This window comes from Triticum aestivum, chromosome 1A, assembly GCF_018294505.1.
Source record: "Triticum aestivum cultivar Chinese Spring chromosome 1A, IWGSC CS RefSeq v2.1, whole genome shotgun sequence".
Taxonomy (NCBI): domain Eukaryota; kingdom Viridiplantae; phylum Streptophyta; class Magnoliopsida; order Poales; family Poaceae; genus Triticum; species Triticum aestivum.
The window spans coordinates 70,051,004-70,123,092 of NC_057794.1; the positions used below are offsets into that span (position 1 = coordinate 70,051,004).

Sequence of the window (72,089 nt, forward strand, 5' to 3'; positions counted from 1 at the left end):
CATTCCATTTACGCTGGAGCATAAAACATGATAGTGTTTAGTTGTACAGGTTGCAACGTACTCTGCTATTTTGTAGTAATTTTATTCTGTCCTATTTCCTACCTCAGCTTAGTGCAGTCCCACTATTTCGGTAGTTTTGATTCTTGCATCTTTGCTGAAGGGAGCTTCAATCAGCAGCTCTCAGATTTTGCACTAAAAGATTGTTGTTTACAGGCTATATGTTGCTATGTGTGTGCAGTGACTTCTACACAGAAGGCAATCTATTTGTGTCAGATCCATTGATGTCAATATACAACTGACCTTTTAACTCATTTAACAGGGGTTGATGTCTATTTTATCATTTCTGACACATCCTTTTGTAGGGAGCTAAGACTAGGTCAGCGGTGGTTGTTGCAAGGGACAAGATGTCAGATTTCACGGCAGGTAATGATAAAATCTACCACATGTTTGTACCTACATCTATAGATAATGGGTGGAGGGAGAAGAGGCATCTGGGTATATTCAAGGGAAGAAAGTTGCTTCTCATGGGTGGGGTCTGTGGGGATAAAATCCAATCCGGGTTTTCTCGCATGTATATGTCTGCAGATACATGCGTATGCACCCAAGTATTGGGTAGCAGTAATATGTTTTGCATTACATATGTGGAAGAAACTGAGGTGCTCAATCTAATGCTATCGTGGTATTTTTAGGTTGATTGGCGGTTGGTGGTCTCTAATAATTACAGTATTATTAAGCAAACTGCAGAAAATGAAACAGAAACTATGAACCATGCCAGACGTGTATATTGCACAGGAGGCTGTATGTTGCTATGTGTGTGCAACGACTTCTACACAGGAGGCTGTATATTGACATCAGATGTGTAAACTAATGTGGATAAGATGATATATAAGTAGACTTAGCTATCTGCAGAGAAGGCAATCTATTTGTGTCAGATCCATTTGATATTTATACGGTTTTCTTGTAGTGTCTGCTAGGTTCCCATTGGATATAGCATGGTTTAGTTGGAAGTGGAGTTTCTACACCCAGGAGCAAATGCTCCTGGTGTGAACAGTAAAATAAAAAAATTCAAAAAAATGTCAAAAAATTCTGATTTTTTTTGTGGCATACTTATACAAATGTTTGTTGTGCACGTAAAATTTCATCGCGAAATCACGTTGGTGGAAGGTGTGGTAAAAAAAATAAAATCGATGCTCTGAAAATGTTACTTACAAAAGCATTTTGAAGCTCTGATTTTGTTTTTTTCGGCGCGACTTCCACGAATGTGATTTCGTGATGAAATTTTTCATGCACAAGAAACACTTGTGAAAGTATGTCACAAAAAAATTCATAATTTTTTGAATTTTTTTTCTATTTTTTTGATTTTACTGTTCACACCAGGAGCATTTGCTCCTGGGTGTAGAATGGTACTTTCGGATTTAGTTGTTTATTACATAATGTAGTTCAATGCATGACCTAGACATATGTTTCTATGCATGACTGTCACATACGATTTTAACATTTTTTGATGAAGATATTATGTCGAGGATTCCTCGACGGCTTCGAAGCCTAAACATCCCAGTTCAGGCTGCTCAAAGTGTACGACCAAATGAAGAAAGTTTACAAGGCCCTCCAGAGATTGATGATCTATTACCAAACAAGCCTCCTAAATCTACTAGCCAAGTTAAAATAATTTGTAAGCTAAAAAACATTTTAAGCACATATCTAGTGTGATGTATATGGTCCAGTTATATGCCATTGTGATACTCTTGCATGCATGGCCAAATGGAGATGTGCGACAGATCATACAGGAATTTTGAGGTAAAATTTTCATAGCACTATTCAAGACTGTTAATTTGACTTTGCTAACTGCCAATTTTAATATTTGAAGGAGAAATTTGTCTACCCCAATGATACGAAACAACTTACACAAGACCGGATCCTATTGACTATTAAAAAATGGAGAGCATATAGGCCTCATTTGAAGAATAAATATTTCAATCGCAACAAGAGGTCTTTGGCTAAAATTATAGCAGAATTAGTAAAGCTTATGTTCTAAATATTTCTTCTCAAATTAGTCTGTTATTTTTCTTTTCAAATATTTCTTCTCAAATTAGTCTTAAAGCTTATGTTCTAAATTTTACTCTGTTATCTTTCTTTTCTTAGGGTAGCTCAAGATTTTGAAAAGGAGTGCACTGTAGGAGCCAGGAGTATAGAAGAATTACTTTTTAATTGGACAAGTATTATGTATTATGTAAAGATTCTAGTTTCATAGGGAACTTAGTTCTAGTTTGTACGATTCTTAATTATTTGCATCTTTCATATGAATGTCTGGTTTCATTCAGTTCTAAACTCAAGGTGTTTGTTCTACTAATTAAAATTGTGTGAATGGGATTATTGTGAATACAATTGGTGATATGTGTGGATCCCTTTATATAATGATATTTGTTGCTTATGAATGTGACTGGTGATATGGGTGGATGCGTTTATATATATAATAATATTGGTTGATCATTCTACACAGGCATGTAGTATGATAAAGTAACTGGATTTGAAATGATGAAATACAAGTTAGAAATAAATCAATAATGCTTAAAGTTAAATATTATGTAGCTACAAAGGATCTTGTGTATATTTAGAGATAAATATAACGTCTCTACATAGCGTGTATAAGAATGGGGTCAGGGCCCATGACAAATGAAACGACTTTGTGAGTAGAGACGTGATAAGCGCATCTAATAGAACGACTCTACATATGTAGAGACGCTTTTGAACGTCCATATATAGTGTCTCATGTCATGTAGACACGCTTAGCCAGCGTGTCTACATTTTTTGAGACGGTCCGTGAGGAGACGCTTTACTAGGTCGACTCTACGGTTGCCTAGAGATGAAATAGCATGTCTCTAGCTATGGAATATGGCGTCTCTACATGCAGTTTTTCTTGTAGTGGGGGAGAGGAAAACGAGAGGCAAATAGCAAATAATATAATGCGAAGGATAAGAGTTGTGATGGGTACTTGGTATGTCTTGACTTGGCGTAGATCTCCCTGGAAACGGCGCCAGAAATCCTTCTTGCTACCTCTTGAGCACTACGTTGGTTTTTTCTTAAAGAGGAAAGGGTGATGCAGTAAAGCAGCGTAAATATTTCCCTCGGTTTTTGAGAACCAAGGTATCAATCTAGTAGGAGATCACACACGAGTCACCTCGTACCTACACAAACAAATAAGAACCTCGCAACCAACGCGATAAAGGGGTTGTCAATCCCTTCACGGCCACTTGCAAGAGTGAGATCTGATAGAGATGATAATAATAAGATAAATATTTTTGGTATTTTTATAATAAAGATTGAAAGTAAAGATTGCAAAATAAGATAGATTGGAAACTTGTATGATGGAAATAGACTCAGGGGCCATAGGCTTCACTAGTGGCTTCTCTCAAGATAGCATAAGTATTATGATGGGTGAACAAATTACTGTCGAGCAATTGATAGAAAAGCGAATAATTATGAGAATATCTAGGTATGATCATGTATATAGGCATCACGTCCGTGACAAGTAGACCGACTCCTGCCTGCATCTACTACTATTACTCCACACATCGACCGCTATCCAGCATGCATCTAGAGTATTAAGTTCATAAGAACAGAGTAACGCCTTAAGCAAGATGACATGATGTAGAGGGATAAACTCATGCAATATGATATAAGCCCCATCTTTTTATCCTCGATGGCAATAATACAATACGTGTTGTTTCCCTTTCTGTCACTGAAATCGAGCACCGCAAGATTGAACCCAAAGCTAAGCACTTCTCCAATTGCAAGAAAGATCAATCTAGTAGGCCAAACCAAACTGATAATTCGAAGAGACTTGCAAAGATAAACCAATCATACATAAACGAATTCAGAGAAGATTCAAATATTGTTCATAGATAATCTGGATCATAAACCCACAATTTATCGGATCTCGGCAAACACACCGCAAAAAAATATTACATTGAATAGATCTCCGAGAGAATCGAGGAGAACTTTGTGTTGAGATCCAAAGAGAGAGAAGAAGCCATCTAGCTACTAGCTATGGACCCGAAGGTCTGAGGTAAACTACTCACACATCATCGGAGGGCCCACAGAGTTGATGTAGAGGCCCTCCGTGATCAGTGCCCCCTTCGACGGAGCTCCGGAAAAGGCCCCAAGATGGGATCTCTTAGGTACTGAAGGTTGCGGCGGTGGAAATAGGGTTTCGTGGTGCTCTTGGACGTTTTCGGGGTATATATATATATATATATATATATATATATATATATATATATATATATATATATATATATATATATATAGGAGGAAGAAGTAGGTCGATGGAGCAACAAGGGGCCCATGAGGGTGGAGGGCGCGCCCCCTGCCTCGTGGCCTCCTCGATTGTTTCTTGACGTCCACTCCAAGTCCCCTGGATCACGTTTGTTCCAAAAATAACGCTCCCAAAGGTTTCATTCCGTTTGGACTCCGTTTGATATTCCTTTTCTATGAAACACTGAAATAGGCAAAAAAATAGCAATTTGGGTTGGGCCTCTGGTTAATAGGTTAGGTCTAAAAATAATATAAAAGTGTAAAAATAAGCCCATTAACATCCAAAACAGATAATATAATAGCATGGAACAATCACTCATGAATGCGGTCATGTAATGTCGGTCCGGGCCGCTTCATCCAATAATACCGTCGAATCAAAGTAAGATGTTGCTGGTAAGCAGTATGACTATTATCGCCCACAACTCATTGTGTTCTACTCATGCATATAACATCTACACATAGACCTGGCTCGGATGCCACTGTTGGGGAACGCAGTATTTCAAAAAAATATCTACGATCACGCAAGATCTATCTAGGAGATGCATAGCAACGAGAGGGGAGAGTGTGTCCACATACCCTCGTAGACCGAAAGCGGGAGCGTTTAGTAACGCGGTTGATGTAGTCGAACGTCTTCACGATTCAACCGATCCTAACACCGAACATACGGCACCTCCGTGTTCAGTACACGTTTAGCTCGATGACGTCCCTCGAGATCTTGATCCAGTTGAGGATGAGGGAGAGTTTCATCAGCACGACGGCGTGTTGACGATGATGATGAAGTTACCGATGCAGGGCTTCGCCTAAGCACTACAACGATATGATCAAGGTGTGTAACTATGGAGGGGGCACCGCACACGGCTAAGAGAAGACTTGGTGTGCCTTTGGGGTGCCCCCCTCCAACGTATATAAAGGGGGGAGGAGAGGAGGCCGGCCATAGGGGGCGCGCGCCATAGGGGAGTCCAACTAGGATTCCCAATCCTAGTTGGAGTCCCCTTCCTTTCCAAGAGAGGGAAAGAGGGGGAAGGAGGAAGAAGGGAGAAGGAAATAGGGGGCGCCGCCCCCTCCCTAGTCCAATTCGGACTGGCCACCGGGGGGGCTCCCTTGTGGCCCTCCTCTCCTTTCAACTAAGGCCCATGAAGGCCCATGAACTTCCCCCCTCCCATAACCCCCGGTACTCCGAAACTCATCCAAAACAACCCGAACCATTTCGGTGTCCGAATGTAACCTTCCAATATATGAATATTTACCTCTCGACCACTTCGAGACTCCTCGTCATGTCTGTGATCTCATCTGGGACTCTGAACAAACTTCGGTCATCAAATTACATAACTCATAATACAAATTGTCATCGAATGTTAAGCGTGCGGACCCTACGGGTTCGAGAACTATGTTGACATGACCGAGATACATCTCCGGTCAATAACCAATAGCGGAACCTGGATGCTCATATTGGTTCCTACATATTCTATGAAGATCTTTATCAGTCAAACCGCATAACAACATACGTTGCTCCCTTTGTCATCGGTATGTTACTTGCCTGAGATTCGATCGTCGGTATCATCATACCTAGTTCAATCTTGTTACTGGCAAGTCTCTTTACTCGATCCGTAATGCATCATCTCGTAACTAACTCATTAGTCACATTGCTTGCAAGGCTTATAGTGATGTGCATTACCGAGAGGGCCCAGAGATACCTCTCCGATACTCGGAGTGACAAATCCTAATCTCGATCTATGCCAACTCAACAAACACCATCGTACACCTGTAGAGCATCTTTATAATCACCCAGTTATGTTGCGACGTTTGATAGCACGCAAGGTGTTCCTCCGGTATTTGGGAGTTGCATAATCTCAAAGCCAGAGGAACATGTATAAGTCATGAAGAAAGCAATAGCAATAAAACTAAACGATCATTATGCTAAGCTAACGGATGGGTCTTGTCCATCACATCATTATCTAATGATGTGATCCCGTTCATCAAATGACAACACATGTCTATGGTCAGGAAACTTAACCATCTTTGATTAACGAGCTAGTCAAGTAGAGGCATACTAGGGATACTCTGTTTGTCTATGTATTCACACATGTACTAAGTTTCTGGTTAATACAATTCTAGCATGAATAATAAACATTTATCATGATATAAGGAAATATAAAGAACAACTTTATTATTGCCTCTAGGGCATATTTCCTCCAGTTTTGCCACATGAGTCCACTATACCTACCTATATGCGGTGTTCTTTTGCCGTTCTAAGCAAATTTGTATGTGTCATCTCTAATATTCAAAATAAATTTCTCTTTTGTGTGCTCGTACCGCTCGCGAGGCGGTGAGGGGTGGCTAATATTTTCCATGCTAGATGTGTTATTCTCATGATGAATGCTTATTCACTGGTCATTGCATGAGAGTAAGGCAAAGGTATTAGGGATGCCCAGTCTCGAAATGAAAAATGAATTTACTTTTTGTTGTCAAATAATAAATTCCTCGAAAAGTGTTGATATGGAAGGCACCTATGGATACGGTTAGCCATGGAAAGTGAAAGTATGGTGGAAAAAGGAATAAACTTTAATTTCTGTTTGGGAACCACCTATGATATATCTAGCATGGAAAGTGCTGGGAACTCTAAGTCGTTTTCATTGGTGGGAAAAGTATGCCTCTCAAAATGTTTTTATCTCTCAATTTTCTCTTCGAGCTCTAGCACCTCTACAAATCCCTACTTCCCTCTGCGAAGGGCCTTCTTTTACTTTATGCATTTTTTATTTTTGAATTTGAGTCTCCATCTTCTCTTATAAAAGCACCAACTAGGGGGCACTATGATCATACTTGAGCATTGGGTGTAGTTAATATGCGAGTGTATTTCATGAATGGATCAATGATTGAGCATGATGGGCTAGGGATAGCTTATTTTAGCGTTCATATTTTGAAAGACATGGTTGCTTGTTGATATGCTTGAGTATCTAAATTATCATGTCAAAACTAGACTATTGCTTTGAACAATATAAAGGTTCAAATGTCCATGCTATAAAGAAAAGAATTTGATACGACATGTTAGGCAACATTCCACATCAAAAATTCTGTTTTTATCATTTACCTACTCGAGAACGAGCAGGAATTAAGCTTGGGGATGCTGATACGTCTCCAACGTATCTATAATTTTTTATTGTTCCATGCTGTTATATTATCAATCTTGGATGTTTTATAATCATTTGGTAGTCATTTTATACCATTTTTTGGTACTAGCCTATTGACATAGTGCCAAGTGTCAACTGCTGTTTTTTGCATGTTTTTTACATCACAGGTAATCAATATCAAATGGAGTCCAAACGCAGTGAAACCTTTTGTGGATTTTTTTGGACCAGAGGACAACCAATGGGCCGAAGAAGCACCTGGGGGCTGCTCTGAGGGGAGCACAACCCACCAGGGCGCGCCTGGAGGCCCAGGCGTGCCCTAGTGGGTTGTGCCCACCTCGGGTGCCCCCTAGAACGCCTCTTTACTCTATAAATACCTCAATATTCCAGAAACCCTAGGGGAGTCAACGAAAATCAATTCTAGCTGCCGCAGAGTCCAGAACCACCAGATCCAATCTAGACACCATCACGGAGGGGTTCACCACTTCCATTGGTGCCTCTCTGATGATGCGTGAGTAGTTCTTTGTAGACCTTCGGGTCCATAGTTAGTAGCTAGATGGCTTCTTCTCTCTCGTTTGATTCTCAATACAATGGTCTGTTGGAGATCCATATGATGTAACTCTTTTGCGGTGTGTTTGTTGGGATCCGATGAACTTTGAGTTTATGATCAGATCTATCTCTTTTTATCCATGAAAGTTATTTGAGTTTCTTTGATCTCTTATATGCATGATTGCTTATAGCCTCATATTTCTTCTCCGATATTTGGGTTTTGTTTGGCCAACTTGATATATTTATCTTGCAATGGGAAGAGGTGCTTTGTAGTGGGTTTGATCTTACGGTGCTTGCTCCCAGTGATAGAAGGGGAACCGACACGTATGTATCGTTGCTACTAAAGATAAAATGATGGGGTCTATATCTACATAAATAGATCTTGTCTACATCATGTCATTGTTCTTATTGCATTACTCTGTTTCTCCATGAACTTAATACACTGGATGCATGCTGGATAGTGGTCGATGTGTGGAGTAATAGTAGTAGATGTAGGCAGGAGTCGGTCTACTAATTTTGGACGTGATGCCTATATAATGATCATTGCCTGGATATCGTCATGATCATTTGAAGTTCTATCAATTGCCCAATAGTAATTCGTTTACCCACAATTTGCTATTTTCTTGAGAGAAGCTACTAGTGAAACCTACGGGCCCCGGGTCTCTTTCTCATATTATTTGCCTTTGTGATCTATTTTATTTGCCTTTTATTTTCAGATCTATTAAACCCAAAAATACAAAAATATCTTGCTGCAATTTATTTTATTTGGCCTTCGATCTATCAATCTACTACAATGTATTCACGTTCGTTTGCCAATTTCTGGCACCGTTACCCGAAAGGGATTGACAACCCCTTTAATACGTCGGGTTGCGAGTATTTGTTATTTGTGTGCAGGTGTCGTTTACGTATTGTTGCTTGGTTCTCCTACTAGTTCAATAACCTTGGTTTCATCACTGAGGGAAATACCTACCGTCACTGTGCTTCATCATCCCTTCCTCTTTGGGGAAATACCGACGTAGCTTCAAGACGCATCACCCCCCTAGGGAACCCTATGGCGCCCCTCCCCCTTCCTTCCCCCTATATATAGAGGGGTAGAGGGAGGGCAACCGCATCTTGCCAGAGGGGGATTCGATCATGGAGGGCTTTTACATCAACTCTATTGCCCTTCCGATGAAGCGTGAGTAGTTTACCTCAGACCTACGGGTCCATAGCTAGTAGCTAGATGGCTTCTTCTCTCTCTTTGATTCTCAATACCATGTTCTCCTCGACGTTCTTGGAGATCTATCCGATGTAATATTCTTTTGCGGTGTGTTTGTCGAGATCTAATGAATTGTGGATTTATGATCAGCTTATCTATGAATATTATTTGAATCTTCTCTGAATTCTTATATGCATGATTTGATATATTTGTAATTCTCTTCAAACTATTGGTTTATTTTGTCGAACTAGATTGGTTTTTCTTGCAATGGGAGAAGTGCTTAGCTTTGGGTTCAATCTTGCGATGTCCTTTCCCAATGACAGTAGGGGCAGGAAGGCACATATTGTATTGTTGCCATCGAGGATAAAAAGATGGGGTTTACATCATATTGCTTGAGTTTATTCCTCTACATCATGTCATCTTACTAAATGCGTTACTCTGTTCTTCATGAACTTAATACTCTAGATGCAGGTAGGAGTCAGTCGATGTGTGGAGTAATAGTAGTAGATGCAGGCAGGAGTCGGTCTACTTGACACAGACGTGATGCCTATATTTCATGATCATTGCCTTAGATATCGTCATAACTTTGCGCTTTTCTATCAATTGCTCGGCAGTAATTTGTTCACCCACCGTATTATTTGCTATCTTGAGATAATCCTCTAAGCCTCTAGTCAAACCTTGGCCCCCGGGTCTATTTTCCATCATATAAGTTTCCGATCTACTATTTTGCAATCTTTTACTTTCCGATCTATAAACCAAAAAACCCAAAAATATTTACTTTATCGTTTGTTTAGTTTTATATATCTCTATCAAATCTCACTTTTGCAAGTGACCGTGAAGGGATTGACAACCCCTTTATCGCCTTGGGTGCAAGTTGTTTGATTGTTTGTGCAGGTATTGGTGATTTGTGCGTTGTCTCCTACTGGATTGATACCTTGGTTCTCTAACTGAGGGAAATACTTAGCTCTACATTGTTGCATCACCCTTTCCTCTTCAAGGGAAACCCCAACGCAAGCTCAAGAAGTATCACTTAGATGTCATGTTGTTGGACAACGATGAACCTACGAGCTATGGAGAAGCGATGGTGGGCCCGAATTCCGACAAATGGTTAGAGGCCATGAAATCCGAGATGGGATCCATGTATGAAAAAAATATGGACTTTGGAAGTATTACCTGAAGGGCAAAAGGCCATTCCGAGTAAATGGATCTTCAAGAAGAAGACGGACATGGACGGTAATTTCACCGTCTATAAAGCTCGACTTGCGGCAAAGGTTTTTTCACAAGTTCAAGGAGTTTACTACGACGAGACTTTCTCACCCGTAGCGATGCTTAAGTCAGTCAGAATCATGTTAGAAATAGCTACATTTTTCGATTATGAAATCTAGCAGATGGATGTCAAAACGGCGTTCCTTAACGGTTTCCTTAAGGAAGAGTTGTATATGAGGCAACCGGAAGGTCTTGTCGATCCAGAGAATGCTGGCAAGGTGTGCAAACTCCAGCGATCCATTTATGGACTGGTGCAAGCATCTTGGAGTTGGAATCTTCGTTTTGATGAGGTGATCAAAGCATTTGGGTTTATACAAGTTTTTGGAGAATCTTGTATTTACAAGAAAGTGAGTGGGAGCTCTATAGCGTTTCTATTATTATATGTGGACGACATATTGCTGATTGGAAACAATATAGAACTTTTGGAAAACATGAAGGAATATTTGAACAAGAGTCTTTCAATGAAGGACCTAGGAGAATGAAAGTGCTAGTGATCGACTAGAGGGGGGTGAATAGGCGATTTTTATGAAAGTCTTCAAAACATGGAAGTTTCGAAGACAAACGATAGAAATAAACCTATTACCATACAGCGGAAGGTAGACTACACTAGGCAAACCATAGTCAAGTATTCAATGAAGTGAAAGCACAATGACTAATAGCAGCTAGGTAGTAAAGATCGGGTAGGAAGATATTGTGAAGCCAATCAGAACAAGCAGTCACTCAATGAAGACAAAAGATAAAGCAATCATACAATGACTTCACAAGGACCAACAATAAGCAAAGGGAAGGGAAGGATGAAACCAGTGACTCGTTGAAGACAATGATTTGTTGGACCAGTTCCAGTTGCTGTGACAACTGTACGTCTGGTTAGGGAGGCTGAGATTCAACTCAGAAGACCTCGTCTTCACCTTATTCCCCTTGAGCTAAGGACACCCAGTCCTCGCCCAATCACTCTAGTAAGTCTTCAAGGTAGACTTCCAAACCTTCACAGACTTCATTCACCGGCGATCCACAATGACTCTTGGATGCTCAGAACGCGACGCCTAACCGGCTGGAGGATTCACAGTCCTCAAGTGTAATAAGTCAAAATCACACAGACAGGAAGACTTAAGTGATGCCTAACACTCTTTGGCTCTGGGTGTTTAGGGCTTTATCCTCACAAGGAATTCTCCCTCAAAGGCTTCGAGGTGGATTGCTCTCAAACGACAAAAGCCATACTCTAACTCTGAGCAGCCAACCGTTTATGGTTGTAGGGGGTGGGCTATTTATAGCCACTAGGCAACCCGACCTAATTTGTCCGAAATGATCCTGGGTCACTAAGGAACTGACACGTGTTCCAACGGTCAGATTTCAAACACACCCGACAACTTTACTTGGGCTACAAGCAAAGCTGACTTATACAACTCTGGACAAGATTTGCTCTCATAGTCTTCACTCGAAGACATAGGATTTTGATTAAGCATCACTTCAGTCATTCTGACTGGTTCTCTTGGACCCCAGTTAACAGTACGGTGGTTCCTATGACTCAACAAAGAAGAAAAAGAACGACGAAAGAACTAAGTCTTCGCGCTCCATAGTCTTCATGTGATGTCTTCTCTTGTCATAGTCTTCAATGTGAATGTCTTCACATACCACCTTTGTCTTCAATGTCTTCTTACATTTTTAGGGGTCATCGCTGATAGGAAAACCGAATCAATGAGGGACTTCTACCTGTGTTATCCTGCAATTCTCACAAACACATTAGTCCCTCAACTAGGTTTGTCGTCAATACTCCAAAACCAACTAGGGGTGGCACTAGATGCACTTACAATCTCCCCCTTTTTGGTGATTGATGACAAACTAGTTGAAGTTTTCAACGGGGAATATAATATGTGAAATTGTAAAGGATAGGGGATTGTCTTCATAAGTTGCAAGGGCTCCCCCTGAAGATGTGCATATTAGTAATTTGCTTTTGGAATGCAAATGCACATGGCAGGTTGTACTTGTGGAGATCCTCTTCAACTTATGATGACAATTCCTCATGCATGAAAAGTATGTGAAGATAATGACATGCATAATGAAAAATGGACGTCTGCAAAATGATCTAAGTGCGGAATTTGTCGTCGCACATGCAGAATTTATCATCGCATCACAGAATAGCAAATAAGTAGCAGACGACCATCGAGTTTAAGTGTTACAACTCAAAGAACCAAATGTATCAAAACAAGAGTTGTAAACACTAGGCAAAATATAAAGCAACCGCCCATATGGGCCCGCTTGAAGACTATCAAACTCATATGCTTCTCCCCCTTTTGTCAGTACGGACCAAAAAGGTTTGAAGACATAGAGCATCTACTCGTTCCCATGAGGAGTAGGTGTAGCAGCAGGGTCGTCGGTGTTGATAGGCGGTGCAGACGAACTTGGGGCAGTGTCGATGCGTGCAGAAGTAGGGGGCGGTGAAGTAGCATCGTCTTCATCATTGATCACTCTGGCATTCACAGTTGCCGCGGAGGAAGAGAACTCAGAGTCTTCAAGAGACGGAGTTCGTCGCAGCACAGTCCTTCTTGGAGGTGTGGAGTCAAACTTGAAGCGTTCAGAGAAGCCATCCTCTTGAAGATCATCCTCAGAGCACATAAGCGTCAGCCCTTTCCATGTACGTCGACGGGTTTCATGGGAAACAAAGGCATTCTTGGTGGCAAGATTGCAAATCATGTTTACGTCCACCAAGAGGCTTTGCATTTGGCGCTTCAGCCAGTCATGATGCTTATCCTGTTTCTGATGAAGGGCAACCAGAAGCTCTCGGTCATTGAGAACACGAGATCGCTTCTTGGGCCGTTGGGCAATGGTGCTTTTAGTGGCTTCAGTGAGGGCACGATGAGGTGCACGTGTAGTACCAGCCAGAGGATAAACACAAGTGACTGCTTGAACTCCTTCAATGTTTTGAGAGAAGCTTTGATTCTCAGCATTTTGAAGACTAAGGGGCTCCTCGGCAGGCTCTGGATAGATGGCTTCAACTGACATATCGACGTTAGGCAGAAAGATCCGATGATTGCGAGCAGAGGGCTGATAGGTGACAGCTGAGTGTAGTTTGATCAGCCGCATAATCCATGGAGCGTAAAACTTCAAGCCAAAAATGTCAGATCCTGATGCAGCAAGCTGGCGAATGAATAAATCGTGTGCATTGAAGCTTCTTCCATGAAGAATATGAAAGACCAAAGTCTTCATTGCGCCTTCTAGCTTGGCATGTGGAGAATGTCCTTTGATGGGCTAGAGAGTTCGCTTTATGATGTGATAGATAGTATGTGGCAGATACTCAAGGTCTTCAACAAAGAACTCCTTAGGATATTCAACATCTGGAGGCAAAGGATTCATCATGCTGAGCATCTGACTCATATTGGGCTCAGGCTTGTGGAAGATGCTTTCCATAGCGGCACTGTGAAGCTGACAACTAGGTTCATACAGATCTCCTAGAGTGGGCAGGCCAGTAAGCTCAATGATATCAAAGGCTTTGGCTTCATGATGAACATTGCCTATCATCCACTCAAGGACCCAAGTCTTTGGATCCCTGTTGTAGCCACGGATATGAAGAGTGGCAAAGAATTGGAGCAACAGTTCTTCATTCCAGTGCTCCTTATCAGTGACGAACTGCAGCAAGCCAGACTCTCTGAAGCAATCCAGAGCTTCTTCCAAACAGGGCAGACTAGTTATGGCTTCAGTGTCAAGACGCATATGTGGGAAAATGCGACCTTGATTGTACAAAATGCATGAGTAATAACTTCGCTGCTGATAGCTCCAGAACCGATCAGAAGATATTCTTGCCTTTGAGTAGGGGTTCTTGGCGCTATTAAAGAAGGTGTTGTGTGCCTTGAAGCCATTGATATTGAACGATCCGGGTGCAGATGCAGTGCCTGGAAACCTGGGAAACCTTGGTATTGGCTTCTGAACCTGAGGCCTGTGCTCAATGTGATAGTCAAACTGAGGACCAGCAGCAGGCGGAGGAGTCAGAAAAGGCCATTTGACAGTGACAAGTTGGCCATAGTTGAATGCTTGCTCTATAGTGTGTGGCCGAGGTGGCGGAACATGAGCAGTGGCATTAACAGAGGCGTTAGGCTGCACAACAGAGGCTTCAGGAGCAGTTGCATCATTGGCTTCATTGACTTCTGGCACATTGGTTGGTGCAGGCTCCACATTTGCTTTAGCCATGACTACGTCATTGGCTTCATTTGTGTTGGTGGTGGCAGCCTCAAGATTCTCAACCTCCACTCGATGAGCTGGAGGGTCGGGCACAGACACGTTCTCCTCGAGAACAGCTTCTTCAGTAATGGGGGAGTAGGGACACGTTCTTCTTCTTGTTTGTCGTCGGCTGATGCAGCCGGAATGTCTTTAGCAGCTTTAGCCTCAGACTCGGAGACATTCACATTAGGAGTGGCATCTGGAAACACTTGGCGTGCAACAGATTGGTGGGGCACTTCTCCTTCTGGAACGCTCGAAAGAGGGACTTGAGGCCTTGGTCCTTTGCGAAGCCTGCGTAGCGCTGGCGACGCCTGTGGAGATGGAGTTGGCTGGGCCTCAAAGTCATCTTCTTCTTGCACTGATGGGGTTGCTTGCGGTTGGGGGGAGCTTGGAGTGTCTTGTCTCTGTGGGTGATCAGCCCACGATGCATCCTGAGCAGTTGGCGTCAGAGGACGACCAATGCTGATGAGTTTGTTGTGCGTAAGCACAGGCGATGATACCAGTTGGTGCTCGATCTGAGGAAGGACTTCATCATCTTCAACATTGTCATGGTGACCAATGTCTTCATCAGCGGTGGGGTCAACTACTGGAATGTCTTCAGCATCAGGAGCCTCTGTGGAAGCAGCTCATGAACAATCAGTTGGCGCTCGTGGTGTTCAGATGCAGGGCAAACCATTGAGATAGGTTCAACAACTAAGGGCTCTGTGGGAGCAGCCCGATCCTTCTTGGTTTTGCGCTTCTTCTTAGAGGGAGCGACATCAGAAGCTTCAGGATTTTTCCTTTTTCTGGCTTCAGCCTCGGCAATCCTTATCTTCTTCAGTTCTGAAGCAGTTGACCTGACCTTTGGCTTCGAGCCAGTCATGCTGCTTGGGAAGACTATGCGAGGTTCTTCCTGCCTCGAAGGTGCAGATTGGTCAGTTGAGGGCTTCTTCTTCTTTGCAGCCATTCTTGGGTCGATGCCAGGACGACCAAGAGCCTTGCGCTTCTCAGCCTCATTGTAGGCTTGCACACACTTGTCAGCCAGGCTCTTCATGCGCTCACGAGAACCTTGAGCTTCTTCATGCTTCTTGAGAAAGGCTTCTTTGAGCTCGTGCAGCATGATCTTGAAGTTTTTGACATCTTGCACGCTGAGCTTGGCCATGTGCTTCTTGAACTGAGCTTTCTCATAGTCGATATTTTGCTTCAGTTCAACGATGCGCTGAGCTAGAGCTAGCTCAGAAGCAATGGCGCCATGGAAGGCGACACTGAGGCCAATTGGAAGTTGCAGATCTTCAAAGCTGAGGTTGGGCGTGTCAAACCACTCATCAATGAAGTTATGGAGTATTGCCACATCAAAGAGAGGCAGATCATTGAAGATTTCTGCTTCTTCCTTGCTCTTGATCAGTTGCTCAAGAGTGTCATCTACAAAATCTTCATTGCTGGAGAGATCAATGGCATCATTGCGCAGAATAGCAGCAGCAGTCAGTGCCTGATCAATACTCTTTCTCATCTCAGTCTTCTTGGAGATACGTGATAGATCTTCAGACTGCACACTGTCTTCAGGAGGTGCAGTAGCCAGTGGCTTCGCATGTAAGACCTTTGGTGCAGGAGCAGGTTTTGAAGCTTTAGGCTTCTTCAGTTTCTTGGGCTTCGGCGGTGCAGGCGCTTCATTAGATTCAGCGTCATCTGCGGGCTCATCCACGGCTGTCCCTTGAACCATGATATGAGTGATGAGACCTTCCAGGTTGTAGAAGGGCCCAACAAGATTGGGTTCAGCTTCGCGGGTGCCATCGGCACGGGGAGCAGAAGGACCAGGGTTGAAGTCTAGTCCCAATGACTTCTTGTTCTGCTTAGCCAAATTCTTGGCAAACTGGAAGTTGCGCTTGAACAGATTGTCGTCACGACACCATAGCAATGACGATGGGTCAACATCTGCAGGTTGTGGTCCACGGACCATGCAGGGATAGAAGCCTTGTTCAATGGCTTCATCTCTGGACCTGGGTTGAAGATTTCTATATAGGATGTCTCCCCATGGTCGCTTGATTGCATTCTTCTCTGCATATTCCTGGGTCACAAACCTGTACTTGAACCATTGCTCATCCCAGTACCTTCGAATCCATTGGATTCGTGTCTTGCGCTGATTGTAATCCTCTTCTGGGTCTGTCTTGTACAGCTCTGAGAGGTCATCAGGCAGATCTCTTGATGTTCCCCCTCGACGTTGTCGGCCACCCTTCCTTGTTGATTTCTCTGTAGCCATGATCTTCAAACTGAATGGCTTCAACACGTTCAAAGGTTTCAAAGGCTTCCATTTGCTGGTCAAGCAGGAACTGGCTTCGGGAGAATTTATATGATGCTGTAAAAATTCTGCAAATGAATGCAGACTATGAGAACCAAGGGATTCTCCCACGGACATGTACCTGTGACAACATTAAGGTGCGAAGGAAGGGGAAGAGGTCATATGCATTCTCAAAAGATTTTGAAGATAAATCAGTTTAGAAGACATTGACCTCATAGTGCGAAGACATTCACTCATAGATAGAGAGTTGGTTCCAGATTTGTACGAATCCACGAATAAGTACAAGTGAGGAATCTAACTACTTTGTAAAGCATAAGTGAACATACTAGGCATATTATGAGATGCAGTGTGAAATAGATCCAACTTGTGTGAACAGAAACTGCTTGTGGTAGAAAGTGATGGATCTATAGAATCAAAGGGGCCGTAAAAAAGAAGTTTTATTTACCACACGAAGAACTGCTAGACGGAGTGGGAGAGGAGGCCGAGCAAATCGATCGTCCGTGCCCTAACTTGGCGACGGAGGACTCCTACGGCGACGGCGGAGAAGACGATGTCCGCGGCCGGCGTGAAGACGGCGTCGATGAGGTCACAGCAACTAAGCGCTCATCGCCGGCGTCGTTGAGGGAGAGCGGTGGCGCTAGGGTTTGTGTGAGAGTGGAAGAAAGGATAATGACTGTGGTGAGGCGTGTATTTATAGAGACAGGGACGGCACAGTGTTATTACACAGGTGCCCCTGGCGATTCACATCTGAAGGACATGTGGCCATCATGCAACATATCGGAGATTGTTCCACGTTCCCACGCACGCCTGGATTGCCGGGTGGTCGTTCCCGCTTCTCCGGGTTTCAGGTGAAGGAATTAGCATTGAAAACAGACTTAATGTTTGTCTCTGGATCTTCTACTGACAAGGACGCAGAGAAGATATTCGACAGTTTCAATAGAATGCATATGATTTGAAGAGATAGAGTTTGAGATAGAAAGCATAGAGAGGTTAGGGTCCGATCACATTCACTTAGTTCAAAAGATTCAACAAGAAGACATAGCTATAAGTGAATGCTGTAGAGGACAGAACACTAGTACATATATATATATATATATATATATATATATATATATATATATATATATATATATAGATGAGAAGGACAGTCAAATCAACATAGTGAAGATAATCATGAAGACAAGTTGAGATTGAAGCCAAACCAAATGTGAAGACATACCAAACGTAACGCCATGAGTGAAGCACTTCAAACAGAAAAATTTGGTGGTGGCGTTACCCACCGTATAGGAAGTATTAGACTCAGACACGGCGCACAATTATCGTGGCGCTCCGAAGTCAAATTCCACATTAATGTATTCACACTTAGAATGTAAGTCTTCATTGATTGAAGATATACTTTACTTCGTGTGTTGCACATCTAAGTCATCAATATGCATAAGTGTTAGGATGTGTGCCTGATCACAGGACATTTGAGGATTCCAAGATATTTAGCTCACACCATAACTTGCAAAACCTCTTCTCATCCAAGGGCTTGGTGAAGATATCTGCCAATTGCTCTTCAGTGTTGACGTGTATGATATCAATATCTTCCTTCACAACATGATATCTGAGAAAGTGATGACGAATTTCAATGTGTTTTGTCTTCGAGTGCTGAACTAGGTTGTTGGCAATCTTGATGGCGCTTTCATTGTCGCACTAGAGTGTCACTTGCTTCAGATGAATGCCATAATCTTTGAGTGTTTGCTTCATCCATAGAAGCTGAGCGTAGCAAGATCTAGCAGCAATGTATTCAGATTCAGCAGTGGAGAGAGATACACAGTTCTGCTTCTTTGAAGACCAACATACAAGTGATCGTCCTAGAAAATGACATGTGCCTGATGTAGACTTGCGATCCACCTTGTCACCAACATAATTAGCATCCGAGAATCCAACCAGATCAAACTCTAAGCCCTTTGGATACCATAATTCTAATGTTGGGGTGTGAGCCAAATATCAAAGAATTCGCTTCACAGCTAAGTGATGCGATTCCTTTGGTGCCGCTTGGAATCGAGCACACATGCAAACACTAAGCATAATATCTGGCCTAGATGCACATAGATAAAGTAAAGAACCAATCATGGAGCGGTATACCTTTTGATCGAACTCTTTACCATTGTCGTCGGGACCCAGATGATGTTTGGCGGGCATTGGCGTCGTGAAGCCTTTGCAGTCTTGCATCCCAAATTTCTTTAGGCAATCTTTGAGGTACTTCTCTTGAGATATGAAGATGTCGTTGCGTTGCTGAGGTATTTGAAGACCAAGGAAGAACTTCAGCTCACCCATCATGGACATCTGATATTGCTCTTGCATCATATATCCAAACTCGTCTGTGTATTTCTGATTGGTGCAGTCGAAGATAATGTCATCCACATATATTTGGCAAACAAACAGTTCACCATCATATGTCTTCGTGAAGAGAGTGGGGTCGAGGGAACCAGGTTTGAAGCCTTTGCTCTTCAGGAAGTATTTGAGTGTGTCGTACCAAGCCCGAGGGGCTTGTTTGAGGCCATACAGCGCCTTGTTGAGCTTGTACACCATGTTAGGATGTTTTGGATCTTCAAAGCCAGGCGGTTGTGCAACATACACTTCTTCGTCAATCTTGCCATTGAGAAAAGCGCTCTTCACATCCATTTGATACAGAAGAATGTTATGATGATTTGCATAGGCCAGCAGTATGCGTATGGCTTCAAATCTAGCCACAGGAGCAAATGTTTCATCGAAGTCAATCCCTTCAACTTGAGTGCACCCTTGAGCAACGAGACGAGCTTTGTTTCTGACAACTTGACCATGCTCATCTTGCTTGTTGCGATATATCCATTTGGTGCCTATTATATTGTGCTTGCGAGGATCAGGACGCTTAACCAGTTCCCATACATTATTTAGCTCAAACTGTTGAAGCTCTTCTTGCATAGCTTGAATCCATTCAGGTTCCATGAAGGCTTCTTCAACTTTCTTGGGTTCAGACATTGAGACAAATGCGAAGCGCCCACAGAAATTTGCTAGATGTGTTGCCCTTGAATGAGTGAGTGGACCAGGTGCATTGATGCTATCAATTATTCTCTCAATCTGTACTTCATTTGCGACATGAGGATGTACAGGACAAAGATTTTGCTCTTGCTGATCATTGTCATCGTTAGAAGGATTGTCTTCAGGCTGAGCATTGTCTTCAGGTTGATCATTGTCTTCAGGTTGATCAGGTGCGGAGATGATAAGTTCCTCTTCAGGCTGAGTTTCAGAAGGTATGATTTCTCCAGTTCCCATAAGTTTAATTGATTCACTGGATGGAACTTCATCTAGCACATTTGGCAGGTGCTCTCTTTGTGAGCCGCTAGTCTCATCGAACCGCACGTCCACTATTTCAACCACTTTATAATGAAAGAGGTTGAAGACTCTGTAGGAGTGTGAATCCTTTCCATATCCAAGAATAAAACCTTCATGTGCTTTTGGTGCAAATTTTGAAGTGTGATGTGGATCCTTGATCCAGCACCTGGCACCAAATACTCTGAAGTAACTGACATTTGGCTTCTTGCCAGTAAGGAGCTCATAGGATGTCTTGTTGAGAAGCTTGTGAAGATAAACACGGTTGATGATATGGCATGCAGTATCAATGGCTTCAGGCCAGAACTTTCTTGGAGTCTTGTATTCATCAAGCATCGTCCGGGCCATCTCAATAAGTGTTCTGTTCTTGCATTCCACGACGCCATTCTGCTGTGGTGTGTATGGAGCTGAGAATTCATGTGTAATGCCCAAAGTATCAAGATAAGTGTCTAGACCAGTGTTCTTGAATTCAGTGCCGTTATCACTTCTGATGTGCTTGATCTTGACGCCATAGTTGTTCATGGCTCGATTGGCGAAGCGTCTGAAGACATCCTGCACTTCAGTCTTGTAGAGGATTATATGCACCCAAGTATATCTTGAATAATCATCAACAATGACAAAGCCATAGAGACAAGCAGTAGTAGTAAGAGTTGAGTAATGAGTGGGACCGAAAAGATCCATGTGGAGCAGTTCGAAGGGTTGAGTCGTTGTCATGATTGTCTTCGAGGGATGCTTGGCCCTCGTCATCTTTCCTGCTTCACAGGCACCGCATAAGTGGTCCTTCTTAAACTTGACGCCCTCGATGCCTATGACATGCTTCTTCCTTGTAAGGGTGTGGAGGTTCCTCATGCCAGCATGCCCTAGCCTCCGATGCCAGAGCCAGCATTCAGAAGCTTTTGCTAGAAGACATACGGCAAGTTGTGGTCCTGCTGAGAAATCTACCATGTACAAATCATCTTTCCGATACCCTTCAAACACTAGAGACTTGTCAGATTTCATTAGTACAAGGCGACGATATTTTCCAAACATCACAATCATGTTTAAATCACAAAGCATTGAAATAGACATTAAGTTGAAACCAAGGGATTCAACAAGCATGACTTTATCCATGTGTTGATCCTTTGAGATTGCAACTCTACCTAGACCCAATACCTTGCTTTTACCAGTGTCAGCAAATGTGATGTGACTTTTGTCAGATGGACGTAGTGTTGAGTCCATAAGAAGGCTTCGCTTGCCAGTCATGTGATTAGTACACCCACTATCAATAATCCATTCTGAAGCAGCTGGTGTCATACCCTACAGTGTAGTTAGGGGGATAGGCTTCACGAAGAGAATTGTGAAGCAAAAACATTTGACAAACCAGTGGATTATGAAAGCTTAGATCGAGATTTGAACTGATAGGGCGAGTAGCAAGCGATTCAGGAACAAAGTACATAATAAGACCATTTGGGCATTTGATCTTGCGCCCTACAAGATGTTTAAGGTCCCCAGCAATAGCGTCAGACGATTTTGGTTTTCGGCTGGAGACCTTTCCCTGCAAAAGAGAGTTAAGCTTTCTTAGCCACCCACATTTTCAAGGGTGGCTTCGAAGCAATGAGTCTAAGTGCAGCATCTGAGAACTTTGGCTTTGGAGCCCTAGCAAAAAGTCTTGCAGGTGGACAATAGTACTCATAAGAATAAGTAGAATAGTTCTTGGTCTTATGAACATGGCGGTTTGATGAAACGCGCTCATATTCACAGGCCTGAGTACGGTTTCCCTGCAAAACATTTGCATTAGTGCAACTCAAGTGAGTCCCTGTATGAAGCCTTTGGGCCATATGAAGCTTGTGGTCTGGGTTTTGTCTTCTTCACATGTGGTGTCATGACGACATTCACAGGAAGATTTTCCAAACACCTTTTCGGCACCCAGACCTTCTTCATAGGCGGCCCATTCCTGCAGTTAGTACCAATATACCTGGCAAACACTTCACCATTCTGATTCTTAAACAGTTTATAGTTTGCATCAAAGGATTCATCAATAACAATGGGATTAGCACAAGTGAAGCCAGATAGAGTGGATGGATCCACTAAAGGTCCCTTTGCAGCAACCCATGTGGTTTTGGGGTACTGCTCAGGTTTCTAGTAAGAGCCATCAGCATTCATTTTCCTTTCGAACCCAACACCCTCTTTCCTAGGGTTTCGGTTCAGGATCTGCCTTTTGAGGACATCACATAGTGTCTGATGCCCTTTGAGACTTTTGTACATCCCTGTTTCAAGCAGTGTCTTCAACCTAGCATTCTCATCAGCAATAGCAGTGGTATCCTCAGCAGAGGGGTTAGTTACCACATCAGCAGTTGAAGATATTGCAATAGTAGCAGCAGTAGAACATTCAGCAACAGAAGTAGCGTTATCACGCTCAATGCATTTAAGACATGGTGGTTCAAATCCTTCCTGAGCTGAACTGATCTGTTCGGCGCGAAGTGACTCGTTTTCCTTTTGAAGATCTTCATGAGCCGCTCTCAATTTCTCAAGATCTTGCTTCCTTTGAAGATAATCATAGGAAAGCTTTTCATGAGTTGTTGAGAGCGTTTCATGACGACTTTCAAGTTCCTCATACTTAACGTGAAGATTTTTTATGTCTTCAATTAAGGACTGAGATCGAGTCATTTCAGCGTCTAACAGACCATCGCTTTTGTCTAACAGTTTTTGAATAGGTTCCATAGCTTTCTGTTGTTCAGTTGCAATTTTAGCAAGTGTTTTGTAGCTGGGTTTGGAACCACAATCAGAGTCATCGTCACTAGATGTTTGATAGTGAGTAGTGCGTGTGTTTACCTTGGCACCGCGTGCCATGAAGCAGTAGGAAGGAGCGGAGTAGTCCTTGTCATTTGCATAGGTATCGGTGATGAAGTCATTGTCTTCAGTGTTGAAGATGGACTTGGCAACGTATGCTGTAGCCAGACTCGCAACGCCAGAATTGGACTCCTCCTCAGACTCCACCTCCGCCTCCTCAGAAGCGGACTCCTCCTCTGGATCCATTTCCTTGCCAATAAACGCACGTGCCTTGCCAGATGATCTCTTCTTGTGTGATGAAGACTTTGAGGAAGACTTGGAAGAAGACTTTGAGTATTTTTTCTTCTTCTTGTCGTCAGAGTCATATTCCTTGCTCTTCTTCTTGTTGTTGTTCTCATTGTCCCACTGCGGACACTCAGAGATGTAGTGGCCAGGTTTATTGCACTTGTGGCATGTTCTCTTCTTGTAGTCATGAGCAGAAGCTTCATCATTCCTTGAGCTTGATCGTGAAGACTTTATGAAGCCTTTCTTCTTGGTGAATTTTTGGAACTTCTTCACAAGCATAGCAAGCTCCTTTCCAATGTCTTCAGGATCATCAGAACTGCTGTCAGATTCTTCTTCAGATGAGGAGATAGCTTTTGCCTTCAAGGCACGAGTTCGCCCATAGTTGGGACCATAGATGTCTCTTTTCCCAGAAAGCTGAAACTCATGTGTGTTGAGCCTCTCAAGTATGTCATACGGATCGAGTGTCTTGAAATCAGGACGTTCTTGAATCATCAGGGCTAGGGTGTCAAACGAGCTGTCAAGTGATCTCAGGAGTGTCTTGACGACTTCATGCTTGGTGATCTCAGTGGCGCCGAGAGCTTGAAGCTCATTTGTGATGTCAGTGAGTCGATCAAACGTGAGCTGGATGTTCTCATTGTCATTTCTCTTGAAGCGGTTGAAGAGGTTGCGAATGACACTGATTCTCTGATCTCTCTGGGTTGAGACGCCTTCATTGACCTTGGAGAGCCAGTCCCAGACTAGCTTAGATGTTTCCAAAGCACTCACACGGCCATACTGTCCTTTGGTCAGATGACCACAGATGATGTTCTTGGCAGTAGAGTCCAGTTGAACGAACTTCTTGACGTCAGCAGCGGTGACACCTTCTCTAGCCTTGGGAACGCCATTCTTGATGACATGCCATAGGTCGACATCAATGGCTTCAAGATGCATGCGCATCTTATTCTTCTAGTAGGGATATTCAGTTCCATCAAAGACGGGGCACGCAGCGGAGACTTTAATTATCCCTGCAGTCGACATAGCTAAAACTCCAGGTGGTTAAACCGAATCACACAGAACAAGGGAGTACCTTGCTCTGATACCAATTGAAAGTGCTAGTGATCGACTAGAGGGGGGGTGAATAGGCGATTTTTATGAAAGTCTTCAAAACATGGAAGTTTCGAAGACAAACGATAGAAATAAACCTATTACCATACAGCGGAAGGTAGACTACACTAGGCAAACCATAGTCAAGTATTCAATGAAGTGAAAGCACAATAACTAATAGAAGCTAGGTAGTAAAGATCAGGTAGGAAGATATTGTGAAGCCAATCAGAACAAGCAGTCACTCAGTGAAGACAAAAGATAAAGCAATCATACAATGACTTCACAAGGACCAACAATAAGCAAAGGGAAGGGAAGGATGAAACCAGTGACTCATTGAAGACAATGATTTGTTGGACCAGTTCCAGTTGCTGTGACAACTGTACGTCTGGTTAAGGAGGCTGAGATTCAACTCAGAAGACTTCGTCTTCACCTTATTCCCCTTGAGCTAAGGACACCCAGTTCTCGCCCAATCACTCTGGTAAGTCTTCAAGGTAGACTTCCAAACCTTCACAGACTTCGTTCACCAGCGATCCACAATGACTCTTGGATGCTTAGAATGCGACGCCTAACCGGCTGGAGGATTCACAGTCCTCAAGTGTAATAAGTCTTCAGATCATACAGACAGGAAGACTTAAGTGATGCCTAACACTCTTTGGCTCTGGGTGTTTAGGGCTTTACCTCGCAAGGAATTCTCTCTCAAAGGCTTCGAGGTGGGTTGCTCTCAAACGACAAAATCCATACTCTAACTCTGAGCAGCCAACCATTTATGGTTGTAGGGGGTGGGCTATTTATAGCCACTAGGCAACCCGACCTGATTTGTCCGAAATGACCCTGGGTCACTAAGGAACTGACACGTGTTCCAACGGTCAGATTTCAAACACACACTGAAGGAAATATGCCCTAGAGGCAATAATAAACTTATTATTTATTTCCTTATATCATGATAAAAGTTTATTATTCATGCTAGAATTGTATTAACCGGAAACATAATACATGTGTGAATACATAGACAAACAGAGTGTCACTAGTATGCCTCTACTTGACTAGCTCGTTAATCAAAGATGGTTATGTTTCCTAACCATGGACAAAGAGTTGTTATTTGATTAACGGGATCACATCATTAGTTGAATGATCTGATTGACAAGACCCATTCCATTAGCTTAGCACCCGATCGTTTAGTATGTTGCTATTGCTTTCTTCATGACTTATACATGTTCCTATGACTATGAGATTATGCAACTCCCGTTTGCCAGAGGAATACTTTGTGTGCTACCAAACGTCACAATGTAACTACGTGATTATAAAGGAGCTCTACAGGTGTCCCCAAAGGTACATGTTGGGTTGGCATATTTCGAGATTAGGATTTGTCACTCCGATTGTCGGAGAGGTATCTCTGGGCCCTCTCGGTAATGCACATCACTTAAGCTTTGCAAGCATTGCAACTAATGAGTTAGTTGCGGGATGATGTATTACAGAACGAGTAAAGAGACTTGCCGGTAACGAGATTGAACTAGGTATAGGATACCGACGATCGAATCTCGGGCAAGTAACATACCGATGACAAAGGGAACAACGTATGTTGTTATGCGGTCTGACCGATAAAAGATCTTCATAGAATATGTAGGAACCAATATGGGCATCCAGGTCCCGCTATTGGTTATTGACCGGAAACGTGTCTCGATCATGTCTACATTGTTCTCGAACCCGTAGGGTCTGCACGCTTAAGGTTTCGATGACAGTTATATTATGAGTTTATGCTTTTTGATGTACCGAAGGTTGTTCGGAGTCCCGGATGTGATCACGAACATGACGAGGAGTCTCTAAATGGTCGAGACATAAAGATTGATATATTGGAAGCCTATGTTTGGATATCAGAAGTGTTCCGGGTGAAATCGGGATTTTACCGGATTACCGGGAGGTTACCGGAACCCCCCCGGGAGGTATATGGGCCTTAGTGGGCCTTAGTGGAAGAGAGGAGAGGTGGCCAGAGATGGGCCGCGCGCCCCTCCCCCCTTTGGTCCGAATAGGACAAGGAGAGGGGGCCGGCCCCCCTTCCTCCTCTCTCTCCTCTTCCCCCCCCTCCGCGAATCCTATTCCAACTAGGAAAGGGGGGGAGTCCTACTCCCGGAGGGAGTAGGACTCCTCCTGTCGCGCCTCCTCTTGGCCGGCCGGCCCCCCCTTTGAACCTTTATATACGGAGGCAAGGGGCACCCCTAAGGAGATAAGTTGATCCACGTGATCATATTCTTAGCCGTGTGAGGTGCCCCCTTCCACCATAGTCCTCGATAATATTGTAGCGGTGCTTAGGCGAAGCCCTACGACAGTAGTACATCAAGATCGTCACCACGCCGTCGTGCTGAGGGAACTCTTCCCTGACACTTTGCTGGATCGGAGTCCGGGGATCGTCATCGAGCTGAACGTGTGCTAGAACTCGGAGGTGCCGTAGTTTCGGTGCTTGATCGGTCGGGCCGTGAAGACGTATGACTACATCAACCAAGTTAACGCTTCCGTTGTTGATCTACAAGGGTACGTAGATCACACTCTCCCCTCTCGTTGCTATGCATCACCATGATCTTGCGTGTGCGTAGGAAATTTTTGAAATTACTACGTTCCCCAAAACACACGGCAACTTTACTTGGGCTACAAGCAAAGCTGACTTATCCAACTCTGGACAAGATTTGCTCTCATAGTCTTCACTCGAAGACATAGGATTTTGGTTAAGCATCACTTCAGTCATTCTGACTAGTTCTCTTGGACCCCACTTAACAGTACGGTGGTTCCTATGACTCAACAAAGAAGAAAAAGAACGACGAAAGAACTAAGTCTTCGCGCTCCATAGTCTTCATGTGATGTCTTCTCTTGTCATAGTCTTCAATGTGAATGTCTTCACATACCACCTTTGTCTTCAATGTCTTCTTACATTTTTAGGGGTCATCTCTGGTAGGAAAACCGAATCAATGAGGGACTTCTACCTGTGTTATCCTGCAATTCTCACAAACACATTAGTCCCTCAACTAGGTTTGTCGTCAATACTCCAAAACCAACTAGGGGTGGCACTAGATGCACTTACAGAGAAGCTGCTTTCATATTAGGCATTAAGATCTATAGAGATAGATCGAGACGTTTGATAAGACTTTCACAAAGCACATACCTTGATAAGATTTTGAAGAAGTTAAAAATGGATCAGTCCAAGAAGGGGTTCTTGCCTATTTTGCAAGGTGTGAAGTTGAGTCAGACTCAATGCCCAGCGACTACAGAGGATAGAGAAAATATGAGTGTCATCCCCTATGCATATGCCATTGGCTCTATCATGTATGTGATGTTGTGCACAAGACCAGATGTCATCCTTGCCATAAGTATGGCCGGAAGGTTTCAAAGTAATTCAGGAGTGGATCACTGGACAGCGGTGAAGAATATCTAAGTACCTGAAAAGGACTAAGGAAATGTTTCTCGTTTATGGAGGTGATCAAGAGCTCGCCATAAAGGGTTATGTTGATGCAAGCTTTAACACTGATCCGGATGACTCTAAGTCTCAAACCGGATACTTATACATTCTGAATGGGGGAGCGGTAAGCTGGTGCAGTTCCAAGCGAAGTGTGGTAGCTGATTCTACATGCGAAGCAGAGTACATAGCTGCCTCGGAGGCAGCGAAGGAAGGCGTCTGGATGAAGCAGTTCATGACAGATCTTGGAGTTGTGCCCAGTGCACTGGACCCGATGACTCTATTTTGTGACAACACTGGTGCCATTGCTCTAGCTAAGGAACCAAGGTTTCACAAGAGGACCAAGACATAAAGCGACGCTTCAATTCAATCCGTGATTACATCAAGGAGGAAGACATAAACATTCGCAAGATACATACGGATCTGAATGTTGCAGATCCGTTGACTAAACCTCTTCCAAGGGCAAAACATGATCAACACCAGAACTCTATGGGTGTTAGATTCATTACCATGTAATACTAGATTACTGACTCTATCGCAAGTGGGAGACTGTTGGAAATATGCCCTAGAGACAATAATAAAGTGGTTATTATTATATTTCCTTGTTCATGATAATCATTTATTATCCATGCTATAATTGTATTGACTGGAAACTCAAATACATGTGTGGATACATAGAGAATAACATGTCCCTAATAAGCCTGTACAGGACTAGCTCGTTGATTAAAGATGGCTATGGTTTTCTAGCCATAGACAAGAGTTGTCATTTCATAACGGATCACATCATTAGGAGAATGATGTGATGGACAAGACCCAAACTATAAACGTAGCATATGATCGTGTCAAGTTTATTGCTACCGTTTTCTGCATGTCAAGTATATGTCCCTATGACCATGAGATCATGCAACTCACTGACGCTGGAGGAGTACCTTGTGTGTGTACCAAACGTTGCAACGTAACTGGGTGACTATAAAGGTGCTCTACAACTATCTTCGAGGGTGTCTATTGAGTTGGCATGGATCAAGACTGGGATTTGTCACTCCGTATGATGGAGAGGTATCTCAGGGCCCACTCGGTAATACAACATCACAATGAGCTTGCAAGCAATGTGAGCAATGGGTTAGTCATGTGATCTTGTATTACGGAACGAGTAAATAGACTTGCCGATAACGATATTGAACTAGGTATGTAGATACTGGCGATCGGATCTCGGGCAAGTAACATACCGATGGACAAAGGGAACTGCATACAGGATTAGTAAAATCCTTGACCTTGAGGTTCGACCGATAAGATCTTCGTAGAATATGTAGGAACCAATATGGGCATCCAGGTCCCGCTATTAGTTATTGACCATAGAGTTGTCTCGGCCATGTCTGCATAGTGCTCGAACCCGCAGGGTCTACACACTTGATGTTTGGTGACGATATAAGTATAGTTCAGTCATTATGGTGGTTACCAAAGGTTGTTCGGAGTCCCGTATAAGATCCCGAACGTGACGAGGAACTCCGGAATGGTCCGGAGGTGAAGATTGATATATTGGACGAAGGGTATTGGAGTCCGGAATTGTTCCGGGGGTACTGGGTGATGACCAGCATCATCGAAAGGGGTTTTGGCGGGCCTCGACAAGTGTGGGGGGCCCATGGGCCAAGGGGAGGGGGCAAACCAGCCCACTAAGGGGTTGTGCGCCCCCTCACCCTTTCCAACGTAACCAGAAGGGGTGGGGGCGCTCCCCTAGGGCAGCCACGCCCTTTGCCTTGGGGCCCAAGGCTCCCAGGGGCAGGCGCACCAAAACCCATCTAGGGTTTTCCCATGGTGGCCGTCGTGAAGGAAATATGCCCTCGAAGCAATAATAGAGTTTTTATTTTATATTTCCTTATTCATGATAAATGTTTATTATTCATGCTAGAATTGTATTGATCGGAGACCCAGATACATGTGTGAATACATAGACAAACACCGTGTCCCTAGTAATCCTCTACTTGACTAGCTTGTTAATCAAAGATGGTTAAGGTTTCCTAACCATGGACATGATTTGTCATTTGATAACGGGATCACATCATTAGGAGAATGATGTGATGGACAAGACCCATTCGTCAGCTTAGCATAATGATCGTTCAGTTTTTATTGCTATTGCTTTATTCATGTCAAATATATATTCCTTCGACTATGAGATTATGCAACTCCCGGACATCGGAGGAATACCTTATGTGCTATCAAACGTCACAACGTAACTAGGTGATTATAAAGATGCTCTACAGGTATCTCTGAAGGTGTTTGTTGGGTTGGCATGGATCGAGATTATGATTTGTCACTCTGAGTAATGGAGAGGTATCTCTGGGCCCTCTCGGTAATACACATCATAAGAAGCCTTGCAAGCAAAGTGACTAATGAGTTAGTTGCAGGATGATGTATTACGGAACGAGTAAAGAGACTTGCCGGTAACAAGATTGAACTAGGTATGAAGATACCGATGATCGAATCTCGGGCAAGTAACATACCGATGGACAAAGGGAATTGTGTATGTTGTCATAATGGTTCGACCGATAAAGATCTTCATAGAATATGTAGGAGATAATATGAGCATCCAGGTTCCGCTATTGGTTATTGACCGGAGAGGTGTCTCGGTCATGTCTACATAGTTCTCGAACCCGTAGGGTCCGCACACTTAACGTTCGATGACGATATAGTATTATATGAGTTATGTGATTTGGCGACCGAATGTTGTTCGAGTCCCGAATGAGATCATGGACATGACGAGGAGTCTCTAAATGGCCGAGAGGTAAAGATTGATATATAGGACGATGGTATTCAGACACTAGAAGTGTTCCGGAGAGTATCGGGTACATATAGGGTCACCAGAAGGGGTTCCGGGCACCCCTCGGAAAAGATATGGGCTTAATGGGCCAAGGGAAAATCACTTCAACATCACCGTCACCACGCCGTCATGCTGACGGAACTCATAAACTACCTCGACACCTTGCTGGATCAAGAAGGCGAGGGACATCATCGAGCTGAACGTGTGCAGAACTCGAAGGTGCCGTATGTTCGGTGCTTGATCGGTCGGAGCTAGAAGAAGTTCGACTACATCAACCGCGTTGTGAAACGCTTCCGCTTACGGTCTACGAGGGTACGTAGACACACTCTCCCTCTCGTTGCTATGTATCTCCATGGATAGATCATTGCGTGTGCGTACAATTTTTTTCTTTTCCATGCAACGATTCCCAACGCGTCGCCCCCCTAGGGAACCCTAGGGCACCCCCTCCTCCTCCCTCCCCCTATATATAGAGGGGTAGAGGGAGGGCAGCCGCGCCCATCTATGCCACGGGGCTGCCCTCCCTCTCTCTCGTAGTCATCTTCTTCTCCATAGTGCTTAGCGAAGCTCTGCCGAGATTTCTCCACCACCACCGCCACCACGCCATCGTGCTGCCGGAGGACTCGAGCTACTACTTCACAATCGCTCGCTGGATCGAAGAGGTGAAGGTGTCATCAAGCCGTACGTGTGTTGAGCGCGGAGGTGCCGTCCGTTCGGCACTTGGATCGGGAGTTCGCAGGACGGATCATGATTGGATCGCGAAGACGTTCGACTACATCAACCGCATTTCTTAACGTTTCCGCTTAGCGATCTACAAGGGTATATAGATGCAATCTCTCCTCTCGTAGATGGTCATCTCCTAGATTGATATTGGTGAGAATAGGATTTTTTTGTTTCCCATGCAACGTTCCCCAACAGAATCACCCGTGCTGCTTGTTGGCTCGTCTCTTAACCCTAGATTCCCATGGTAAGGAAGAGAAAGGAAATCGAATCGTGGGAAGGTATGGGACAACTCAGCCTCAAGATGTTTCCGTACCGATGTAGAGGATTCTTGCGGGGTTTAGATTGCAATTCGTACATCCTTCCTTCTCGCATTGCACATTTTTATCCAATGGTACAAGATCAAGTTTCCATGTTTTCGTTGAATGTCCAGTTTCCACTAGATTTGCACTCTTCCTATAAAGGATGTGCTGATCTTGGAGGAGACAACCCAATGAGCCACGACTTTGTCCCCTCCTTCGTTTGCTTTGCAAATCTAGCCAATCTAGAGAAGAGGGAAGCACTACATGAGCCACGGGATAAAAGAGAATGGGGCAAAGTAGAAAATATGAAGGGTACAAAACTGCATGAGCCACGAGACAAAAGAGAATGGGGCAAAGTAGAAAATATGAAGGGTACAAAACTATCCTCATACATGGGGTCCTAGATCCAGTACGACGCCACTAAGGAACGCTCAGACGAGTACCCGCATGGTTGGCCGGACAATCGCTAAGAGGAATCATTCATGCCGCTCGCTGACCGCCGACCCAACATGGAACGCTCGAAGGAGGGCTGCCACTGTTGGCGGGACAATCACTAGGGAGGAATCACCCGCGCTGCTCGCCGGCTCGTCTCGTAACCCTAGATTCTCATGGTAAGGAAGAGAAAGGAAACCGAATCGTGAAAAGGTACGGGACGACTCAGCCTCAAGATGTTTCCGTACCGATGGAGAGGATTCTCGCGGGGTTCAGTTTGAAATTTGTACATCCTCATCCTCCCTTCTCGCATTGCACATTATTTATCCAATGATACAAGATCAAGTTCTCTTGTTTTCGCTGAATGTCCGGTTTCCACTAGATTTACACTCGATGCGATTGTACCGTGTTAGACTGCTCACAGTGAGGAGTAACATGGAGTAGTAACTTGTCGATGTTATTAATCTATGTTACTACCTCCATAGTGGATAGTAACATATGAGTCGTATCATGAAATAGTTCATTTATTAGGCTATAGACTCATTATGCCTTGAAATGTATGATGTTATAGTAACTACATAAGTTACCACAAATCTCTCTTTCCTCATTAATTAACTGCCACATAAGCAATTTTGTATTGTAATGTGTGATGTTACTAGTTAAGTTATTTTCATTGTGACTAGTCTAAAGAAAACTTGGAGGGAATAGAGAGTTACTTTTGCTAGCAAATCCGTGTTCTTGTAGGGATTAGCATGTTTCCAGTACTATATATGTCAAGGGTGTTTCTGAAAAGAGAGAGAGAAGATAACCCGACGTGCAAACCCCGAAGGCCCAAACCCCAGTAGGTCTCGCCCCTCCCGATCCGAACCCAGACCCAAAACCAACACCGGCGGCGGCTGCAGCGATGGCGGCGGCGGCGATGAACACGGACGTGGAGGCGGTCGACTTCGACTCCGACGACGACGATCTCATGGACGAGGAGGGTGCCATCGAACCCTCGCCGGCCCCCGCTCCCCGCCTCCGATCTACCATCGCAGGGGGCGGCGGCGGCGACGACGATGCCCCGCGTAAGACTAAGGGGCGCGGCTTCCGCGAGGACCCCAACTCCTCGTCCGCGCACCGCGACTCGCGGTTAGCTGGCGCAGGCCGCTCTGGCTTCGACGCCCTCGCCTCCGATGGCGGCCCTGGACCCGTGCGCTGTACGTCTCCATCCCTGTCCCTCCCTCCCGTGTTTCCCGATAAGAAGATTTCTAGTCAGGTAGGGCGGCGTGGTCTGACGCTCGCGTAGGTCTGGTAACCTAGTATGTTTTCTTCTTCGACGTGTTAGTTTTGCTGTTTGAGGAACGAGATCTGAATGCCAAGGCACTGCAAAGATCCCGTCTTGATAGGTTTCTTCCGATGCCCATGGGCTGCTGCGTACGGCAAGGAGATATTTGGGTTCCTTGCTGCTATAGATTGCCTTTTTCTTGAGCAATGTAGATATGCAGATGGATGCTTTGGGCGATTTGGTCGGCTGGTTTCCTTGGGGTTGGAAATTGCTGCGTGTTCATAGTTTACCAAGATTGTTTACCTATGATTTTAGTGTAGATCTCTGAACCGTTTCATCCTACATGTTAGTGACCAGCGTGGAGCATAAATACGATTCTTTTTGGATGTTTGCCTCAGGATTCGTTTTCTGCTTGAGACTGTGGGTTACTTTTAATTGCAGCCCGTGAGTTGGTTTGCTGGGATGATTATTTTTTGTTTGTGAAAAAGATTTTTTTTAATGTGCTTGACTGCTGAGGTTGTTCTTTGATTGAAGCTGTGGCTATCTTACTTCTTGTGATGTGAACGGTCATGACTTAGGGCGTTGCCTTCTGTATTATTTTTCATTACATAATTAAATTAATAGTCCCCTTAACATTCAGTTCCTCCAATAAGCTTGGTACGAATTGATAAGCTCTGAATGCAGGAAGGGAAACCTTAGAGCTTTCTTCGCTTATCTTCCCAAGCAGACCATATTTTTCTCATTATCCTATTTCTCTGTCTTTCCAACCAGCATTCCCCTTAACATTCTGTATTATTTTTCATTATGCAATTGATGGTGCTTGATTGCCATACATCCACAAAACCTTTGAATATTTTTAGTCTCAACTTCTGTTGAGTTCTATTAGCGAAGTGTTGCATGACATACTCCCGTTGCTATTTTCTGCTCATACCAAAGCTTGCTTTGTATAAAGCAATGAATCAAATAATATACTATTAGTAACTAAATAACTGCAACTGCATTTCTGGACGCTGTCCTTTTCAATGTGTATTTCCTTGCAGAAATTGTCACTAATGGAGTTATTTTCTTGTATGCTTTGCCTTGTGTACAGCCATTGAAGGGTGGATTGTACTGGTTACTGGAGTTCATGAAGAAGCTCAGGAGGAGGACCTCCATAATATTTTCGGGGATTATGGTCAGGTCAAGAACTTGCATTTGAATTTGGATCGCCGGACTGGATTTGTGAAGGTATGCTTCCTACCACCTCTAGTCCTTACATTTTGCGGAGATGCCATTCGGTTTAGTTTTGTTTTCTAGTTTTGCACTCGTGAAATCCTCAGGCTATTCCTTAATTATGAGTAAGACAGGCAGCATAGTTTGTCATCCATAGAATAAGAACAGGGTTTGCTTGCATCCTTTCTTATCCCCTCCTTAATATATGTGTGGCTTCCCTTCTCCTATGCAGGGATATGCTCTAATTGAGTATGAGAACTTTGAGCAAGCCAAGCGTGCAATAAGAGAATCAGACGGAACTGAGCTTCTATCGCAGATAATAAGTGTTGACTGGGCATTTAGTAATGGCCCTGTCAAACAGAGAAGTACTCGGAAGAGGTATGGTTTATGTGAGCTTTCGTATTTAGTTCTCTTTTTTTTTGGTTATGTTAGAAGGAAACTGCAGGCATGACAGCTACAGGTTTGATTTGCCCAATATATGTGTGAGAACCTTCCAGATATAGTGATAAAAACGTTGCTTAGGTACTCTGAACTACAAATTAGTGTCCAACTGGCCATAATTATCATCCATATATGAGGCTTTTAGGCAAGCACTAAAGCAGGAGCCAGCTCTAGATTTTGGCGCACAGACTGCTCGGGTGAAATGTCACCAGACGCTTACTTGAGAGTTGAAAGTGGGGAGAGCAAATCATTCTAAATTATGATAAAAAAATTAGACTAGGAATGAAGAATATAAATCTACAGCGTGTTTGCTTGGGGGTAGTTAGAGCTAGGGAACGAGCTAGGGAATGGGAATTGAAGGGGTATGAGACTTCAAATCTATTGTTTGGTTAGGGGGATTGGGAATTCATATGGGAATAGTCATGGGACTTGAGACTCCAACTCCCACCGTTTTATTAACAGGGGAGGGGGGTGGGAGTTGGAAGGGAATTGTTTTGTTTTAGTGAGTCAATCTTAACCCTTTATCATAACTTATGTTAACTTCCTTGTCTAGTCCCTCGTCAATTCCCACAAACCAAACAACAGAATACAGTTTCTCCTCAAATTCTCACACATAATTCCTATCATGCGCCAAACGGAGGATTGGGATAAAATGACTCATCCCATGTCTAATCTCAATAGAACTCCCTACTCTAAATTCCCATTCCCCTTCCCAAATGTTGCCAAACATGCTAGGTTAAGTTTGCTAAACCTAGTTTGATGAAGTTAGTTTTGGTTTGGTACTTTGGTTAAACGTGTACTGGCCACCCAACTGAAAACCACCAAATCATTATGATAAAAAGAACATTAGGAATACAAATTATAAATCTAAATTATAAGTTTGCTAAACTTAGTTGTTAGTAATTGGATGAAGTTATGTACCTTCTGAACTCTTCTTGCATGCTTAGTATAATCCCAAGAAGATTTTTCCTGGCTGGTTTTCAAGTTCTTGAAATGCTTTAATCTGAGGGGTTGGGGTTCACTTCATTCATAACACATCCTTGGAGGAATGCCAGATTAAGTATGTTATGAGGTCCCTGGTTAATTACACAAGTTATCCTTTATTCCTTTTGTACTCTCCCAAACAAGTAGTTTTCCCCCCTCTGCTTTATGCACTTCTTTTCTAATATCTGCTGAGATTCCCCAAGTAATAATGTAGTACTCTCTCCGTCCGAAAATAAGTGTCTCAAGCTTAGTACAACTTTGTACTAAAGTTAGTTATTTTAGGACGGAGGGAGTATTTCTACAGTAGTTAATCATAGGGGATTTCAGTTAAATTTTGGCCAAGTGCTTTTGGCTATGTAATATGATTTCATGGATTTTAATTATACATTGGCTTGTACATATGATTGATTTCTTCCAATATTTCCTAGTTTTACCTTGGCGATGCTTTTCTTGTCTTTGTTTCACTTTTTAATCATAGTCTGAATCCGAGTCACCGACCAAATGCATACATAGTTCAGTATGTTCTTTACACAGCTCTCAGAACAGAATATAATACTTGAGTTTGTACTGTGTTCATTTCAGATCACCGAGGCCTAATCGCTCAAGGAGCCCACCAAGGAGAAGATACCCTTAGGAGCGACGGAAGTGCGAGAATCATGGGCTTTCAGTTGTTTGCTTGTCTTATCGTAATTTGACGGCGGCCCTTGTCTCTCTGTACCAATTTCCGGTAGTAGTTGTATGGCATCTTCAAGGTCCTTACTTTGGTGGATGGAGCCATGTTTGCTCTTGAAGTTTGGCTTGCCAGTTTGAGACAATTGTAGCCTTTGATGTTGGATCCGTGATGTGTTGGATTGGAATGTTTGTGCCACAATTTAATGAACTTGAAGATGGGTAATTTGTATTATTATTTCTTCTATCATTATTTTTTACTCATCTGCCCAACTTGTTTGATAGACTTCTGTTTTTCTTTTCTTCACTTATGCCACATGCCTGCTTGTCAGTTTACTGGGTCCCATCAGGCCTTTATTGAGCATTGCAATTTCGCTAAGCATAAGAGCAAGTACGATGAGGTAATGTAGGTAGGCTGTAATACTTTAAATAATATATTTTTGCTGAGTTGGATGAGAGAGAAGAGAAGTGGGCTTTAACATGATCTCCAACACTCTTTGTGAGAAACATGTGGGTCATATATTGATGTAGTATACTAGTATGACTAACTATTGTATGAGTGGGTTATAAAATTGACTATAAGTGACATGGCAAATTCATGTAGCCGATTGTTGGCTATACTATTAACCATGCTTTTTAAGGGCTACCTTCTGTGTTCGTCGACTTGCGCGAGCACGTAGTTTGTCACCGCACAGCCAGTTGTCCTCATTGTAGGCCGAGCTGCATGGCCTTGCAGCTCGCTTTGCCTCCACCCTCTTGGTTGCAACATCGCTGTGTGGGGTTCCAACATTGCCACCAGTCATTGTCGTAGCATGCCACGCGCCTGTCGCATCACCCATTGCTTCGCCATGCAATTTTTGTTGTCGCCGCAGCCGGTTGAAGCTTTCTTGGCCGCTGGTTGCAACATTTTGTGGTTGCCTCGTCTCGGGTTGAAACTTTTTTAAAAGCTGGTTGTAGCTTTCTCACCCGCCGATCGTAGCATTTTATGATGCTGGTTGCAGCTCCTCCGTGCGACGGTGACATCCCCTACTTTCTTTGGTTCCTGCAGGAAAAAAAACCGACGACGCCGATTCATAGCATTTGACGCTGCTGGTTGCAGCTCCACTGAGCGCCGATCGCGACCCCTGCTCTCTATTTCCAGCAAAAAATGGCGCCAACGGTAGCAATTGGTGCACTGGTTGTAGCTCCCCTACCAAGTTCCTTGGGATACGTGCCTGCAGTTGTAGCGCACGGTCCCAACATCCGCGGTAGCCAATTCTAGCATCGGTAGCACGCAGGGTCACCCATGGTCACCGTGGTTGCTGCTGTTGAAGCACACTGGGGTACTAGCTCTCTTTCCCCGCATCAGCGACGGCGCCTTAGTGCTGGCCAGCAGCAGCCGCGAGGAGAAATGGCTGTGGAGCAGGGCGAAGAGAAGAAAAAGAGGCAGAGGACGTCATGCGCGAGGCGTTTACCTAAGCATAATGGGCAACCAATTGAAGCTGTCGCGACTCACTACGGTGTTTGAGGCTACTGACGTGCAAAGAAGTCGGGTTTGCGTGCAACACCATTTCATAAACTTATTGTTAATCTTACGACCAGGACGCCGCTTGCATCGGCATTGCGAAGTAAATAAAAAAAATATGCTCGTATGCATCTCAATTTTGATGATTTATTCACCCGAATTTTTGTAGCCCCAGCCCCTCCAGGTCCAGCGAACTAAAGTAAAAAATCTGTGCCCTAAAAAAAAGGTAAAAAACCTGGAGCAATGTGTTCAGTTTGATTCTGTGCTGGAGTTAAAAAAGATGTAGAGGTAAAAGTATCCATGATTCTGTGATTGTGCGTCAATGTGTTCAGATTGAAGAAAAACTGAAATAACTAGGGGTAATATATCTATTTTCATCACGGTGCAGCATATCTGATTCGGACACTTGACAACGCGAGGCAGAGTAATAACCAGCCTTAAGTTTACAACTTTTACCAAGTATAACAATCAGTCAATGGATCACACCCCAGATACTCTCATCAGAAATGTCACGTGCCTATGTGGCCGATTCCGCAAAGGCATCTATCAACCATTTCCTCAATGTATCTAGAGCTACGTGGTACTCCCTCCGTTCCAAAATAGATGACTCAACTTTGTACAAATTTTAGAACGGAGGGAGTATAACACTAAGGAGCTGTTCGGCAATCCACCGGCTCCGCGAAATCCGAGGATCTGCAGAGCACCTGCTCTCCTGCTCCGTGATTTTTAACTTCAGCTCCGCCAGCTCCGGGAGCGGGGTCACAGAGCGGGAGGGACTCCAAACAGGCCCTAAGTATCCGTAATGCCCGTCAACCCCATAGGGGGGTCAACTTGGTGTGCCGCATTACCAGCTTATCTCTGCTGCCCTGCTGCGTTCCTTCGGACCCGAAAGGGGTACCGGCGGTGGGAACCGTTTCCATTAGAGGGCCCGTTCGGTTCTGCCATAGCAGCTCCTTTGACAGTGGCAGGAGATATCTGTCGCTTACTGGAACTGCGGGTACTCCGTCGACTGGGGTCTGATGATTCATGTGCCTGCCCCAACTTTTCGGTGGACGCCAGGATGGTGTCGCTCCGATTGCTTAGCTTAGATATGCTGCTTGTGTCCGATGAGGGTCTTTTGACGGTTGGAGATCCCGGGGCTTCATCTTCATCTGTGATGCTGTCTTCTATATCTGAAACCAGGGAATAGCAAAGATGGTAAGTTTCCCGGGGCTAACATATCCCTGTGAAGTCTTTCATTGCTTCACAGACAGTACATGAAAAGCTACAAGGGAAAATAATACACTTCACTGAACTGGATTAACTAAATATCCCAGCTGTGCTCAGTCAACAAAGGAACTAGGACTAGATTCCAATTTTGGGGTTAATGTGGCCAATAACATGGCTGTTTAATAATTTGTTAATTGAAATATTAAGACAGCTCGCCCAAGGAAAAGGGGAAAGACCATAGGACGCATCTAACTGCTACTCCCTCCGTATCAAAATAGATGACTCATCTTTGTACTAAAGTTAGTACAAAGTTGAGTCATCTATTTTGGAACGGAGGGAGTACCTTTTAACTTTCAAGTTTCAACAGTAATCTCTTGAGTTCTGTAATGCAACTTACCTCGGAAGCTGTTCCTGTGTTCCTTCATGGTTGGGTACATCCTTGTTGTCTTAACAATCTAATGCTTTAGTGTGGCTTACTGTTTGTTACTTCCCCATTTATGTTCTTGACTCTAGAATTATGTAAAGCATTGAAAACCACCAGGCGCAGATGAAACTTAATTTGAAGGTAGACCGTACCATATTAATTAGCCTACTATGCATGACAGCCATATATTTCCACAAAAGGTCAGCCGTACCAGATTTAGGATGAACCAGACGAGCAGCTTGCCAGTATTTCCCTTTTGCCTGACCATAAATAGATACACTGTAAGATGTATACAAAAATAGACAACAGTTTAAACTGTGGTATATAAGTAGAATCCATTCCACAACTGGTCAAGGATCACCTCAACGGCCTACTACAAGCATTAATCAACAAAATGTATTCAGAAGCTAGAACCTAAGCATTAGAAACTTACCACCGAAACAGGTACAGTCCAACCTTTAATGATGGACCAATCAAGTGCAGGCCTCAGGTCCTTTTTCTTAGCAGGATGTTGCCCGCCTTCACCCATGGGAGGATCCAACAGCATTACCTGTAGAAAAATGTCAAGGACAAACACGTGAGTTATTGTCCCCGGTTAACCAGCATGAAAACATGGAGATTAAATGATACTCCCTACTAAAGTTGTACTAAGTGAGCAGCAATTAATATGGATCGGAGGGAGTAACACAATTCGGCCCACTTCATATTTTAATTATTGACCAGAGCATGGAAGTTCATTTGGTATCATATTATTTTGTGTCATCTTCACCAGCAAGAAAGTTGATTGTGTTATCAGCCCCTAAAGCTATTGGACCACCAGATAACAAGCACAAAAAAATGATTGAGGTATCCACATGGCAGTAACATGAAACATAGTGGTCCACGATAACAGCGAACAATGAGAGAGTTAATGACAAGCAGGAGCTAATTTATGACTAAAACAGCAAATTACTAGATGTTTACCTGAACCACATCTCTACTGTTCAACCTAATAATTTCCGCAGTCCAGTAACAATCTGAACACCGCCAGTCAACCTTGTCACCTACTTTCCAGGTATCACAAACACTTGCAACAAGCTCATTCTTTGGAAAGTGCGCAGGAACTTGTCCCCCCCTATACCAATGAGGAAAGGCAGGACGCAACATTATTTCAGTACTCTCACTTGATTTCCCTTCCCCGCATGCTGGGCTGAGTGGGTTCTTTTGAAAGACTCTGATCCATTCATTCTCTGCAAAAGGGCATGGACAGTAATGATATGAGGTGCACAGAAAACCAACAGTTATAATCTTGGTCAGATTCAAGTGTTCCAAGATTTTCTGGTGTCTAGTATAAAGGTAATTAATCACGGCAAGACATAATTGCACTACATGGCTACGGCCAGCAACTGTCCTGCCCCCACTCCCAGACAAGATAAACATTTGGGCAAGAAAGCACATGCTTTATTGGGTACTAGACAAATGTTAGTGCACTGGTTGATCAATTGTCAGGTAAATTGGAATGCAAGGTATAGCCAGATGTTTTCATGTATTACTAGCTCTGCAGATTCGAATACAGGCTTTGCAACTTCCTGTTCAAACATCAAACCAAACTCATCAATTATGATCTGTACAGCACAAACCATTTTGGGGGAGATATAAATAGAGAGATCACATGGTTTTTCAAGCACTGCATGATCCATCTCATTAAAGGTAAATAGTGTTGGCCAGGCATCATACATGATCCATTAAAAGCTTGAGGCAATATTATAAGATTTGTAAAATACAGATGTTTCTTCATTATATTGTAGATTCCTGCTCAAGGGTACCACCTACAATAATGTTTAATCGTCCAAGCAAACATGTGGCATATTTCTGGACTGACAAAAATTTAAACGAAAGATAACTATATCATATATATAGAGAGAAAACATGTATAATTAGCAGGTCTACTTTCAAAAATTGGGTGCATGCCGTAAAATATATCGGCTGCCTCCAGGGCCTCAGTGGTGTACAAGAGGATAATTCCAAATACAAATTATGTCCACAAAACAAAAACAAGGTGCTTGCACCAATATCCTTAAGCTAAAAGTTCAAAAATGAGTTTTCAAATTGATTATTGCACATGGTCCCTTCACAATCCCTTCAAGCAAAAGGTTATGTGGAAACGAAAAAAACAGAGCTTCTGTAAAAATATGCTTGCCTTCTTCAGTATAGTCAATATACTCCAAGTAATACTCAAGGTGCCCAGATTCTGTGACACGCATATCAATAATCTGAAAAAGAATTAATACAATATGTGTTAGTAAAGCCCTATACCCCACCATGGAATGAATAAGGAGAGAAGTGTTATGTTTGTAATCCAAGAGATCATGGTCAAACGATGAGAGTCTATATTATTTTTTATTTAAAAGTAGTACCATACTAGCATGATATATTGGAAAGAAAAAGCTTCATCATCTATGTTTGTAATATGTATTTCAGCACACATCGGTTTCAAGATCTTACGGGTTTCAGCTCTAGCCTACCCCAACTTGTTTGGGACTAAAGGCTTTGTTGTTGTTGATAGACTTCAGGGCTACAATAGCAAAGCCTAGATGTGTAGCATAGCTTTATAAACAACTCCCTCCGTGCTTGAAAAGAAGGCGTATAAATTTTGTCTGAAGTCAAATGGTGCAAAGTTTAACAGAGTTTGTAGGAAAACTATATAAATTTTTAGCCCGTTTGACTTCAGACTAATTTATACGCCTTCTTTTCAAGCATGGAGGGAGTAATGACAAGAGTTCAACTCTCACCAACTAATCATTGGTGGGCTGTTTGTGTGGATTTCATTATGATATTCTGGTATTTAAATGGGTGACCTTATGGGTTGTGAGCTCTAAGAAGTTCAGTTTGTAATAAAAATGAAGGTTAACACGTTAGGCTAGAGGAGGGCCGAAGATAAGAGTAATGCCACAGGGGCTTGGTCAGGACCTAATATAAGCATAACCGGGGGCTAAAATATGTGCAGGGGGGCAAGTGGCCAGCTCAAGTTTGGAACATGCCACATTGGGTCATGCACACGACCCAATGAAATAAAGAAATTCAATAGTCAAACAAATCCTAGAAAAAAGAAGCCTAAGAAGGATAAAGAAGTCAAGACCCCTAGAGAGTCAAGGTCAAAGGTCCACCATAGACCTTGATCTAGGTCCATAATCAATGGTATATAATAAAGTATGGTCCATGGTTCCTAGTTTCCTCTTATAGCCTTGCTTTTCTCTCCCACTAAAGGTGTAGTGGCAACTTATGTCCTTTTACGCTATTGCCTTTTGTTCCCTCCCACTAAGGGAGGTGGTGGTCTTCAAGCAACAAGGCTCTAGGCTTATATGAACCCTTGGGTCATTTATGATTTATTAGCTAGTCTCTTCTACCTAGTTTGTGCAAGAGTTTCTATAAAGAGCATAAAATAGTTGCCCGAAGCATGCATTAATGATATCCTAAGCCCCAATATTGACCCTCTCAACCAAACGTTTTTTGGATCCAATCTTAGGGCAAGTGGATTTGTATAGAAATTTAGGTGTCACTATTTCTGTCCATGTACAACGACCTTTTTTGAGGCTAGAATACACCCTAGTTGCTTCACTAGTTCACTACAAGGACAAACAAACAGAGATGATATGAGAAATTGATAGTATACCAGAAGTGCAAAGAAAATGTGGGTCACATGTACTCTGCTAGCACTATGGAAATACATTCTCTTTTAAATATTTAGGTTGTACTTATCTATAAATTTTTTAGTCAGGAAAATATAGAACAGTAAAAATTAGTGGCCAAAATCTGGCAGGCAATTTCACTAGGTAGTACTTGTGCACTTGTTTGGTACTTGTGCACTTGCTTGTTATTAAGAAAGCTCTTGTCAAGACAACAGAGCACAAGGGGTCGTCAACAATTAATGCACCACCGATTTTACGATGTACATGGAGTCAATGGAAGCTTTAAAGACGCAAAAAGAACATGCTGAGAGTAGCTGTTTGCTTCCTAAATCACTAAATTCAAATAAAAAAACATTAAATGTCCCACCTTGGAGCGGAACCATGCACCTGTGTAACCCTTAACAAAAGACTTTGACTCGGCAAGATCTCCAACTTTGAACGGGAGAATTAGATCCATATCCAGCCAATCTAAAGGCAGTACTAATAGAAGAAACAACGGGTGTTAGCACAATGTTGGACTTATAGTACTTCCTCCATTACAATAGTTCACATCACACCATGTGTGCATATAATAAAGCGCTAGTTCTAGGAAAAACTAATATACCATGCGTAACACTAGTAAATGCCATATATAGAATGGAAACACCAAAACAATCACAAGCATGAGTTTGTAGTATTTGAAGAAAAGTCATCAAAGGCCACATGCAAGCATAGTGAAACACCCAAGACCATGTACAACTATAGTAAAACAAACAACAGAAAAAATGGCGAGGCAATACGATGAAATAACAAAATATATGAAACATCAATGTTAAGAGCATCGTCAAAACAAGCGCAACCACTAAAGATCACACGCCCTTCTTTTTGTTTTAAATTCTTGTTACTCTTGGCCTATTTATTGTACACTCCAATGTAGAGAGCATCGTCAAAACAAGCGCAACTACTGATGGGCTGACTCCTAGGCTGCTGGTACACTCCAAGGGCATGGCTGTCAAATATTATCATATTTATTTTGATTATCTTAAAAAGTGGATCATCTGCTTTTCAGTATTACACACTCATGATGTATCTCACGAGAGTATATCACATGCCATTGTGAAAAGAAGTGATATCGGGGTATTGACAAATAGACTTATACAGTAACAAAAATATAAAAGATGAACCTGAATAACAATGACAAAATCCATAGGAGCAAAGTAATTAGACCAACAATACATTCAATCATCACAACCTCCAAATGGTACAAATATTTTGGCTCTCACAACCATTTCAATCAATTAACTTGAATTCTTGTTTATACAAAATAATAATGCTAATAACCTAGCCTCTTGTCATCTCAAATGATCTAACTACTTCTACTCCCTCCATCCATATATATATATATATATATATATATATATATATATATATATATATATATATATATATAGGGCCTAATACAGTTTTTGGGACAGCCTTTGACTACTTGTAAGATTTATAATATATGAGATGTATAATGTGAAAATTATATCATTAGAAACTCCTCCCATGTACGAATTTTCCGGTATGCTTTGCGTAACTCGCATGTCATATATTATTGCTCTAACATGTGGTCAAAGTTAACCTCGAAAAACGCATTAGGCCCTATATATATGGATAGAGGGGGTAGCTTGGATTGGTTGGTTTACTTGTGTTCTCTCTAGTCACAACGTGACTTTGTATAGTATATCACCCCACGTCCAAAAGGTTTAGTTTCATATAAGAACACTTTGCTCACACATATTAGCAATCTATCTTAGACAACTTCATCTTAGCTTAGAATGGGTCAAAGTCATTGTATACTTATAAGAACTCACACCAAGTTGGTTCCACTAATTTCTATGCCACTTTTGGGTGCATCCTCACTATATAGGCTGAGCTGATCTTTTGTGCATTTTGATACCATATGCATATTTGTAAAGCATTTCCATCAAGTAAAAGATGGTACCAAACAACAGAAATACCATCACGCAAAACTTAATCGGTCAGGAGTCCCTCTAACTAACCTAGTAAATACTGGAATAAGTTGGTAACTAGGTGAAATGAACTAAGCTACTAACTAGCTGGCTATAACTTATCTATAAGCAAATGACTAACCTGACAAATAGAGGCCAAAAAATTCATCAAAAAAATACTAGCATGGATCAATGCCAAGGGGTTTAGGCTTAATAGAACCAAGACCGAGTATATGAGGTGTGACTTTAGGGTTTAGACCGAGAAGTTAGTTTATAGGGACATATAATGCCTAGGAGATACTTGGGATCAATGCTACAAAGCAATGATGTATCAATGAGAATGTTAGCCACAAAATCAAAGCGAGATGACAATTAGACATGTGATACTATATGGAGCAACATGTTGGCGTATTAAGAGACAACACATCCAACAATGAGTATCATGCGTATGCTAACGTGAATGTATGGGCATGCAATCAAGGACTGAATTAGGAATGAGGGTATTTGCGAATGCTAAGGTGGATGTATGGGCTTGCAATCAAAGACTGAATTAGGAATGAGGGAAAATGTGATAAGGTAGGGGTGACACTAATTGAAAAGAAGTTTGTCCAACACCGACTAATGTGGTTTGGACATATCCAATGAAGGCCTGCAGAAGCACCAGCAGCGAAAATACTAGGGGGTATGCGGCGACCAAAGTTGAGAGGGGAGGAGGCGGTACAAAGAGAGGATTGGAATGTATCCTAGGATTTGGCTCTTAACAAGATTGCATGGAAATCATGGTGACAACTGTACTATATCAACAATTACGATCGACATAAGGGCAACTACGAATAATAATGTAATTTTTGCTATTTTTTAGTTGAATAAGAAATAACTTTTTTGAAGTCAATGCTAAGATCCATCAAAGGTCTAAACACACTCATTTGTACAAGCACAAAGCAATTAAAAAATTCATCAAATGACTAGACAAAACAAATTGGACAATCTCACAAAGACAAGCACAACTATTTTCATATATCATACTCCCTCCGTTCCTTTATATAAGATGTATTGTTTTTGACACGGTGAACAAGGCACATGGTTATGAACATGTTAGGACAAAATTACCCTTAGCAAATGTGTGGTTTGTGGCAAGTAAATCAATTAGTCCAAGAAAGTATGAGATACATGCTTTCCTTCTTTTGCTATAAAAAGAGATACAAACAATTAAGAAAAAAATACTTCCCATTTTATGGACGACTAAAAAGGAATTACGAGAAATTAAAATAAATGCATCTTACATTGTGTATTTTTTGTGAAAAACAAATACACCTTAATACTCCCTCCGTTCCTAAATATTTGTCTTTTTAGAGATTTTAAATGGACTACCACATACGGATGTATATAGACATATTTTAGAGTGTAGATTCACTCATCTTGCTCCGTATGTAGTCACTTGTTGAAATCTCTAGAAAGATAAATATTTAGGAACAGAAGGAGTATAAAAGAACGAAGAGAGTATAATATGAGATTTATTAATTTTGAGTGTAACTTTGAGCACAAATTAAATAACAAATATTACATCCGGTCCAAAATATAAGATGCACCAATTTTCAAAATTTTGGATTAACTTGCATCTATATTAATATGAAAAGATTCAAAAAGATAGATCAAATTAATCTCGGCCATCAAACAATGTCAATTTTAATATCTAGATTAATTAAATGGCACACGCTCAACATTTTAGCGTAAAATTAATATCATACAAAATATGAATATCATCAGTAATCACATAACTAACATGCTTAATATCCAAGCTAATATGAGTGTGCAATAAAAATTCCTTCATTTCAAAATAGATGTCATGGATTTAGTTCAAATTTGAACTAAGAGCGCGACACTCATTTTGGTATGAAAAGAGTACTAAATATCAACATACAAATTTACTAGTTTCAGTAATAAGAGTACGATACTTCGAGTATATCTTATACCAATAGGTTTTCTAACAAACACTGTTTTTTCTTTTTTTTCTTTTTGCCACAAGTGATAAATTTGAAGACATCACAAGATAGACACATGCAATTTTGTCTTAACCAAGCTTAAGCCAAAAAAAATATGTTGAAACAAGCTTAAGCAATATGGGGTTTATCAACAATCAGGAAGGAATAAAATATCAATTTGTCTAATTCACATTTAGATGTTTTATAAGAATGTTACATCTAATCTCCTACAAATAACGTAGCAACAAGGAACAAAAAAAAGCCAGGACAAAAAAAAACAGGTCACAAACATGGTAGACATCAGATTAGATATGACATAACTATGTCACATCTAGATGTGTCCTAAATAAACCCATAAATATATAATCTCGAAACATGAGAATCTGATCTAAATCCAAACAACTCACTATAAGAAATAAAAAAAAGAAATACAAGAATAATATGAAGAAGAAAGCGAAGATTGTCAAATCTTATAAAGAAAAACCATGAACCTAACAAGCCAATCAACACCAATACTTTCTCTTCAGCCATAAAGAAAAAGGAAACCCGTTTGAACCCCAGATCTACACGAAACGGGATTGCTGAAACTTTTGGCACGCCAGTACGGACATGAGGACTAATCAAAGATCCAAAAAGAGCCCAAAAAGATGGGGAAACACGCAAACAGAACGCAAGATTGGGGCGCTGGGATGGGGGAGGGGGCGCACCTTCAGCGCCACAGAGCCGGCAGGCCTACTACTCTCCACCGCCGCCGCACGCTCCAGAATCGGGATTAGCGAAGGTAGCGTCGTCGTCCTCTGGTCTTCTTCTACGGCGGCGGCGGGGTGCTGCGCTGCGTAGCCGCCGCTATGGGGGCATTTATCGAAGAGTTGTTAGCGCATTATTGGGAAGCAGATATAGATGCGCCGGATTCTTGCCTTCTTTTAACGCGCATTATGCGACAGCGTTCGTGGGAGATGGAAGCATCGCGCTGCTTATGTAACGCCGTCGGTTGGGGCTCAAGGCCGCGCAGGGGAGAAAGGGGCCCGTTTTGTTTGGCTCCAAACCGATCCGGCGTGGCCCAGTACGAGATTGTTGCTATGGCTCTCACCGGCCGCTAGCGGCGAAATCACTACTTCAACTCCCCTAATTGCGTATACAGTGCGTGAGAGTTTTTTTTTCGTATATCTGTTTATTTAAAATATATTTTATCTCTTAAACCGTGCGTCCAAATCTTGAACCGATTTCATCGTTGGATCCCTCGCGTCGAGATCTTCAAAACTAGATCTCATGTTGATAGGTTTTTATGAAAAAAAATTCACGAAAAAACGAACGAAAAAACCGAACTGGGAGCACAGGTTTTTCATTCCGAAAGAGGCACGCCCGTACCTCTCACGAAATCACAACCGTGCCTCTCGCGGAAGCAAAACCGTGACTCTCGCAGAAGAAAAAAAGAGAAATTTTTTTTTCCGTTTTCGAGGAGGCACGGTCGTGACTCTCGTCAAAGCACAACTGTGACTCTTGCGGAAGCAAAACCATGACTCTCGCGAAAGGAAAAAAAATATATAACACGGTTTTTCCCTTTCCGAGAGGCACGGTCGTGACTCTCGCGAAAGTACAACCATGCTTCTCGCAGAAGCAAAATTATGACTCTCGCGAAAGGAAAAAAAATAGAAAATGCGTTTTTTCGTTTCCGAGAGGCACAGCCGTGACTCTCGCGAAAGCACGCCCGTGTTTCTCGCGGAAGCAAAACTATGACTCTCGCAAAAGAAAAAAAACAGAAAACGTGTTTTTTTCGTTTTTGAGAGGCACGACCGTGCCTCTCGCGGAAGCAAAATCGTGACTCTCATGAAAGGGAAAAAACGTGTTTTTTCGCGCAATTTTTTATTTTTGATTGAAAAGATAAGAAGACCGGTGCAAAACCAAAATGTCGGGAAAAACTGTTTAAAAAGACAAAAATGCGTGCGAAAAAATAAAAAATAAAATCCAGAGAAAGCGCCCAGAGCACGACACATGGCGAATGGCCGAGAGCGCGCCAAGTGGCGTTGATCGTTACGATGCTCCTGAAGGAGCGCTCATTAACTAGTTGCTCCCCGCTAGCGGGCAACCTAAAAAACAAAAAGCCCCCGAATGGGCCGAGCCAGCTGGTTTCGTACGCTTTGCTAAAATAAAAAAATTGGTTCGCAAGATGGCCGTCTATTGTGATTGTTTTGCGGGGTGGAAGATGGCTCAGCTGCAGTGTGGCTAGAAGTGTGTGGGTGCTCTTATGAGCTGGTCGAGAATATATGGGTTCGAACCAGGACAACAATGCAAAATTTTGGTTGTTCTGTTGGGGAACGCAGTAATTTCAAAAAAAAATCTATGCACAAGCAAGGTCATGGTTATGCATAGCAACGAGAGGGGAGAGTATCGTCTACGTACCCTCGTAGACCGTAAGCGGAAGCGTTATGACAACGCAGTTAATGTAGTCGTACGTCTTCACGATCGACCGATCTAGTACCGAAGATATGGCACCTCGGCGATCTGCACAGGTTCGGCTCGGTGACGTCCCGCGAACTCACGATCCAGTAGAGCTTCGAGGGAGAGCTTCGTCAGCACGACGGTGTGATGATGGTAATGATGTTGCTACCGGAACAGGGCTTGGCCTAAGCACCACTATGATATTACCGAGGTGGATTATGGTGGAGGGGGCACCGCACACGGCTAAAGATCAATTATCAACTTGTGTGTCTATGGGGTGCCCCCCTCCCTCGTATATAAAGGAGTGGAGGGGGGAGGGGCCGGCCTCCTAGGCGCGCCCCAAGGGGAGTCCTACTCCCACCGGGAGTAGGAATCCCCCTTGCCTTGTTGGATTTAGGAGAGAAGGAAGGAGGAAGGAGGAGGAAGGAAAGGGGGGCCGGCCCCCCTCCCAATTTGGATTGGGCTCCTTTGCTCCTTTCCCCCCTCTCTCCCACTAAGGCCCAATAAGGCCCATATACCTTTTGGGGGGTTCCAGTAAGCTCTCGGTGCTTCGGTATACCCCTGTTTTCACCCGGAACCATTCAGATGTCCGAACGTAGGCTTCCAATATATCGATCTTTACGTCTCGACCATTTAGAGACTCCTTGTTATGTCCATGATCAAATCCGGGACTCCGAACTACCTTCGGTACATCAAAACACATAAACTCGTAATACCGATCGTCACCGAACGTTAAGCGTGTGGACCCTACGAGTTCGAAAACTATGTAGACATGACCGAGACATGTCTCCGCTCAATAACCAATAGCGGAACCTGGATGCTCATATTGGTTCCTACATATTCTACGAAGATCTTTATCGGTCAAACCGCATAACGGTATACGTTGTTCCCTTTGTCATCGGTATGTTATTTGCCCGAGATTCGATCGTCGGTATCTCAATACCTAGTTCAATATCATTACCGGCAAGCCTCTTTATTCGTTCAATAATGCTACATCCCGTAAATAAATCATTAACTACATTGCTTGCAAGGCTTATAGTGACGTACATTACCGAGAGGGCCCAGAGATACCTCTCCGACAATCGGAGTGACAAATCCTAATCTTGATTTATGCCAACTCAACAAACACCATCGGAGACACCTGTAGAGCACCTTTATAATCACCCAGTTACATTGTGACGTTTGGTAGCACACAAAGTGTTCCTCCGGTATTCGGGAGTTGCATGATCTCATAGTCATAGAAACATGTATAGTTATGGAGAAAGCAATAGCAACAAACTAAACGAACATCGTGCTAAGCTAACGAATGGGTCAAGTCAATCACATCATTCTCTAATGATGTGATCCCATTAATCAAATGACAACTCTTGTCCATGGCTAGGAAACTTAACCATCTTTGATTAATGAGCTAGTCAAGTAGAGGCATACTAGTGACACTCTGTTTGTCTATGTATTCACACATGTACTAAGTTTCCGATTAATATAATTCTAGCATGAATAATAAACATTTATCATGATATAAGGAAATATAAATAACAACTTTATTATTGCCTCTAGGGCATATTTCCTTCAGTCTCCCACTTGCACTAGAGTCAATAATCTAGATTACATTGTAATGATTCTAACACCCATGGAGTCTTGGTGCTGATCATGTTTTGCTCGTGAGAGAGGCTTAGTCAACGGGTTTGCAACATTCAGATCCATATGTATCTTGCAAATCTCTATGTCTCCCTCCTTGACTTGATCGCGGATGGAATTGAAGCGTCTCTTGATGTGCTTGGTTCTCTTGTGAAATCTGGATTCCTTTGCCAAGGCAATTGCACTAGTATTGTCACAAAAGATTTTCATTGGACCTGATGCACTAGGTATGACACCTAGATTGGATATGAACTCCTTCATCCAGACTCCTTCATTTACTGCTTCTGAAGCAGTTATGTATTCCGCTTCACACGTAGATCCCGCCATGACGCTCTGCTTGGAACTGCACCAACTGACAGCTCCACCATTTAATAAAAACACTTATCCGGTTTGTGACTTAGAGTCATACGGATCAGTGTTAGAGCTTGCATCAACGTAACCGTTTACAATGAGCTCTTTGTCACCTCCATATATGAGAAACATATCCTTAGTCCTTTTCAGGTATTTCAGGAAGTTCTTGACCGATGTCCAGTGATCCTCTCCTGGATTACTTTGGTACCTCCCTGCTAAACTTATAGCAAGGCACACATCAGGTCTGGTACACAGCATTGCATACATGATAGAGCCTATGGCCGAAGCATAGGGAACACCTTTCATTTTCTCTCTATCTTCTGTTGTGGTCGGGCATTGAGTCTGACTCAACTTCACACCTTGTAATACAGGCAAGAACCCTTTCTTTGCCTGATCCATTTTGAACTTCTTCAAAACTTTATCAAGGTATGTGCTTTGTGAACATCCAATTAAGTGTCTTGATCTATCTCTATAGATCTTGATGCCCAATATATAAGCAGCTTCATCGAGGTCTTTCATTGAAAAATTCTTATTCAAGTATCCTTTTATGCTATTCAGAAATTCAGTATCATTTCCGATCAACAATATGGCATCCACATATAATATCAGAAATGCTACAGAGCTCCCACTCACTTTCTTGTAAATACAGACTTCTCCAAAAGTCTGTATAAAACCATATGCTTTGATCACACTATCAAAGCGTATATTCCAACTCCGAGAGGCTTGCACCAGTCCATAAATGGATCGGTGGAGCTTGCACACTTTGTTAGCACCTTTTGGATTGACAAAACCTTCTGGTTGCATCATATACAACTCTTCTTTAAGGTATCCAATAAGGAATGAAGTTTTGGCATCCATTTACCAAATTTCATAATCATAAAATGCGGCAATTGCTAACATGATTCAGACGGACTTAAGCATCACTATGGGTGAGAAGGTCTCATCGTAGTCAACTCCTTGAACTTGTCGAAAACCTTTCGCAACAAGTCGAGCTTTGTAGACAGTAACATTACCGTCAGCGTCAGTCTTCTTCTTGAAGATCCATTTATTCTCTATGGCCTGCCGGTCATTGGGCAAGTCAACCAAAGTCCACACTTTGTTCTCATACATGGATCCCATCTCATATTTCATGGCTTCAAGCCATTTTGCGGAATCTGGACTCATCACTGCTTCCTCATAGTTCGTAGGTTCGTCATGGTCAAGTAACATGACTTTCAGAACAGGATTACCGTACCACTCTGGTGCGGATCTTACTCTGGTTGACCTACAAGGTTCGGTAGTAACTTGATCAGAAGTTTCATGATCATCATCATTAGCTTCCTCACTTACTGGTGTAGGAATCACTGGAACTGATTTCAGTGATGAACTACTTTCCAATAAGGGAGAAGGTACAATTACCTCGTCAAGTTCTACTTTCCTCCCACTCACTTCTTTCGAGAGAAACTCCTTCTATAGAAAGGATCCATTCTTAGCAACGAATATCTTGCCTTCGGATCTGTGATAGAAGGTGTACCCAACAGTCTCCTTTGGGTATCCTATGAAGACACATTTCTCCGATTTTGGTTCGAGCTTATCAGGTTGAAGCTTTTTCACATAAGCATTGCAGCCCCAAACTTTAAGAAACAACAACTTGGGTTTCTTGCCAACCCACAGTTCATAAGGTGTCGTCTTGACGGATTTAGATGGTGCCCTATTTAATGTGAATGTAGTTGTCTCTAAAGCGTAACCCCAAAATGATAGCGGTAAATCAGTGAGAGACATCATAGATCGCACCATATCTAGTAAAGTACGATTACGACGTTCGGACACACCATTACGCTGTGGTGTTCCAGGTGGCGTGAGTTGCGAAACTATTCCAAATTGTTTCAAATGAATTCCAAACTCATAACTCAAATATTCGCCTCCACGATCAGATCGTAGAAACTTGATTTTCTTGTTCGGTGATTTTCCACTTCACTCTGAAATTCTTTGAACTTTTTAAATATTTCAGACTTATGTTTCATCAAGTAGATATACCCATATCTGCTCAAATCATCTATGAAGGTGAGGAAATAACGATATCCGCCGCGAGCTTCAATGTTCATTGGACCACATACATCAGTATGTATGATTTCCAATAACTTTGTTGCTCGCTCCATTGTTCGGGAGAATGAAGTTTTAGTCATCTTGCCCATGAGGCATGGTTCGCAAGTACCAAGTGATTCATAATCAAGTGATTCCAGAATTCCATCAGAATGGAGTTTCTTCATGCGCTTTACACCAAAATGACCTAAACGGCAGTGCCACAAATAAGTTGCACTATCATTATCAACTCTGCATCTTTTGGCTTCAATACTATGAACATGTGTATCACTACTATCAAGATTTAGTAACCACTCATCAGGGGTGCATGACCATAAAAGATACTAGATGACACCCCGCGCGTTGCTGCGGGACTTTTTGCCTTAGCTTCAATGAACAATGTGATCGAACGAAAATAAAGATGGCTATTAAAGATTCAATGAAATATTGGTATTTATCTTAACGAATACAATTTTGTGCAAACTTACAAAGGCTTAGCATTATCATGGAATTCTCCTCAATATTCATAGCATTGTAAAACCACTTTAATGGTTCTAGTACACTTATTTGGCTTGTAGTGACCTCATAAGAGGCATTTATTCACCTGTATCCAAATGTTAAAATTCTCGTAGCCATGTCGTAACCACTGATAAGAAATTACGGAGATGTGGCAATATTAAATGAGATTAAAGTGAGCAGCGAGTTGTTGTCCTATTTATTTTCAGTACGAAGATTTCCTATAGTTTCCGATAAGTAAAACCCACGTAGCATAAAAATGTATGCTTTGTTGTTCTGATATAGGAAATCAGATGGCACCTGTTTGCCAACAATTTAAAAGGCCAATAAATAAGCATGTTGTGTGACATGGCAAGTATTACAAACATTCACTCATCAGAACATAATTACAAAATGCATTGCAGTAGATAGTCAGCTATCCTATATGATAACCTCACAGTGAAGCTAGATGTTAGAGTAGGATGGAGACATGGAGGAATCAGAAACTTAATACATTGAGAGGATTGAAGGGCGGGCCTAATCCAATGCCAGCAGGCAAAGGGGATTACAAATTCATCCTTCCCATCATGACTTGTAGGAACAGAGTCAGAGATGCAGGAACTGAAATGAACGACATGACGAGACTAATTAGGAGATTTAATCATGGATTAAGTGGTTAGCTACTTGCTCACATGCAAATTCCCTTGGCGCCGTTGACGCAACATCGGCAGCATGGCAGCAGAGTGTATCTGGCATGGAGGCAACTTGTGACCCTGTCGTTCATCCATGAGGTTCATCTTGAACCCACACCATGATCTCCAGCAGCTTCACCTGATCCATGGGAGGCTGTAGGCAGCATCACATGGGCACGCCAGAAGTTTGGAAGCTAGAAGGAGTTGAGTTGTTCCAGTGTGTCGGTCATGTCGCAGGCATGCATGATGCATCAGCACCACTGCGGTCGCCGCATGGCATTCGGTAATCAGATCCGTTGGGTGGCCGATGCTGCAAAATCCAAACATGCGGGTGTAACGAAATCCATACCTCGAAACACGGTGTTAGAGAAGGAAACACTTCGACTTGCACTCCTGATTTCTACAAAGCAGAACCATCTAATGAGGGCAACATTTCAGAGCGGCAAATGAATGAAATGAACCTTCTGAGTCTCCACATCCAGGTTCTCAGCAAGCTAAACTATGCTGACTAATTTACTGTTTCACAAACATCTTTGTTAACTGACAAATAAAAGCAACAGTGTAGGCAAATAAACTCATTTTCACATGATATGACAAACTGATCTTCTTCCAACCGCCAAAAAAGTAGAATATCACTTATTTATGTGAACTAATCATATGGCATAGTTTTGTTAAGCAAGAAGATAAATATTGGACCAAGGAGAACACCAAGAGGTTTTCTAATTGTAACCAATAAGCCTACTTTACAGATTAATTTGGAAATTAACTAACACGCCGAGATATACATCAGTTGAATGTGAGTAAAGGAAATATTCGTCTATTATGGCCTAACTACGGAGACCATGAGTTGGCTAAGCAAGCAGATATATATATTGGACCCAGGAGCAACACCAAGAGATTGTACAACTGATAAGGTTGCTAAAGTTTAATTTGGGAAGGAGTGAACATAACAGATTACAACATGAAGCCATCCATCACCTTGAGTGCTTATACCTGCAGTACAAATTGTTGAAAACAGTCCCAGACTCGCAGGAGATGTCTCACAAACTCACGTAAGTCATTCATTTTGGTATCGTACTTCAGATTCAATACATTCGATATGTTAGAGGTAAATTCAAATCTAATCTTATGGAAGAACACAAAATTAAGGGTATAGCAATACAATTTCTAGACTAAACTGAATTTTGTTTTTACCAATAGCCATCCGCCCATATCGACATTACACCAAACACTTGGTGGGCGTTGGACCAGTTGTCATGCGGGGCGGTGGGCAGCCGCGCCCAGAGCGATACTCGGGCCACGACGAGTTCCTCCATGTTGAGCTCCACATGCAGGGGCAGCAGAAAGCCACCGAAAGAGGTCGAACATGCCTGGCGTCACGGGACTGACCATGGTCGTCGGTGCCCTTGTCGTCCCCGATCTGTGGAGGTCCACTGGCTGTAGCAGGGACATGGGCGGCCAGAGGAAGGGAGCTATACACCTACAGGAGACAACGGTGGAAGGTGCAAAACGCCGGCGACCGTACCGTGGAGTCTCGTGGCAAGCCGCTGCACCATGCAACCAGACATTAACGATCTCTCTGCCGCGAGCGCAACACAAAGCATGGAACTCATGGAGCCACACATTGGGGAGGGTTAGGGGAGGTTGGGGGATCGACCGTCATGGCGGCTCCTCACCTTGGCACACACCAGCTGAGACGATGCAAGCCCTTTCTCTGCCAACGCCTCTTCCTCCAATGTGAGTGTTTCCTGCCATCAAGCAATTGATTGATTCAGCTTTGGTGTAGGTGACGGGAACGAACCCATGGATTAAAAGGAGGGTTATCAAGAGAAGATGAATAGGCAAAACATAGATCCATCCGTCCGAAAATAGTGAAGGAGATGAAAAGAAACGATTTGATGAAGAAGACGTAGAGACCGGCAAAACTAATGATGGGGAGTAATTGTGTGGACGATGGGTGATGCATGGGTCTACATGGAAAGTTGGAAATGGAAACGGTTCATTTTTTTAAGTTTCTTATTGAACACACGTGTCATTATGCATGTTGTAAGAGCTGCTCATGTGTCACACATGGCCCACTTGATGATGTGGATAGGCTGCATGTAGAGATAAATATAGTAGTGGGGGTGAACTTCTTAGGTATATAGGATTACTCATATAAATAGAACAACCATTATTCTCTGATTTAAATGAATAACCGTCTCGCATCAAACAAGATCCAGATATAATGTTCATGCTAAACGCTGGCACCAAATAACAATTATTTAGGTCTAAAACTAATCCCGAACGTAGACGTAGAGGTAGCGTGCCGACGACGATCACATCGACTTTGGAACCATTTCCCACGCGCATCGTCGCCTCGTCCTTAGTCAATCTTCGCTTAATCTATAGTCCCTGTTTTGAGTTGCAAATGTTAGCAACTGAACCAGTATCAAATAACCAGGCACTATTGCGAGCATTAGTAAGGTGCACATCAATAACATGTATATCAAATATAACTTTCACTTTGCCATCCTTCTTCTCCGCCAAATACTTGGGGCAGTTCCGCTTCCAGTGACCAGTTCCTTTGCAGTAGAAGCACTCAGTCTCAGGCTTAGGTCCAGAATTGAGTTTCTTCACTTGAGCAGCAACTGGCTTGCTGTTCTTCTTGAAGTTCCCCTTCTTTCCTTTACCCTTTTTTTGAAACTGGTGGTCTTGTTGACCATCAACACTTGATGCTCCTTCTTGATTTCTACCTCCGTAACCTTTAGCATTGCGAAGAGCTCAGGAATTGTCTTATCCATCCCTTACATATTATAGTTCATCACGAAGCTCTTGTAGCTTGGTGGCAGTGATTGAAGAACTCTGTCAATGAAACTATCATCAATAAGATTAACTCCCAGTTGAGTCAAATGGTTGTGGTACCCAGACATTCTGAGTATATGTTCACTGACAAAACTATTCTCCTCGATCTTGCAGCTGTAGAACTTATTGGAGACTTCATATCTCTCAATCCGGGCATTTTCTTGAAATATTAACTTCAACTCCTGGAACATATCATATGCTCCATGACCTCCAAAACATCGTTGAAGTCCCGGTTCTAAGCCGTAAAGCATGGCACACTGAACAATTGAGTAGTCATCAGCTTTGCTCTGCCAGGTGTTCATAACATCTGGCGTTGCTCCTGCAGCGGGTTTGTCACCTAGCGGTGCTTCCAGGACGTAATTCTTCTGTGCAGCAATGAGGATAATCCTCAAGATCACGGATCCAATCCGCATCATTGCTACTATCATCTTTCAACATAGCTTTCTCTAGGAACATATCATAAATAAAATGGGGAAGCTATATGCGAGCAATTGATCTACAACATAGATATGCAAAATACTATCAGGTACTAAGTTTCATGATAAATTTAAGTTTAATTAATCATATTACTTAAGAACTCCCACTTAGATAGACATCCCTCTAATCATCTAAGTGATCACGTGATCCATATCAACTAAACCATGTCCGATCATCACGTGAGATGGAGTAGTTTTCAATGGTGAACATCATTATGTTGATCATATCTACTATATGATTCACGCTCGACCTTTCGGTCTCAGTGTTCCGAGGCCATATCTGCATATGCTAGGCTCGTCAAGTTTAACCCGAGTATTCTGCATGTGCAAAACTGACTTGCACCCGTTATATGTGAGCGTACAGCTTATCACACCCGATCCTCATGTGGTGTCTCGGCACGAAGAACTGTCGCAACAGTGCATACTCAGGGAGAACACTTATACCTTGAAATTTTAGTAAGGGATCATCTTATAAAGCTACCGCTGAACTAAGCAAAATAAGATGTATAAAAGATAAACATCACATGCAATCAAAAATATGTGACATGATATGGCCATTATCATCTTGTGCCTTTGATCTCCATTTCCAAAGTACCGTCATGATCTCCATCATCACCGGCATGACACCATGATCTCCATCATCTTGATCTCTATCAACGTGTCGTCACATGGTCGTCTCGCCAACTATTGCTTTTGCAACTATTGCTATCGTATAGCGATAAAGTAAAGCAATTGTATGGCGCCTACATCTTATGCAATAAAGAGACAACCATAAGGCTCTTGCCAGTTGCCGATAACTTTAACAAAATATGATCATCTCATACAACAATTTATATCTCATCACGTCTTGACCATATCACATCACAACATGCCCTGCAAAAACAAGTTTGACGTCCTCTACTTTGTTGTTGCAAGTTTTACGTGGCTGCTACGGGCTGAGCAAGAACCGTTCTTGCCTACGCATCAAAAACCACAACGCGGTATAGTGATTGCTTTTTGATCTTCAGAAAGAACCCTGTTCATTGAATCTGATTCAACTAAAGTTGGAGAAACTGACACCCACTAGCCACCTATGTGCGAAACATGTCGGTAGAACCAGTCTCGCGTAAGCGTACGCGTAATGTCGGTCTGAGCCGCTTCATCCAACAATACCGCTGAATCAAGAATCAACTAGTGACGGCAAGCAATATGTATATACCCACGCCCACAACTCCTTTGTGTTCTACTCGTGCATATAACATCTAGGCATAGACCTGGCTCGGATGCCACTGTTGGGTAACACAGTAATTTCAAAAAAAATCCTACGCACACACAAGATCATGGTGATGCATAGCAACAAGAGGGGAGAGTATCGTCTATGTACCCTCGTAGACCGTAAGCGGAAGCATTATGACAACGTGGTTGATGTACTCGTACGTCTTCACGATTGACCGATCTAGTACCGAAGATATGGCCTCCACGATCTGCACACGTTCGGCTCGGTGACGTCCCGTGAACTCACGATCCAGTAGAGCTTCGAGGGAGAGCTTCATCAGTACGACAACGTCATGACGGTGATGATGTTGCTACCGGAACAGGGCTTCGCCTAAGCACCGCTACGATATTATCGAGGTGGATTATGGTGGAGGGGGCACCGCACACGGCTAAAGATCAATGATAAACTTGTGTGTTTATGGGGTGCCCCCCTCCCCCGTATATAAAGGAGTGGAGGAGGGGGAGGGGGCCGGCCTCCTAGGCGTGCCCAAGGGGAGTCCTACTCCCACCGGGAGTAGGATTCCCCCTTGCCTTGTTGGATTTAGGAGAGAAGGAAGGAGGAAGGAGGAGGAAGGAAAGGGGGGGCGCGCGGCCCCCCTCCCAATTTGGATTGGGCTTGGAGGGGGGCGCCCCCTCCTTTGCTCCTTTCCCCTCTCTCCCACTAAGGCCCAATAAGGCCCATATACCTTTCGGGGGGTTCCGGTAACCTCCCGGTGCTCTGGTATACTCCCGTTTTCACCCGGAACCATTCTGATGTCCAAACATAGGCTTCCAATATATCGATCTTTATGACTCGACCATTTCGAGACTCCTCGTTATGTTCGTGATCAAATCTGTGACTCCGAACTACCTTTGGTACATCAAAACACATAAACTCGTAATACCGATCGCCACCGAACGTTAAGCGTGCGGACCCTACGGGTTCGAGAACTATGTAGACATGACCGAGACATATCTCCGGTCAATAAACAATAGCGGAACCTGGATGCTCATATTGGTTCCTACATATTCTACGAAGATCTTTATCGGTCAAACCGCATAACGGTATATGTTGTTCCCTTTGTCATCGGTATGTTACTTGCCCGAGATTCGATCGTCGGTATTGACGGTTTCCTGGACTAGGGGGTACTCACCACATCGTCTCCCGATCAGTTGGATTGGGCCGAGGACCCCGATGGCCGTTTACTCATGGGCCAGTTCAGACAGCCGAAGACATATACGAGGAAGATTCCACAAGACTTGGTGATCAAGACAAGGACTCTTCTCCACCGACGTATTCGACTAGGACTCTTGTTATCCTAGGCCTCTAATATGTTATATAAGCCGAGGCCAGGCTAGTCAATATATGATTATGATATTATTCATCATACCCTTAGGTTTTAGACCACAACATATGACCTCGAGGTAGATCAACTTTGTACTTGATACTCCATCAATATAAACAAGAGCAGGACGTAGGGTTTTACCTCCATCAAGAGGGCCCGAACCTTGGTAAACATCGTGTCCCCTGTCTCCTGTTACCCATCGATCCATGATACACAACTTGGGAGCCCCTACCTGAGATCCGCCGGTTTTAACACCGATAATGATGCTTTCATTGAGAGTTCCGTTGTGTGATCGGCAAAGGATCAATGGCTTGCCCGCAGATCAACTACGATGCCGACATCTTTGTCGTCGGCTCGACTGGTCACCTTGGCTCGACCGAGGACCGCGCTCCATCTCCGATTGTCATGTTTGGACGGGGGCCTTCATCAACATCAACTCCGATCTCTATCAAGATCATGGAGGAATCATCCATGGAGCCCGGGGGCTCAACGTCAACATTGCCCTCGGGAGACCGTGCTGTTTTTCCAAACAACGAACTTGTATCCGCTACCACCACCTCCTCAAGCATCACTTTGATGACCCCTTTGGTGAAATTATGCGGAATTGAGTCTACAACAACCATGCAAAATTTCGTCGAGTTCCGATGGAGGAATCTCCGACAATCTATGATATACCAGAGCCCTGTCAAATATGAACGAGAATCTGGACGAGTTTAGGACATGGTCTCCAGACCCCAGCTCGGATGTCCTTTGGAAGATCCAACCGTTCATCTGATGCGTAATTCCCATATCTACCACCCCTCAAAATTTCAGCTCGATCCGACGGTTCAAACTCTGGGAACCTTCCGATGAGTGGACCAATTTTCGGATCTGTTTCCTGCGCGAATACGGATCCGACCCGAATTCATGTTTCACATGAAGGTGATATTGGACAACCTTCTTAAAGGAATTTTCTTCTAGGGTATTAAGCGTTGTTTTAAACACGTGCCTATAAAATTTTAAGCCTCCTCTGAAGTAATCTTTACCATCATGCTGGTGTCAAACCAGTCCGGCAATATTGCTCCACGGCTGCCGACCTGTGCTAGACACGTCGTCGCTTTTTGAGCCGAGCTCAACTTCTTCGGATCATCTTCTCGGCGAGCGAACAAGAGTTCAGAATCACCAAGGATAAATCATCACCAATATCGCCGTCCCACGGGCTACACGAAGTGGGCACACAGGCATCGCTGCATGGTCACTTCATCAAGCCGGCATTGACCACGTCACAAGTTACAACCTGCGTCGGCATGGCCGCACTGTTGCTTCTTCAAGCCGATGTCCATCACGCTGAACTGCTTGAACAACTCAGTTGACATGGCAGCTGCAACGTCTCCTTACTGACCTGCTCTGTCTCCTCGGCTAGACCGAGGGCTTCGCCATCTCTTCATCAACTTACTTCGGAGACTTCGGCGTCACCAGCCGACCAACTTCATCACATTAGCTGGACCACGGGCTTTGCCTCGTCGAGCCAACCTTTGCCAGCATCACCATGCCACTGCTTCATCACCCATCAGGCAATGGGTGTGCGGATCGAGTCCTAATTTTGGGAGTAACCTTTCTCCAGATTGCTACAACAGATAAACCAGGTGCTATTAATCCTAGTATTTTTTTCTTGCTTGGGTTTATTTTTCCCAAGGAATTATTACTCTAGTTTGTTTCATCATCTGTACACAAGTCTATCAAATGGTGACCGCATTAACAATGGTCGCGTGGTGGTTTGGTCAGTTTCTGTGTACAGTTCGGCGAATGCCGCATCCGGAACTCAGACCGACCTGTGAAGTCAGGCTTTGCCACGCCTTCACCGTGTCACGCCGATGCCCTGCATCGACGTTGACTTCGGCGCCAGGCTACACCTCTTTAAATAAATTATTTTTGCGAAAAGCAATTATCCTTTTTGGACCGCACTATTTTATGTGTGTAGGTGATCGACTTCGACTGCGTCACACAGTCACTTTGGCAATCCGACGTCGTTGTCCCAATCGGCATAAATCGGCTCGCATGATCACCTTGTTGGTCGAATCGCCATACCGACATGTTCGGTTGCCTCGGGGACTTCGGCATCACTAAGAGATCTCTACCTCATCGAGTGTTCAACACACATGCCATATTTCTTTTATTATTCACTTTGCTTAAATTATTAATTATGCAGAGATTTTTTTATTATTATTATCTCCGGATCACACTATTTTTTGTGCATATGTAAATGATTTCGGCCGAGCAACGCTATTACCTTGGCGCACCAATGTGCTGATGTGGGGGTTCTGTCATCACCTTGCCGACCTACCGCATCACCTCGGCTAGACCGGGGGCTTCATCATCACTTCATTAACACACGCTGGGGGCTTCGGCGTCACACTGCCGGCCTGCTCCGTCACCGTGGTCGGACTAGGGTTTTCACCTCGCCCATCGACTATGCTGCGTCACCACTTCATCAAGCCGAGCTCTTTACTCGGACATCTCGGGGCCGGCTTGGGGGCTGGGATCTCGTCCTGCCACAATATCGGCTTGCGTCATCAACATCGAGCTCATTAACCAACTAAGTCGCTTACTCACTTTCATGCTAAAAAACTTTCAGTTTTAAATTTTGTTCGGTTCGACCAAGCTGTGACACCCCGAGACCGATGTGCCAGGTGCCTTCCAGTTATTCGCTGTTGTTGCCTTGTCATTGCTTGCGTGTCATGTATCTCATATCATGTCATCATGTGCATCGCATTTGCATACATGTTCGTCTCATGCATCCGAGCATTTTTCCCATTGTCCGTTTTGCAATCCGGCGCTCCTACGTCACCCAGTGTCCCTTTCTACCTCTTTTCGTGTGCGGGTGTTAAACATTTTCGGATTGGACCGAGACTTGTCATGCGGCCTTGGTTTACTACCGGTAGACTGCCTGTCAAGTTTCGTGCCATTTGGACTTTGTTTGATACTCCAACAGTTAACCGAGGGACCGAAAAGGCCTCGTGTGTGTTGCAGCCCAACACCTTTTCTAGCTGGCCCAAAACCCACCTAAACCCCCTTCATCATCTCGGTCGTTCGATCACGATCGTGTGGCCGAAAACCGCACCTCATTTGGACTCTCCTAGCTCCCTCTACCTCTATAAATAGACCCCTTCATTTTCGTTTTCGGATCTTTTTCCCCGAAACCCTAAAACTCCCCCCCTCGCGCCGCCGGACGCGTCCTCACCGCGTTGGACATGTCCGTCGGCCGCCGCCACGTCGCTCGACCAATCAAAGGCCGCCACGTCACCTTTCCCGCCGCCTCAGCCACTCCAGGCGCGCCATGTCGCCGCGCACCGCGCCCACTTCGTCGGGGCCCGAGGAGCCCAGATCCGGCCCTCCCCGGGCCTGAGTCGGGCCGCCGTTTCCCGCGCGAGCTGCGCCCCGCGCGCTGCCCAGTGCCACCGACCGCTGCCGTGGTCCTCGCCGCGCCGCCTTCGTTCCTCCGTCGCCGAGCTTCGGCTCCGCCCCGTGTCGGTAGTCCGCGCCCCGCCGCCGTTCGTCGCCACCTCCCCGTTCCACCTCACCGACTCTGTCTGCCCCGCCACCGCCCGGATCCGGCTCCGGCCGACCGGATCGGGCCGGTACCACCCCGTCCTGTCGTCGCCCGGTCGTCACCGGAGTAGCGCCGCCGCCCTGCCTCCCTCGATCCATGCGGGATCAAGGTCGACGACGCCCCAGCGCCCTCCTGGGCCGGCCTCCAACACCGCATGGGCCTCGGCCTCCCAGGCCCAGCTGCAGCACCGGCCTGCCTCATCGCCAATTTGGCCCATCTCCGCCCGCTGACTTTCCCGGAGGTCGTTTTTTACCAAGTCCCCAGATCTCAGTTATTTTATGCCATCTTCATCATGTCATAACTCTGCATCCGTAACTCCGATTCGTGCGTATAGCATATAAAAATGTTCGTCTCGACGTGTACATCATTTCATCTCATTGCATCATTTTCATTTGAGCTCATCTTGATGCCCGAAATGCTGTTGGAAGAGGGCTATGTGAGGAATTTGGCAGATCTGTTTCAGCAAATAGCCTTCTGTCATTTTTGCCATGATTTATGTGTGCATGCTATGATCCTGAGCTCTACATGTGTTTTGTAGAATGCCATGTTATCTTTACAGGGGTGCTTGCCATTTATTTTTGGGATCTATGTGGTGACTAGCACAAGCATGCAAAGTAGCGTATTCGTTGATGCTGATTTCAGGGACTTAGAATTTCACTAAGTCCTTGTCCCGATTTTGTTGTTATGCCATATGTTCATGTTGTTGCCTAGTGATTCGTGCCTCTTTTGAGGATGGTCAGTAAAGATGTTTTGTTAATATTGTGGTGCTCTATCCATCCATGTCTTTGTTTGCATTTATGGAGCACCCTAGCTTGAGTCAATCGAGCTCTACTTTTGCTATAAAATGTTCCTGGCAGATTATTAACATGTTTAGCGATTTTGCCGAGGTTGTTGTTATTAATCCGTGCATGCTATGTTGTTGTTCTTGCCATGTATAGCTTCCATGCCATGTCTTCTTGATGTGTGTATGCTTAGTCTGTCATGCCATGCTTTGTAGTGAGTGCATTGAGCTCGTAAACATGCCTAGTCGTTAACTGTTTTGCCATGCTCCAGTTTTTCACTAAGTCTGAATCTGGTTATGTTTTTGCCATGTTCACATGCTTGCAATGGTATTTTCTGATCCCTTTTGGCTCAAGGTCACTATGGGACTTCTGTTAAGTGCTTTTAGTATCTTCATGCCATGCCTTGCTTTGCTATGTTAAGTTCTGTAGCATGTAGTTTTCATGCTCTAAAGTTTGCTTCCTGATGATAAATTCTAGACTTGTGTTAATTTCACTAAGTCTGAAACCTGTTATCATTTGCACTTTTGCCATGCTTGTTTGAACCTGTTAATGGATGAATTAGCCGTAGCTTAGTGTTCATATTTTGTCAAGCTTTATGAGTGGATCCCTGCCATGTATTTTGGTGCCATGTTTGAGTGTTGTAGCATATTTATCTTGATGCATTTAGTTGGTCACTTGCTGATTATCGCAGACCGGTGCCATATTTGTTTTGCTTGCCATTTCCAGACCGTGCATCCGATTCCGGTGATCTTTATATCGATTTCAACCGAAATCACCTCACCTTTCCAGTGGAACTCTTGGATTTCCATGTTGAGGCCAGGTTCAATCATTACTTTCCAAATCATGCATATGCATCACATATCACATCCCGCATATCATGCCATGTTCATGTGTGGTTTGTTTACTATGTTGTGTGCTTCTTTTCGATGTCGCTTCTTCGGGTTGGTTCCAATTACGTCACGTTTGTGAGGGCCCGTTCGTCTACGTCCGTTTGTCTTCTTCTTGGACTCGTTCTTCTTCATTGCGGGATTTCAGGCAAGATGACCAACCCTCGAAATCACTTCTATCTTTGCTTGCTAGTTGCTCGCTCTTTTGCTATGCTTATGCTGCGCCTACCACTTGTTTATCATGCCTCCCATATTGTTAAGCCAAGCCTCTAACCCACCTTGTCCTAGCAAACCGTTGTTTGGCTATGTTACCGCTTTGCTCAGCCCCTCTTATAGCATTTTTAGTTGCAGGTGAAGATTGGAGATCGTTCCTTGTTGGAACATTGTTTATTGTTGGGATATCACAATATTATCTTGTTTATCTTAATGCACCTATATATTTGGTAAAGGGTGGAAGGCTTAGCCTTATGCCTGGTGTTTTGTTCCACTCTTGTCGCCCTAGTTTCCGTCATATCGGTGTTATGTTCCCGGATTTTGCGTTCCTTACACGGTTGGGTTATAATGGGAACCCCTTGACAGTTCGCCTTGAATAAAAATCCTCCAGCAATGCCCAACATTGGTTTTACCATTCGCCACCTAGCCTCTTTTTCCCTTGGGTTCCGCGGACTCAAGGGTCATCTTTATTTAAACCCCCCGGGCCAGTGCTCCTCTGAGTGTTGGTCCGAACTAGGCAGCCTGCGGGGCCACCTTGGGGCAACTTGAGGGTTGGTTTTACTCGTAGCTTGATCTATCTGAGTGTGCCCTGAGAACGAGATATGTGTAGCTCCTATCGGGATTTGTCGGCACATTCGGGCGGTGTTGCTAGACTTGTTTTACCATTGTCGAGGATGTCTTGTAACTGGGATGCCGAGTCTGATCGGATTGTCTTGGGAGAAGGAATATCCTTCGTTGACCGTGAGAGCTTGTGATGGGCTAAGTTGGGACACCCCTGCAGGGATTGAACTTTCGAAAGACGTGCCCGCGGTTATGGGCAGATGGGAATTTGTTAATGTCCGGTTGTAGAAAACCTGAAGTTGATCTTAATTAAAATGCATCAACCGCGTGTGTAGCCGTGATGGTCTCTTCTCGGCGGGGTCCGGGAAGTGAACACGGTGTTGGAGTTATGCTTGACGTAGGTTGCTCTAGGATCACTTCTTGATCATAGATTCTCGACCGTGCTTTTGCCTTCTCTTCTCGCTCTCATTTGCGTATGTTAGCCACCATATATGCTAGTCGCTTGCTGCAGCGCCACCTCATACCTTTTACCCTTCCTATAAGCTTAAATAGTCTTGATCGCGAGGGTGTGAGATTGCTGAGTCACCGTGACTCACAGATACTTCCAAAACCAGCTTGCAGGTGCCGTTGAACCATGCAGAAGACGCAACCAAGCTCAAGAAGGAGCTCTTTGAAGATCTTGTCCTTTGTGTTGTTTCATTCTAGTTGATCAGTAGTGGAGCCCAGTTGGGGTCGATCGGGGATCTGTGTAGCATTTGGGGTAGTCTTCTTTTATTTTGGTTCCGTAGTCGGACCTTGTGTGTATCTGGATGATGTAATGCTTTATTCATGTAATTGTGTGAAGTGGCGATTGTAAGCCAGCTATGTATATCTTTCCCTTATGTATTACATGGGTTGTGTGAAGATTACCTCACTTGCGACATTGCTTTCAATGTGGTTATGCCTCTAAGTCGTTCTTCGACACGTGGGAGATATAGCCGCATCGAGGGCGTTACACAAGCATTATACTTTTTTGGCAAAAAGTTGTTTGTGACAAAATTCCTTGTCAAACCTTTGTTCGCGACACACAAATTCAAATACCCTGTTTATTTAGGGGCTTCCTTTATGAAGCCTTTCCTCTTGCATATGATTATACTTGTACGGCTTCGTTCCTTGTTCGTGTATTACGCCACAATATGCACCATGTTGACTTAAGTGTTTCGCAAGCTGGGTTGCCTGGCTCCTGTGCTTATCCCTACGTTCCCGATTGTTCGGCTAGGGAGTAAAGGGAGCACCTCTGTGATTGTTACTACCGGGCCATCCGAGGTAGTACCTCAGATTGGGTGAAGCCGGAAGCTAGCGCTCTTATTGTTTTCAATTATGGTCGGCACACAACGGGACTCATGAGTACAAAAAAAACTATTGCATAAGTCTCATAGTAACATTGAGCAACCGAAGAAAGGTATCGGTGGAGGTACTATTTTCTTCGAAGATGCTTCTTACACTTCGTTAGTAATATAGCATAAGTTCCCTGAGCGCGCTTTGTCCGTTACAGCCTTATGGCCTGATTGCCTGGTCATCGGAAACACCGTCGATACTCTCGATAGGTGGAGTACATGACACTTTTCGGCCCTTGACCGAAGAGGGAGAAGCCGACGGTCGGTTAAGACGCGTTTAAAGTTCAGGTGAGCACAGATATGCTATAAGTACATCGGTACATACAATCATTATACATAAAATTCTTTTACCCAAGTCACTTGGGGGCTCTTAAAATTTATATGGTTTGTTTTATAGTAAATGTGTTTTCTTCTTGTTCGTTGCAAAGTCTTTTTCTACCGCTCCTTTTTTGACTCGAGTGTATGGTCAATAGCCGGATAGCCTGTCTTCTCTCTAGCCGCTCGAGTTTAATTTGCTAAACTGACCTTAGAGAAGTACTCTGCCTTTGGGATAATGAGCTTGAAGCTGTAGGCTGACCCACGTGAAGTCTTGAGATCGGGTGTGTCATGTTAAAGCACGACAGAAGCACATTTTTTCTTCCAATTTTCGGATTGGCACCGTACACTTGATCTTGTTCGGACGTCAAGTTTTTACTGATGTTTTTTGATTTTCCAAGCTTATGGCACTTTTAAACTATTTGTGTGTTTTCAGCATAAGTCTTGCAGTGCAACGCCGGACACCTTTAGAGATTCGGCAAAAACATTCTCGGATATTGCTAAATATGCATCGGTTTCGAATTGTGTCCTCGGTCAATAGTTGGGTTGCCCGGCTCCCGTGCTTGCCTCCTATGTTCCGCTTTGTTCGGCTAGGTGTGCAAAGGGAGAACCATTGTGATTGTGCTTCCAGCTTGCATGGTTAAGCACCTCAGTGGAGAAAGCCGAAAACTGACTGTCACAATAAGCGTAAACTGGTCAGTGATCCGATGACTATGTTAAATGACGGGCCATTCATAACATTGGCCGAAGTGTTTACGGCTTGACCTCGGCTGTCGCCGAACACTAACCGGGGGCTCATAGCCAGCTTCCCCAGTTTAAAGCTCTAATGACTAAGTGAAATTTATAAAGCCCACATATCTGATTGCCTCATTTCCGCTAACACAACCGCCTTCGGGCACCGAGACGTCAGCTAAGGGTTGTCTTGTTATTGCGGAGACACCCTGCGTAGTATCTACAAAGGAGTAGAAGCTGACGATGGGCCACTTTCAACTGATAAACAGTCGCAACGGAGTCAAAATAAACATATCATCGTCATTTGTATTTAATATACAAGGGCTGCCTTCCATAATCATTGTTATAAAGCCATAAATATGCATCAATTTGACTTAAGATTTTGGCCAAGCTGGGTTGCCTTGCTCCTGTGCTTACCACTATGTTCCCGATTGTTCGGCTAGGCGGTAAAGGGAGTACCTCTGTGATTGTTACTACCGGGTCATCCGATTTAGTAGTACCTCAGACTGGGTAAGCCGAAAGCTAGCGATCTTAAAGGATATAATTGGTCGGCAACGACGGAAGTGAAAATTTTGGTTCATTAATACCATAGAGTTCGGGAACTTTCCCCGAACTAAATCCTCAATATTTTCCTCCCACATTGTTTGGAGGTGAGGTTTCATGATCATGATCAGCATGAGAACCCAAAGAAAGGAACCGATAGCGGGATTATTTTATTTGGAAGATGTTTCATATCTCTCCGCGTACCTTTGTTTATAAAACCGTATGGCCGGGTTGCCTAGTATTCCATAAATCTTTGCCCTTATAACGGCTTTATAAAGTAGGACAAACATTCCTCGGCTACTGGCCGAGGAGGTGGAAGCCGATGGTCAGTCAACAAAGTTTTGTACAATGCGGATCCGAGCATTAATGATGTAAAGTACTTGGATACATAGAATCATTACACATAATTTGTGATTTTACTCTGGATATTGATCCTTAATTCGGCTACCTGTGCCCGTATTAAGGCTCGGGGGCTACTGGGCTTAGGGCTTATCATTTACTAATATTAAAGGGGCACATCAATCCCCTGATCTGGTGTTGCCACCCGACCAGTGTCTCAGGGGCTACTGCATTGGCAATCCAGTGCAGAAAATTTAAGTGCAATATAGTTTTCGAGGAGATTATGATCCTCAGGTTGGTCGGCCGCACCCAACCTGAGTCTTGAGGACTTTGCACACCGCCTTTTGTGTGCCAAAGTATTCTGCCGAGCTAGGAGTTGATCCTCAGGCCAATTTTGCAAATCAACCTAAGTCTTAGCATCTACTGGGATCAGCGGTCTTATGTCATCCTTCAGGTGCATCTCGGGTTTTAGACCGATACATGATAACCCAAAAGTATAGGGGATCGCAACAGTTTTTGAGGGTAGAGTATCCAACCCAAATTTATTGATTCGACACAAGGGGAGACAAAGAATATTCTCAAGTATTAGCAGCTGAGTTGTCAATTCAACCACACCTGGAAACTTAATATCTGCAGCAAAGTATTTAGTAGCAAAGTAATATGATAGTAGTGGTAACGGTAGCAAAAAGGTAATGATAACAAAAGTAATGTTTTTGGTATTTTGTAGTGATGATAGCAATAGCAACGGAAAAGTAAATAAGCGAAGAACAATATATGGAAAGCTCGCAGGCAATGGATCGGTGATAGAGAATTATGCCGGGTGTGGTTCATCATGTAACAGTCATAACCTAGGGTGACACAGAACTAGCTCCAATTCATCAATGTAATGTAGGCATGTATTCTGAATATAGTCATACGTGCTTATGGAAAAGAACTTGCATGACATCTTTTGTCCTACCCTCCCGTGGAAGCGGGTCCTAGCGGAAACTAAGGGATATTAAGGCATCCTTTTAACAGAGTACCGGACCAAAGCATTAACACATAGTGAATACATGAACTCCTCAAACTACGGTCATCACCGGGAGTGGTCCCGATTATTGTCACTTCGGGGTTGCCGGATCATAACACATAGTAGGTGACTATAGACTTGCAAGATAGGATCAAGAACTCTCATATATTGATGAAAACATAATAGGTTCAGATCTGAAATCATGGCACTCGGGCCCTAGTGACAAGCATTAAGCATAGCAAAGTCAGAGCAACATCAATCTCAGAACATAGTGGATACTAGGGATCAAACCCTAACAAAACTAGCTCGATTACATGATAAATCTCATCCAACCATCAGCGTCCAGCATGCCTACGATGAAATTACTCACGCACGACGGTGAGCATCATGAAATTGGTGATGGAGGATGGTTGATGACGACGATGGTGACAGATTCCCCTCTCCGAAGCACCGAACAGACTCCAGATCATCCCTCTTGAGAGGTTTTAGGGCTTGGCGACGGCTCCGTATCGTAAAACGCGATGAATCCTTGTCCTTTATTTTTTTTTCTCCCCGAAAGCAAATATCTAGAGTTGGAGTTGAGGTCGGAGGAGCTCCAGGGGGCCCACGAGGTAGGGGGGCGTGCCCAGGGGGCAGGCGCGCCCCCACCCTCGTGGCTAGGGTGTGGGCCCCCTGGTCTTCATCTTTTGCAAGG

General features: G+C 43.5%; 2 protein-coding genes and 1 long non-coding RNA gene across 5 annotated transcripts; 1 reads left to right on the top strand and 2 right to left on the bottom strand.

Moving 5' to 3' along the window:
* The first annotated feature begins 32,937 nt into the window (after positions 1-32,937).
* Positions 32,938-36,952, top strand: LOC780666 (RNA-binding protein Y14A). The gene is made up of 4 exons (XM_044603281.1): positions 32,938-33,340; positions 34,499-34,635; positions 34,853-34,998; positions 36,628-36,952. The coding sequence occupies exons 1-4, from the start codon at positions 33,046-33,048 to the stop codon at positions 36,677-36,679; spliced, it is 630 nt and encodes a 209-aa protein (XP_044459216.1). The 5' UTR covers positions 32,938-33,045; the 3' UTR covers positions 36,680-36,952.
* A 1,611-nt stretch (positions 36,953-38,563) lies between these two features.
* LOC123190612 (uncharacterized) lies at positions 38,564-48,469 on the bottom strand. Of its 3 annotated transcripts, none has more exons than XM_044603288.1 (7): positions 48,182-48,469; positions 43,887-43,999; positions 42,031-42,103; positions 40,815-41,080; positions 40,285-40,401; positions 40,063-40,111; positions 38,564-39,390 (listed from the first exon to the last, which is right to left on the bottom strand). In XM_044603288.1, the coding sequence occupies exons 2-7, from the start codon at positions 43,974-43,976 to the stop codon at positions 39,071-39,073; spliced, it is 915 nt and encodes a 304-aa protein (XP_044459223.1). In that variant the 5' UTR covers positions 43,977-43,999; positions 48,182-48,469; the 3' UTR covers positions 38,564-39,070. The 3 variants fall into 3 exon arrangements, with proteins under 3 accessions (XP_044459223.1, XP_044459227.1, XP_044459233.1); XM_044603292.1 differs by having other exon boundaries at positions 43,887-43,987; positions 48,182-48,429; XM_044603298.1 differs by lacking the exon at positions 43,887-43,999 and having other exon boundaries at positions 48,182-48,428.
* A 7,719-nt stretch (positions 48,470-56,188) lies between these two features.
* Positions 56,189-57,131, bottom strand: LOC123096843 (uncharacterized). The gene is made up of 2 exons (XR_006446724.1): positions 56,827-57,131; positions 56,189-56,697 (listed from the first exon to the last, which is right to left on the bottom strand). It is a non-coding gene; the product is annotated as an uncharacterized lncRNA (long non-coding RNA).
* Positions 57,132-72,089: the final 14,958 nt, after the last annotated feature.

Excerpts from the sequence above, each read along its gene's own strand:
- LOC780666 (XM_044603281.1), top strand. The coding sequence starts at position 33,046 with ATGGCGGCGGCGGCGATGAACACGGACGTGGAGGCGGTCGACTTCGAC. Across the intron at positions 34,636-34,852 it reads GCCGGACTGGATTTGTGAAG|GGATATGCTCTAATTGAGTA; the intron begins GTATGCTTCCTA and ends TCTCCTATGCAG. Across the intron at positions 34,999-36,627 it reads CAGAGAAGTACTCGGAAGAG|ATCACCGAGGCCTAATCGCT; the intron begins GTATGGTTTATG and ends TGTTCATTTCAG.
- LOC123190612 (XM_044603288.1), bottom strand. The coding sequence starts at position 43,976 with ATGGATCTAATTCTCCCGTTCAAAGTTGGAGATCTTGCCGAGTCAAAG. Across the intron at positions 40,402-40,814 it reads ACAGTAGAGATGTGGTTCAG|GTAATGCTGTTGGATCCTCC; the intron begins GTAAACATCTAG and ends ATTTTTCTACAG. Across the intron at positions 40,112-40,284 it reads GGACTGTACCTGTTTCGGTG|GCAAAAGGGAAATACTGGCA; the intron begins GTAAGTTTCTAA and ends ATTTATGGTCAG.